A 72,089-nucleotide genomic window follows, 5' to 3' on the forward strand; every position below is an offset into this window, starting at 1 on the left:
ACATTCCCAGACTGTGGAAAGAACTGGAAACCTGCCCCATTTTCCTCCAGGAAAGTGTCCTGTGCTGCTGCCCTGCTGTTCAGTGTCACACAGCAACTGCTCCTTCAGAGACTAAACTGCAATTTTTAACCACCTGAGTGGTTTTTTTAGCATTTTTTCCAGTAGATCTTCACCCCTGCCAGCCCAGCTGAGGCACCATCAACTCCTGCTGGAAGGGGAAGTTTTTCACCCAGCAAAGGGAAGTTCAGAAATGATGAGGGTGAGGGAAAGTGATTTTCCTCTGAGCTATGATGCAGTAATTATAATTTGTATCTCTTTCAGACCTTATTTTCTGCTAATTGTGCCTTAATACAGACCCAGCAGGCTTCTAATTTTAATGGCAGCTTCCAGCCTGGCAGCCCATTAGGCCCCTGCCATGCTGGCAATCATTTTGAGGGTCTTGCTCTTGATTGAGGCAGTGCAGGGTTTTCACAGGAGCTGTAGCTCAAAAGCATCTGTCCCCAGCAGGACAGGGATGAATCCAGCAGGGGGGAGCAGCTCCCAGCCCCAGCTGCTGGTGACATCTTCCCCTGGATGAGGTGGGGTCAGGCTCCTCTCCCAGGTAACCTGGGACAGCACAAGGGAAGGGCTCAGCTTGCAGCAGGGGAGTTAAATTGGATTTTAGGGGAAAATTCTACATGGGAAGGGCTGTGCAGCCCTGGGCAGTGGTGGAGTCCCCATCCCTGGAGGGATTTAGAAGCTGTGTGGATGTGGCACTTGGGGACATGGGCAGTGGTGGCCTTGGCAGTGCTGGGGTCTCTGTCTCAAGGATCTCACAGGTCTTTCCCAACCTAAATGATTCTGTGATTCCACAATCCTGAGACTGTGCCAATCCAGCACTTCTCCACATGCTCACCAGCTCCTGAGCTGCCCTGGGAATTGTGTTCCTGTGAGCATCTGAAAAGAAGTAGAAATTCATTTTTTTCCTTTTACACCTGCCTCTTCTTTTTCCAAAGCAGGAAAAAGCCATGTTCATGGCACAAAGCAGTGCTGGGGCTGGCCACGAGATGGTACTGCAAGACAAGAATTCCTGTTGGAAACACACTGCTCCTGCAATTGTTAAGGTTGGAAAAGAGCTCTGAGATCCCAGACCGTTCCCCAGCACTGCCAAGGCCACCACTAACCCAGGTCCCCACATCCACAGGGCCTTTAAATCCCTCTGGAGGTGGTGACTTCACTGCCCTGCCCAGCCTGTTCCATGCTTGACAGCCCTTTCAGTGAAGAAATTTCTCCTAAAATCCAACTTAAACCTCCCCTGATGCAAACTGAGGCTGTGTCCTCTGGTCCTATCAAATGTCCCCTCACTTGTCTGAGGGGGCTCAAGCAGGAATGACTTTTTATGACACTCTTGTGCCTTGTCTTTAACAAAAGAACGTTTGGCTTAGTTGGAGAATGGATTCATTTCTTGGCAGAGAGATACATTCAGAACTGCAACAGCTTCACCATTTATCCTCAGTTTTCCAAGCTGAAGCTCAAGGTCTGTGGCTTGGACTCAACAGATAACAGCACATCCTTTTCCACGTCCAGCAGTGCCTGTTTTCCTTTGCAGGAGATCCTTTGTTTTTGTTGTACCTCTTCCAGACAGCCAAGGTGCTTGGCCCAAACCTTCAAGGTCTTACAGAAACACATTTCACATTCCTCTGCAGTAGCAGCGAGAACATTTGGAAACAACCCTTTCCTCAGTGCCTTTGCACTCAGGAAAGCTGAATCTTTGTCTGATTAGTTTTGTTCAGCAGAGATAAGAGCAAAAGCACAGCATGAGACACGGAGTTTCTGAGGTCTTTGCAAGGAGCCACTGCTGTGCTTTGGCACAAGACACCAAAAATGAAAGCATGTTGTCTTGGTGTTAATTTCAACTTCTTGGCAAACTGCTCTTTTGGGGATGTGGGTCACCTCAGTGCTACAGTGACTAAGAACAATAAAATTGATTTTTTTTTTTTTTTCACAGCTAGAATTGTCAGCAGAAAGGCAAAGGGAACAGAAAGAACTTGGGGGAGCCTTGTCCTGTGTAGAGATTTGCTGTGAAGCCTCTGGCTGGCTGTGGCTGAAGAAGAGGGGCTCTGACACCCAGCACTGGCACATCACTTGAGGAAATGCTGGTTTATTTCATTCTGAGTCACCAGGTCAATTTTATCTTTACAGCCTGAGCTAGACAGTGATATCCTTACCTCCAAAATGACTTCTTGACCAATATTTGCTGCTGTTTGATTCTTAGTCATGCCACAACCCAACATACTACAATGTGTTAAAATCAGGAGATCCTACTTTGGAGTTCATGAAGGAGATGGAGACATAAAAGCAGCTTCACTGAAGACTTCACTTTCAGAAGGACCACAGGCACAAATCAGTGTGGGAGCTGTTCAGTGCCCAAGTTAATGAAAAGGACAGATGTATTAATTAGCTTCTAGGGCTGGTAAAATAATATCATTAGATCATGGCTGTAGTTGACAACTAAATGGAAATATTTGACTGTGGCAGACCAGGTTAGGAAACATCTGTATAGAGTTATCCTGACCACACGGTGTTGATTCCAAATCAAAGCACAGCTGGGTGAACTCTTTGGTGTAAATAACTTGTTGATTAAATTTTTTACATCTACGAATGGTGGCAAGCTATTCTGATTCTCTGTTTCACAGTCCCATGATACCTTTCATTTGTACTTGCTAAAGTAGTCCGTTCTCAGCTCCATTTTTGGTCTCTGAGCATTTTTGAACTAGAACTAATCTGTTCTGGTTGTCTAGAATACTTCACTAAATTACTTATTTTAGGCTTTTCAAACCCCAGATTGAATCCTTTTTTAAACAGCACATTACCAGTTGGCAAAGAACCTAGGAACAATCTTCTGTAGCAAAACATCTCACATGTCAGCAAGCATATCCCTGTGTGAAATGTGCAGGATCCATCAAGTTTTCACATTAATTCTCAGTTTAGAAACACATGAAATGAATAATAAGTCTCTGTGGAGGGGGATAGGGAGAAGTTACCTGTAATATTTGTAAAAGTACTTGTGAAACCATCAATAAAACTGCATTGTGGTTGAAAGGACACGTGAATCCAATCAGAGAGGATTCTCTGGGGCTTTGATAGGTGTCAGCTGGACAGGAGCTTCCTTTGACCCACTCAACACACATTCAGGAGGAAATAGGTTAGCCCATGAGAGGAAATGATCAACAGGCAGCATTTATATTTGTCCATTAAAAAATCCCTTACTTAGGTGGGACTTGCACCTGCAGAAGGCTGCAGATTGTAGGGGACAGTGACCTCACCAGGTGTATTTGAAATTAAAGATTGAATTGCTGCACATCCATAGAAAAAAACTGCTCTTTTTTGTCAAATAAACACTTTCAGGTAGTCCCAAGTTTCTCCATAACTTTCAAAATGTTGGGGTTTTTTCTCTCAAGTCTGCGTATCTCTACTTCTTTAACTAAATATGGACATTTTTCCTGAAGAGGGAAACACATAACCTAATTCCTCAGGTAACACATTCTTTCTGCAAGGTACTGAGAATCCTTCTCATTCATGATTTTAATAGCAAAATTTCATATGGCTTTTAAAATATGTATTCCTTCACAAAGGAGAAGAATAATCCTGCAGAATTTAGCAGAAATATCCATAAAATCTCTCTTCATGGCCAGAAGTGGACTTTTATTTAAAAGTGGTTTCCTGGAAAAATGTGTGAGTGATAGGAATAAATTATACATATTCATACCTACATGAACAAATTATGGAAGGTAATGAATTTGTTATGCTAAACACCAAATTGGCCTGTTTAGGTTTCAGCCATCCAGTCTCACCTGGATTATAAAATTTTCTTTTACAAGAACTGTGGCCAGGAAAGCCCATTTATCTTGAAGATATAAATGAGACTTGGAAATTTATGTGAAGGCACTTCATCTTTCTTTCAGAATTAAGGAAACACTCAGTGTTAGTGTAGACCATTTTTAAACAGGCTGACAAAAGGAAACAGAACTTTAGGCTGAATTCAATTAAAAATTTTAATGACTAAATGACATTGATTGCTTTTAAAAAAAAGAGTGAATAACATATAATGAAAATGAGAGATTATAAGTGTAATTGTAGGAAACTGATGCTGACTCTGTGTGGCAGCATCTCAGAGAAGGTTCCACTTCAACACCCTTGTGGAGGAGTGTAAGACATCATTGTCCTGATGCTTGTCCACTCCTTTGCTGGGGTGAAAAGAAGTTGCAATAAACTGATTAAAGCAAGATGTTTTCCATTCTCTCAAGGAAAATGTGGTGGAGCTGTTGAGATGTGTGCTGGCTGAAGGTGAGACTCTCAGCTCATCCATCGGCTGCTCTTTGGAATGGGAAAAAAAAAAAATGTAAAATATCCACGCACAAAAATAGAATTTAAAAAAATAAAAACTCCTTTAAGCACGGTAGTCGTGGCAAGAAATTTACACGTTATGTCCTCTTCCATAAAAAAGCATCATCAAAAAGAACTTGTGCCAGTTTTGTATTAAAAGGCCTATAGAAATCTCTTAAAATTGCCTTGGTGGTTGGCAGCATGGGGCCCAGGCTTCTGTCTTCAGGTCTTCGGGTGTTGGATGCAGGACTCTTGGTAATCAGAGCTTCTTGTTTCTCACTCAGAGGTCCTGTGGAAACAGAGAATATTATCTTCAAATATTTCCCCCAAAAATGCCCATCCTAAAGAAATCTAATGACTGAATCAGAAGGTTTGGCATGGGGAGAAAAATGTAATTTTTGTTAGCAGCCACACTCTCAGAATATTGAATACAGGCTTAGATCAGTAAAGCAAATCACTACTGGTGAATATGGAAATAATACATGTTCCTCTCCTGTTAATTAATCCTCTCCATAAAAAGCAGCATAAATCACTCTTGGAGGAAAACAGCTGCTTTCAGAAAAAACCCAATGATTGAAGACAACTTCCCCTCCATTCTGGAGCTGCAGGTATTTTATGCTGCTATTTCATTTCATGGTGTGAGCTGACTAATGCCAGCTAAGAAACCCCTCAAGCTTCACTCAGCACTCAGGAAAGGCCTGGTTTGTTTATTTTGGAGGCTGGCAGTGGGATCAAAGTGGACACAGGTGCAGTGACACCCCACTTTGGGAATAAATGTGCATCAGCAAGATAAAAACCTAGGGAGTTTTCCAGCACAAACCACACTCAGGAAGCAGATGCCAAGCTTTTCATCTGTTCAGCCTGCTCCATCCAAGCTTTCCCATCATCTAGACCAAGCCTTGGACCAGACAGACAATTTTTCAGCCACATTTTCATTCTCTTGCTACTGTCAAATCAACATTGGGCAACGTTTTGTCTGCCGGCGTTTCTTCCGAGGATTAGCAACAGATGTCTCAATCAGCACAGCAAAAACACAATTTCTCCCTTCTCCTCGGCTACAAACACAACCTTCCATCATGCTCAGATTGAGGCTCTGGGCTGGAAGCACTTCAGTTTGTTAAAATTGTGGAGGATAGCTCTGCATCTCCGTAAGCCTGTGGCAAACAAGACCTGAGTGACTTCAGAAGCAGGGCTGGCTTCTGTGTGGGAAGATAAATCCCTGCATTCTGAGTGGTCTGGAGTTTTTTTTTTCTTTATATACTCTTACTAAGATCTTCTAACACCAGGCATTTGAGAATTTAATTTTGCTTGACTCCAGGCAATGAGATTATTGCATCCTTCAAGCCAAATTCCTCTACTTCTCTTTTTGTCCCTTAATAAAGCAAAACCAACCTAAAAAGAGGAGGGTAATAATGATTTTGCACACTTAAACCAGCCAGCAAGCACCTACCCAGATCCAGGAACTGGAACACCATGTGCATGGTGTACCTCATGTTTGATGCATGGTCCTCCAGGCGAAGAACAAGGATCTGATCTTTGTTAAAAACTGTCAGCCAGTCCAGGAGATACACAACATAGAGCCCTACCTGTAACCTCACCTGGAAGTACAAAAAAAAACCCAAATTAATTGACCTTACAACACAAAACAACACTCAGCTATGTTATCTGGGAAAAAAAAAAAAAATCCCCAAAATGTGCTTTTAAGGAATGACAGAAAGAAAATATGTGAATATTTTTCAATAGTCCTCTCATTTTTTGAACAGCTCAAAGAAATCTTTGCAAATAGCTCTTCTGCTGGTGAGAGATGTCATTTTAGGAAGCTGCACTTGCTGCACCAGCCACAGGTGTGTGTAAAAGTGCTGCACAGACACAATGATCTGGAGAAGGATGCTCAGCCTCCTCATACCCAAGCTCTCTGTGCTTGGAGCCTTCATGGAGACTCTGAGAGCTCTCAGCCCCCAGATGAACAGTGATTCAAGGCAAGATGCTCAGTCCTGCCCCTTCTCCAGACCCCAAGGCTGCTTATTTCAGTTGGATTTCACCTTGGGGAAATAGTTCAGGGGTGGGCTTGGCAGTGCTGCATTAACACTTGGACTCAGTGACCTTACAGGTCTTTTCCAGCCTAAATGATTCCATTCCAGGTCACGCTGCCATGAGCAGGACAAATATTCTGCCTTGCTGTCAGGTGTTAGATTTGGGTGCATTTTGCTGCATCTTCTGATTGCAATAATTAGGATGAGATCTCAGCTGCAGCAGCATTGATGGTGCCTTGTCTGAGTACCCAGAGAGTCAGACCAGAGAGGGGGAAAGGCAGATTTTCAGCCTCTCCTGCCCTTATCTCTGTTTTATTTCCCTCCTCAATTTTACATAACAAGTTGAAACATAAAAAGAGTAGCCTTGGTGTTCTTAAAAAGTCCAGCCTCCAACTGTGCTTATAAATATTTTTCTCAATCCCTTCAGGCTCAGAGGAGAGGAACATGAATCCCCAGTCTTAAGCATCTTTCATAAAAGAGACTTAACATCTTCAGCTCGCATTACCACAGACCCATCAAGTCAGACAACAGCCCCTTTCACTCCTGACACTGCCCCATGACCTGCAATGATTCCTAAATTCCCCTAAAAAAGCCTTAATTTGAATTATTGCTGAATTATTATTATTATTATCCTGTGTGATTCTGATGTGTGTCTTTGGCTGTTTATAACATCAGTCTCCACATTTAGCAGATTTCTTTATAGATGTGCTACACCAGAACCTGGAACCTCTTACTTGATGAGGACACCAGGCTAAGATGGGATAATTCTGGCAGGGCAGCACCCCAGCCCTCAGGCAGTGCCTCACTCCACTCAGCACTGGGGCAAACTTGTGGTTTAATGTTTCTTTTCTCAGCCCAGGCTCTTGTAAAGAGTTTCTCCATCTTCCTTGTGCACTCCTTCAGGGGCTGGCAGGCTGGGATCACCCTGGTCACTGTGCCTTTCTCTGGGTCATGTTCTTGCCACGGGTTGCCAAACACCCCTTTCTCCCCCTCAGCAGCCAGGATGCCCAGGACACCTCTCTGGTTTCAGAAACACACTAACTATTAAATAGCAAACCCCTTCTTTTCCTGGCACAGTCACAGAATTAGCAACCTAATGAGCTCACCAGGGACAGCAATCCTCACTCCTTCAATGCACAGCAAACCACGAACACAACAGATTTAGCAACTTGGCTGAAGAAGAAGCTAAAAAAGGCCACTGAGGAGCCCAGTTGGCATGTGGGTTTTATTACAAGCACCTGCTTGTGGCTCTATGGAAGGAAAGAGGCCTCCTCTGCTCGTTTCCAAAAGCATCTTCTTCAAGAGGGCTGTTCAAGAAGACAACAAATGGAGAAGGGTTCTGCACCCTGAGGATGAACATAAGAGGAAAATCTTTCCTTCTGGTTCTCTCTCTGCCTTTCTCTGCCACACTGGAAGGAATACATTTGTGCAAGCAGATGGCTGGAAAATTCTGTGATGCTGCCCTGCAGCAGCTGGTGTGTGAGGAAGTCCTGGGGGCTGCAGTCAGGGCTGAGCAGCTCCAGCCTACCTGGTAAGTGAGAGCAGTGTCCTGTTTGCTCTGCTGCTGCAGGGCCCCAGCCCATGGAATGCACTCTTGTACTGTTATTCTATCCAGTGGAAGAGGCAATAACTTCACCCAGAAGCAAAGGAGGGAACTATTCCCCCCGAATCCTTTACAGCCTGAGCAAATAAAAGAGGATTGAATGGCAAACTGGCCAGATGAGAGACTTCCAGTCCATCTCTTCCATATTATTCTCTGCCCTGGAGCAAAATCTGAAGTCAGTTCTATGCTGAAATTGTGAATTTTGGAATTGTAAGCCTGTAATACTTATCCATTCCCCTGCCAGCAGTTTCTGTGTTTTCTTGTATAATTTTCTGGCATGCACAATTAAAAAAAAAAAGAAAAAATATTTTATCTAGTTATTGGTAGCCTTTTCTTACAAAAGAACACATAATTTATTCTGATTTTGAGGCAATTTGGTACTGCAAAGATCTTTGCCAGAGCTACTTTTTTGGAGACATCTGCAAAAAGCTTGCACATTAAATTGTAATCTTCACTAAATGTGCTCTCCATGCACTTGCACAATAGGAAAGCTGTGTTATCCCTGCTGGCATTCAGCAGGGAACAGGCTGAGGAGACAGCTGGGCCCCCACACCATCTTTTACATGGCTTCATATATATTTAAACCCTCCACTTTACTAATGAAGAGGGAGAAGTTTTGATTTCTCACTGCTTCCTGGCATGGGATTTTGGTGCCTTAACAACCTTTCCACCAGGCTGTCCAGCTGGGCAGTGCCCAGGCAGAAAGAGACCTGGGGGCACTGGTGGGCAGCAGCTGGACAGGAGCCAGCAGTGAGCCCTGGGGGCCAAGAAGGCCAGTGACACCTGGTCTGTGTCAGGAATGGAGTGGCAGCAGGAGCAGGGAGGTCACTGTGCCCTGCCCTGGGCACTGGGGAGGGCACACCTGGAGTGCTGTGCCCAGCTCTGGGCACTCAGCTCAGGAAGGACCTTGGGACACTGAGCACATCCAGAGGGGACAGCGAGGCTGGAGAGGGGCTGGGAACACAAACCCTGAGAGGAACCCCTGAGGGAGCTGGGGAAAAGGAGACCCAGGGGTGCCCCCATCACTCTCACAGCTCCTGAAAGGTGCCTGTGCTCAGCTGGGGCTGGGCTCTGTCTCCAGCAGCACTGACACAACCAGAGCACACAGCCTCGAGCTGCACCAAGGGAAATACAGGTTGGATATCAGGGAAAAGTTTTCACAGAAAGGGGGATAAAGTTCTGGGATGGCTGCCCAGGGAGGTGGTGGAGTCCCCATCCCTGGGTGTGTTTAACAAAGCCTGGATGTGGCACTGGGTGCCAGGGTTCAGTTGGGGTGTTGGGGCGGGTTGGACTCCATGGCCTTGGAGGTCTCTCCCAACCCAGTGATTCTGTGATTCTGTGAAAAGAGCAAGGAGCCAAAAGTGCCAGGAAGTACGTACAGGCATGGCGTTGTTGAGGGTGTTGTTGTAGACACAGGCTCGCAGGGAGAAGTCCAGCACACAGCCCTCAAACAGCTGCAGCGACTCCGCCACCTTCTCGTGGAAATCCTCCGCGGATTTGTTGGCGCTGGCGAAGTACAGATAATCAGAGTACAGCCTGGGAGGGGAGAACGTGGCAGTGAGGGGCTGAGGGAATGGAAGAACCTTTATTGACACAACAGATCTGGCAATTCCAATCAGCTACAGAATCCAGGGAAAGGGGATGTGTGTGTAACAGCATCCCACCCACAGCCTGTCACCCAGTGACGTTTTTTCATTCATTTTAATGAGTTTTAGATCACAGCAAAACCCTCTCCAAGGGATTTTGAACAGCATCCCTGCTTTCAAGGTCTGCATCCCTGGAGACCTGACCCTAGAAATTGTGTGAGCCAATGTTTTCTACTGAAGGCAAAATTTAAACTTTAAATTCATGTTCTCTGTGAACAGAAATGGTCTCAGCTTATGTTGCTGCCCCTCTACACCTGGTGTTCCATGGTCAGAAACAGTCCTTGTCTCTAAAACTTAAAGATGATTTTAGACACTTTAACTTTAGGTGGGCTGGAAAGAGTAATTCTTATATGACTACCAAGCTGGCTACCATCATGATTAGAAAGAGTCCAGATTTCCCATTCCTTTCACAGGAAGCTTCATCGCCAATCTTATGTTGACTTTCCATCAAAAACTTCCAATTTACAGTAGCTTACCTGTTGATTTTCTTTCTTTTTTTTTTAAGATTAAGCAGGAGTTTCTCTAAGTTACAAAGCATTATCCCCTCATTGCTCACTCTTAGCACAATTACTTAAAATCATTTTTAAAAGATAATATAAATTCAAATTCCTTTGGGGGTGATGCCAGTGAAACAACCCAAACCCTACATGCAAGGAAATTATCAATTTTAGCATTAAGCCCTGAAACCTTGATTAGGCTTTTGCAAGATAAATGTGTTTTAAAGAGACAAAGGAAATTCTCAGACATGACACAAATATTAGATCTGCTGAATATGATATTTTAACTTCCATTCATAATTGGGCTCAGAATGACCAGAACCACAACAATACCACAGGATTTTGAAGACAATTTTGTATCACTCGAGGAGCCACTTCCCCAGGTGTTTTTGCAGCACAGATCTGATGCCTCCACAGTATCCTTCTCTTGATAAATCTCCAGAAATCCTACATATTTTTCAGCCTCTTTCAAAAAACCACAGGTGTTTAAGAAATAAAAACACCAATCTATTTAGGTGTCACTTATTACTGCAGTAACCTTTTGTATTGCACTTAGTATATTTATCCTTTAACTCCCCTATATTTCCATGGGTACTTAAAAACACCTCATTTGCAAAGTTTAGGCCTAAATCCAGCAAAGCACTTAAGCACAGGAATAGCCCCTCTGCACTCATTATTTATGTCAGTGTTTTGCAAGAACAGAATTTTAATTCCCTTGTGAAACAAATGAAGACTCTCTGTTCATTTTAAAAGAAATAAGAAAGGGAAAAGCTGAAGGACCAGGCCAGCTGAGTTCACCTAAATTAGACACTCAACAACATCTCCTGCTTGCAGGAAATGTGGATATCAGGACCCAGCCTGTCCCAGGGATGGTGGGACTGAGTGGTGAAAGGATTCTTCCTGGGAAAAATCAGCCAGCAGGCAGCAGGTACAGCATGGGCCAGGCTGAAGAGTCATTACAAAGGTTTAATATGACTGCTTGGTGTTTCTAACCATCCATCAAAAGAAATGCATCATTTTTCAGACTCGTTGGCATCTTATGAAAAACTACATTCTTGAGCACAAGTTCTCACTCTGCAGGGCAAGTGGGATTTCCTTTCCATTTCTTTTTTTCTTTTTTTTCCCCATCTGTTTTTAATTCTGGGGACATCTGTCTTTGCTGATGAGGATTTCAGCTGTACTAGCTACTTGAAGTCCTTCCCTTCAACCTCTGTCCACTCCAATGAAATAATGACACCAGTTGACAACAACCATCTCAAAAAAAGATGTAATTCAAATATTCCCAGCTGGGACTAGCCCAGACTTTGTGCAGGTTAGATCAGAGCCCAGCCCAGCCCCCTGCCCTCCTGGCTGCTCCAAGGAACCTGTCCCACAGCCTGGCACCACCAATGGATGCCTGGGCCATCCCTTCTGCTTTTGCTCCTGCAGCTCAGATGAGTTATCAGGAATGCAGGGAATTGCAAACAAAGAGGAACCAATTTGTCATAAACACAGTCAAAAGGAAATGAAACTGACTTTTTCTGTGACCCCTGCTACAGCTGGCAAAGAGCTACACCTCCATTACAGAGGGTGGTTAAGGCAATCAGGGAGTTTGTCACTAATTTACATGAGGAAGCCACTCCAGCCACTCTCTTGCATAAAATTACCATCCATTAACTCCTGGGGTCAGGAGATGCTGTTGATGTGGAGAGCTGCATTTCCTGACACAGGAGCTGGGAAGCATCTCCCAGCCCTGCTCTCACCAAAGCCACGTCCTGCCAGCAGGAAAGCTCCTTGGGGAGCACCACCCCAGCTCTGGAAGCTGCTGGGCAGTAGGTACAGGCTGCCTGCACACACAGCACAGGCCTGCTCTTCTTCCAGAGCCTGGTCCTCACCATCATCTTCATCCCCAACATCACCTGTATCCCCCATCATCACCTGCATCCCCATCATCACCTGCATCCCCCATCATCACCTGCATCCCCACCATCACCTGCATCCCCCATCATCACCTGCATCCTCACCATCACCTGCATCCCCCATCATCATCTGCATCCCCCATCATCACCTGCATCCCCATCATCACCTGCATCCCCCATCATCACCTGCATCCCCAACATCACCTGCATCCCCCATCATCACCTGCATCCCCATCATCACCTGCATCCCCACCATCACCTGCATCCCCCATCATCACCTGCATCCCCATCATCACCTGCATCCCCACCATCACCTGCATCCCCCATCATCACCTGCATCCCCACCATCACCTGCATCCCCCCATCATCACCTGCATCCCCATCATCACCTGCATCCCCCATCATCACCTGCATCCCCCATCATCACCTGCATCCCCATCATCACCTGCATACCCCATCATCACCTGCATCCCCACCATCACCTGCATCCCCCATTATCACCTGCATCCCCCACCATCACCTGCATCCCCACCATCACCTGCATCCCCAACATCACCTGCATCCCCATCATCACCTGCATCCCCCATCATCACCTGCATCCCCCATCATCACCTGCATCCCCCGCCATCACCTGCATCCTCCCACCATCACCTGCATCCTCCCACCATCACCTGCATCCCCCATCATCACCTGCATCCTCCCACCATCACCTGCATCCTCCCACCATCACCTGCATCCCCCATCATCACCTGCATCCCCAACATCACCTGCATCCTCCTACCATCACCTGCATCCCCATCATCACCTGCATACCCCATCATCACCTGCATCCCCTTCCTTCCCTGAGTTTTTCTGGTGCTTTGCCCCTGAGCACTGAGCCTGCCACAAGTATTCTGACTATCCTTATGGAGCTACAGTGAGATGGAATCCACAGCCCCTCAGTCTGATCCTTGTGGACTCTGCCTCCATCCCCTCCACCCTCCCCTTCACCCTCACCCTTATTATCCTACTTCCGAGGACACAGTGGGAAGGAATGAGCCAGAAATCTGGAGGAAGACTGGAGAGAAAAAGTGAAATGCAAGGGGAAAGCTGGACATTCCTGACTCTGCATAGCCATTTAAAACAGCCCATACTACCCTGGGAAAAGCCAAGCCCTTTCCCTGCAAACAAAGGAAGACAAGGATGAACTCCTGTAACTGTTGGCTGTGCAAGTTATAAATGCCCAGTGAACATTTACATGACTGTCTCACCAAGCACTTTAAAGAGTTTTAAAAAATTGTATCATTTGCTGACTCCAGAGCTATTTAATCATTCTTAATCATGATTATTTAATCAGTTTGAACTGCAAACCCCATGCAAACATAGATTTTACTACTTAAATGAAATGAAACATTTCCCAGGACTACTTCTGCTGAGATCTGGAGATGCAGTGCCCTCCTAGTCCAAAGAGCCCTGCTGAGAACCAGGGCATATTAGCTCAGGTAATGGCATTAGATTGCATTTGGAAACATAAAAATTCTTTTTTTTAAACAGCTTCGAAGTCCAGGCATGGAACTCATGGCATTCACACTCACATACTTCTCTTTAAAACTTTATCACTGTTACCTGTGCCAAAATACAGAGAATAAAACCCCTCTTGTCACAACCAAGTAGCTCTCAAACACCACGTGAATATTTACTTGCATCCAACAGAGTGAGAGCTGAAAATATTATTATAATAAGAAAATTTTCTTGCTCACCTTTCAACAGGGTCCCTCAGCATGATGATAAGTTTGGCATTTGGTTGGAAGGCATGGATAAAATCCTGGATGAGGAAGGGAGGTTCTCCTTCAGTACTGTTGTCATAGAAGAAAATCCAAGCATTGTTGTCCCACATTGTCGAGGCACTGGCCTCCCCTGGAAAGGAAAAGCATCTCTGCTCATTCCATTCTTCATGTTGGAGTGGAAATTGGCTGAATTTTTAAGTGCTATTAGGCAGATCAAAATTGACCCCATGAATTTCAACAGACCCTAGTTGTTGCAGACTGCTCTGGCTGAAGCTCCCAGAGCTGCAGCAATCCCACTGCCCCGTGCCTTTGGGAATGCAGGGATGCTTAAGGCAGGTTTTATGCAATTCCACCTGCAATGTTGCTCTCCATGACCACACTGCTTCCTGCTGGTGGCTAACACATGCAAATAGATTTAATTTGGGCTGGAATGGACTGCTCAGCACCTTTTCCAGTGAGGAATCATGGAATCACAGAGTGATCTGGGCTGGAAGGGACCTTAAAGATCATCTTGTTCCCATTCCTTCCACTGGGCCAGGTGGCTCCAAACTCCACCCAACCCAGCCTTGAGGAGCAGGAGTTTGTCCCTGCTGAAGCCTTGCAATGCTCTTTGCAGCACCCACAGGTTGGCCTTAATGCTCCCAATCTCAGAGAAGCAGCTTGCTAACAAATTGGAACATTTCCCACAGAAAAATGTAGAAACCATCACCCCCGCTGGAAAACATAATCAGGAGAATCAGTGAGCATATAAGAAATATTTAAAAAGGAGCTGAGATGTGTCATTAAGGTTTGAAATATTATTTTTATATAATTATTCATGTAGAACAAGTCAACTATTTATGAATAGATAAAGGGTTTCTAGAATAAAGAGCACACTTTGGTAAAATACCAGATTCTGGTATCTTCAGTGTCAGAAGAAGCTCACTTGGAATGCAATGCTACAGGGAGAAATATATTTAGTAAAAATCTCTGCCAGAGTGAGGTATATGATGGTTCAGCTGCTAAATAAATGATCTGATACGTTGTTTGGAATTTTGTAACCTTCTCTGTCTTTTTAAGTAATCCTGGCATTTTTGTGGCACAGTACTGCTCAATAAAACATGTACAGAAGCTTTTTGGGGACTTATAATGAAAGCTAACTCTTGTTAATGAGGTTTTTCAAATCAAAGGGAAGGAGATTAAAAAAATAATAATGTTGTAGGCTTATGGACTTGTACATTATTTCCCTACTTTTTTCTTCCTTCCTCTGCTGGGAAAGCCCAATAAAGATTTAAAAATATGGACAAAACACAACATGAGAAAGGTACTGGCTCCAAACTTCGGCTGAACATAATGTGATTCATTAATAAAGTCTGGGAGTTGTTAGAAAACACATTAATCTCCTGTCACGTTCATTTTGCCTCTTTCAGGAGGAGGAGATCAGGTCCATTGGCTATAGCTGGGTGTCCACAACAGCTCCATTCTAAATTAATTAGCCAAAGCACTGCCTAATCACCAGCAGGCTTCCACTTGTCAATTAAAACTCAATTAGCCCAGCTCCCACGCTGGGTGAGGCAGCAACACAAAGGATTAACCAGAGGCCAGGAGCTGAGACAGCCCTGCCACAGAAACCTCCCCTGAGCCACCAGGACGGGGGGAAACGCAGAGGGAAGGAGCCCCTGCAGGCAGGGATTTGCTGGGGAGGGCACTCCAGGGATGGGGGTGACCTTGGCAAGTCCCTGCTCCATCCCCCTGACAGGCACAGCCTCAAACAGCTCCCTCAAAAATGTTTGCCTCGGTCATGGCAATGTAATTAAAGTCAGTGACCCCATCGAGCCACCTCTATCCCTGCCTGGACCAGATCTGATCATCCTTCACAGCTCTCTGCTCTGTTCCCTGGTCACCTCGGGTGTTCTGTTGGATTTATCCCAGTCAGTGTGGCCAAACCTGCCAACACCTCCCTACCCTGCTGCAAAGTGAACTACAAAAAACACCCGGGGCATTTACACATAAACGGGCAGGTTCTCCTAACATCAGAGCCCACATCCCACAGGAACTCTGAATTCCACCACCCCAAATCTGCAGGCAGGACACAAGTCAGGGACCCAAATCCCACAATCATAAAGGTTGGAGAAGACCTCCAAGATTGTCAAGTCCAACCCAAGATCACAGGCACAAAACCAAATCATGCTAAAGCATTGACAGGGCTCAAGGTGCTGCTCCAGCCCAGCAAAACCTGGGCTCAAGAGGCTAAATCTTCCCACTGGATCAATGTCACAAATTTAATGAGGGGAAAAAAATATATTAAAAAATATAATAATCATTCTGGTCCCTGCTGACTTTTATAATTACAATTTCCTGTAGTAGGCAAACAAAAATATTTCTGATGATTTGACAGTGTTTGGTTTTGGTTTAATATAATTATATATAATATATAAAAATAGATATATAATATATATTATTATATATAACAACTGTTATATAGCATATATAATATATAATAATATATATGTGCATATGTAATATATATATTATATAAATAATTATAATTATATATGATTATAATATAATACAGGTTTAATACCTGCAAAGAGAACAAGCCATACCAAACATGAGATAAATTAATCACCAACAATTAATTGTGTTTAATTACACTGCTGCAACTGAATTGGTTTTTTCTTATGGACTTAAAGATCATATGAATTATTAAATTGCCTAAAGAATGGTGCATAACCTCCTCATTCAGTCATTAATGGATTAACATCACATTGTGTTTTCACAAGTCATTCCTCTGAATTTATCTTATTAATGATTCCACATAAACAAATCCTGTTCAGAATGCCTCAGGCTGGATCAGCCCTGTCCTCTGGGGTTCATCTCTAAACAGATATTGGGGTTTTTATTTTTTTGGAAAATGCAGTTATTACCCACTAGGTTTAATATCCAAAGGAGCCTAACTTTTCAAAATAATATAACATGATGAACTACTGAAATATTTACAGTTTTAATTTGATTTTTCTTTACAGTCATCTGAAATAAGAAAAGGAAGATTATGAGAAAACCTGATGCTCATACAGATTCATTTTAGGCTAGATGGCTTTGTTTTGCTTTTTACCAAGGTCATAAAAGACTGCCTTAATGAGTATAATCATTCAAGACTTTTCCTGTAAACTTAATAAGAAAACCCAGCAGAACCTTAATGACACAAGAAATGAGACCACAGGAAAAAGAAACACAAAGTGAGCCCTACAAAAAGCTGCAACAGGAGGTGGGTAATCAAAGATGTACATTGCCAATTAGATTAGTGAATTTAATTAGTATAAGCACTTCACCCATCAAAGGACAGGAGATATTATTGTAAGTAGCAGGAAAATCTGCAGATGTCCTTGATGGCAACATTTCTTAAGAACCCCATCTTGCAAATGTTGCTCAGTGCTGCAATGTTTGATAAAGTGAATGATGGACTTAAATGGAGGCTGGGGAAGAAATGTGACTCAGACAAGGCTCTGGTTTAACCAACATAAGGCATCATCACCATCTCATCCAGTCATCAACAGGTTAAAATTTTAGGTTATAATGAGATCAAACCCCCCTTCATTCTGAGGGCAGGCAGTAAACTCTTGTCTCTCTTTTCTGTAGAATTGTGACTTCAAGCCTACTTGAAAAGTCTCTTTTTGACAGGCAACTGTCACTTGCACAACCACTTTTTGCACGGAATGTGTCTGGCTTCCCTGTGAAATAAGACTGGTAAAATTCCCATCCCTCAGTTTTCTGGTTTTAGCAGACAGCAAAAGCAGAATTCAGCAGTTTGTGATGTTCCTCATGGGCACTGTAAACCAGTACACCATGGGCCAGAGTGGATGAGCCCAGTAATTTCCCTTGTGTGTCAGGGACAGCAATCCAGGGATCCCTCCCTAGAGCCCCGTGCTCATCATGGACTTCCACAAAGTACAATACAACAGCACTTCTAGACCATTCTTAGTGGCAATTAGGTAATTTAACACCATCTAATTATATCAATTTTTTCTGTTGGAGCTTAAGAGCCACTGGAAGCTTTTGCTACCACATCTCCCAGCAGCTCTGGGATTTCTGCAGCACCCAGTGTGTGTCACAGCACCACAGTTACTGATTTATCCCAGACATTGCTCCAGCATTTGGAAATGAAGCCACAATCCCAGCACTAAGGCAATCCCCTCATAATTGTGCTTAAAGTGGATGTGGCACTTGGGGACATGAATTAATGGTGAACTTGGAAGTGCTTGGGGGAATGGATGGGAGTGATGATCTTAGAGGGCTTTTCCAACCTAAATGGTTCTGTGAAAACAAAATGAAAACTGCATTTGAACAAGTCACCGAGGTTATTCTCATTCTTGGGAAAAAACCCAAAACAACACATTAATTAAATGCTGATGCTCATCAGATATACAGCACTTGCTCAGGAATTTTCTGAAGATAATCACTGCTTCTTATCAAAGAAAGAAGGAAAAGAAAGCCAAGAGCTCCCAGGTACACCAGAGAAGAGCAATATCAGGGGCTCTGTGCTGAGAACCAGCCACAAAATCCCCCTCTGGTACCTCAGCTCTGAGCACTGCAGTGTGGAGCTACAGAGAATTTGGGGACTGTTTCTGCCCTACCAATGATGATGTTGTTCCTCTTGCCATGCTCCTTCACAGCATCACTCTGCAGCACACTCTGGATCTGATGTGCTGCCAGGTCGAAGAGATCCAGGTAATCTTCCACCGGGTAGCGGTCGTGAAATCCATCCCTCAGCCGGATGATTCCTGAGGAAATACAGCCAGAGAGAGAGAATTAAAATCAGCAATTATGACAACAACAGGGCAAGACTAACCACTGGTGCAAACCAAGGTGGCTGGCCCTGAGCCAGCCAACATCAGCACGAGGTCAGACCGACCAAGTGCAACCCTCAGATAGAAGTGCCAATAATGAAGTGGCTGAGATCTGAGATACTGAATGATTACACCATAAATTCGCAGTGATAGGAAGTATTTTAAGTGCTCTGTTTTGTAGTCCCTGCATGAATGAGCTTGGATTTATCTTCTTCTAAATTTAGCTTTTGGAAGGAATACAGGAGATAAGATTCTACTTCCATTTGCACCCATGTAAATTGCAGTAATATTGGACTCCCACTAGATTTACTGTTTTGAGATTGAGCACAGGCTCTGATGCCAAATATGCAAATCAACACACGCTGGGAAATCATTCATGGGTTTTTCCTTTCACAGGTATGCAAATAAAGCTCCACGGTAGTATCTTGTTTTTCTCCTCTCCTTCCCTACACTCCAGGGTAAGTTCAGTATCACCTTCCCCCTGCATTTCTCAGCATCTTGAGCTGCATCCTATGATTTTTATACTCCTTTTCCCACTCCTGTTTCCAAATCTAGTCTCACTTCTCCATTTGCTGTATGTGCTCCCCACAAAGGACTTCTCAGCTCTCCCTTTCTTGTTCCCACAAGGCCAATAATTATCAATTATGTGAGAAGAAAGCTCAGCAAGGGAGTTCTTTTGTCCATTGCTTCTGATTTTCCCCTTTAGGAAAGTGGGATTTAATGAGGGTAGAAGAAAGTTCAACAGCATATTTTGACTTGTTTTGAGGGGGGAAAAAGTGCAAGCATGGTGCTACAGACAGCCTTGGTTTGTTGCCACCCTACTCCTGGGAACAGAAATAGTGGCAAGGAGCCAGGAGAGAGAGAGAGACAGTCAAGCTGAGACAAAGCCCTGTGGAGCATCAACCATCCCAGCAGAAGGAGAAAGGAGTGATTTGTGAAATGGGGCCTCCCCAGAGGGCTGTTTAACTTCAGCTGAAATTAGTCAGTCTCATAAAAATCCACTGAATCAGAGGATGCCATTGAACAAAGAGTCTTTCTTGTCCAGCCTAAGTGTTAGAAACCAAACCAAGTTAATAGCCAGGAGCATAGGAGTCATAGCCACTTGCTGGCTGTCTCAGTTTCACTTGTGAGTGTGTTTGTCATATCCTCTGTTTTTCTTTTCTTAACTTTTAAATAGTAACCATTAGGTAATGTACTTTAAAGGCAGAATTAAAGGACTGAGCCACCAGGAATAAACTTGATCTTTCATTCTCAGTGGCAGACAGCTGAGATGATCAGAAGGTCATCCCTACAGATCCCTCTCCCATGAGACCACGAGCTCTGCAATGTTTCCTCTTTCTCCAGCATTACAAAACAACTTCAAAAAAACTGAATTATGCAAAGAATGTTCTCTTCAAGGATCAGCACTTGGTCCCCAGTGGCTGACCACAAGACTCTGCAAGTGGAAGGCTTGTGAATGCCAGCACAGAGATAGGAATTCACCCTTGTTCTCAAGTTAGATGCACTCCAGCCTGGTTTTTTTACATTCTTCTGCCTGTTTGGTAGGTCAGGTTCAGAGCTTTAGTGAGCCCAGACTTGCTGAAGTGAGGCTGGGTGCATTACCTTCTCCAAAATTCATTCCAAACATTCATCTTGAGGTTCATGTAAGTGGAGATGTAAAACATTTTAGATTAAGGTATCATTTGGGTTCAGCCTTTTCTGACAGTGCTACCATGGAACAGAAATCCTCCACAGATTTTGCTGACAGTCCCTTCTTTCCATCACTTTATCTGAACATGAGAAAAAGTTGTGTCTGTCCCTGGATCCCTGGCAGTGTCCAAGGCCAGGCTGGATGGGGCTTGGAGCAACCTGGGATAGTGGAAGGTGTCCCTGCTCATAGGACAGGGCAGGGGGTGGCACTGGATGAGCTTAAAGGTCCCTTCCAACCCAAACTATTCCATAATTCCCATGTTTTGTCTTCAGTCAGCTGCTGATTGTGATGAACAAGTCCGTTCTCTCATGGATCTTCAAGGAGCACCATGGTGCTTCTCTTTGCCTGACTTGGTTTCACTCCTCAATTCACACTGGTGCCTCCAGTGTTTCTCAAACAGGACTAAGTTATCTCAAAAGCAAAGCTGCATTTCCATCACATGGCTTTACATCTTAGTTTACAAAAAAGTATTTGGAAAATGTCCAAAATACTTTGTTTGGCAATTTTCTTATGGCATTTGGAAAGGAAGAAAACTGAAAATTCAACAGCAAAATCGTGAAATCCCATCTCTGTGGCTGAGAGCCCCTCACCAAGAAGCAAGGAACAAAACCCTGCCTGCAGGAGCTCAAAGGTTCTTCTGGGATCCAGGGCACAGGGAAACAAGATGGAAATGACAAGACCACATGTAGGAGAAATAAAGAATTTGAAGCAGCACTGCCAGTGTCCCAACGCCTCAGAAAGTGTCCTTTCTTTCCTTTAGCCACAGAAATTCATCATTTTCCCATTCCAAGGAAGCTTTCTGCGCCAAAAGAAAGTAGTGATCAAAGTCCTCATCTACACTCCAGTGCCAGTTTTCCTGTTCCAAAGTCTGTGTCTGCCATAAAGCAACAGCAAATGAGAAACAGAAATTAAAGTGTCACCAAAATAAGCAGAATCTTCCTCTTGGAAACAGAGGAAGATTTTTTTTTAAATCACTGAAAAGTCTTTGATACCAAAGTCATAAAAAGTGAGGGCACACCAGCACTTAACAGCCAGACCCAAGAAGAGGAAAATCCAGTGCCTGGGTGGAATACAGAAGGCACAACACTCATCCACCTCTAGAGGGGAGCAGTTAGGAAATTCAAGTGGCACTTCTGCAGCTCTAATCTCTAACCACAAGACTGACATTCTTCAGCATCCAGAGAGAGAGAAGAAGGAGAAAAACACTTCAGGTGGATGAAATTCTGTGCTCAGCAGAGAATGCACCCTCCAATGCACCCTTTGGAGGTGAAATTATGAGGGATGGATGCCTTTTGCTCCAGATGGCCACAACCCCAGCTTGTCAAGTCTGCCTTCAGAGATGGAAATAATGATATCATCCAGAAAAAGGATCAAAAATATGTGCAGGGCCCTCAGTGGGAGAGAGATTCCTCATGCAGAGCATCTCTGCTGATCAGTGTTGGCGAGAGAGGTGGCATTAATGAAGCTCTTTCCACAGTTGTATTTATTGAGCCATAAGGACTCAAATTTTAAATAGTGTGACCCATCATTTATTGATGTAAGAAAGGCTTTACAGAATTTTGCAGTACAAAACTATCACTGCTGCTCTTCAACTCCCCCATGACAACCTGACAGTTTCTCTTCTTGCCTTTATAAATTCGTAAGGTCATTTTGATTCACTGGTTTTGTTTTCCCTTAGATTTTCCAAATAAAACCAAACTAAATGTGCATTTTCTCAAGAGGCTTAACCCAAACCACCATTGAACCAAAGCAGGTGGAGCACCCACCACCTGGATTTCTCAAAACCACCAACTCCAGCAGTTTCTAGGCATGCCAACACGCAGCAAATCTATAAACCTCATCCCAAACACTTAAAACAATTTAAGAGGGACAACTTGCCTGGCCAGCAGAGTACGTTTTGACTCACCAAAGCGTTTCCTGGTCCACCAGTGGGGCTCCTTGATGGCCGAGAAGCGAACGTCGGGGTGCAGCCGGAGGCGGTCGTACAGGTCCGTGGTGCCACACTTGGGCTGCCCGATGATGTAGAAGTGTGGCAGGCAGCGCAGGCGGTAGTGCTTGTCCTTGTAGTGGTACAGGTGGTTCCAAAACACCTTCCTGAGGTAATCAAAAATGATCCGAAAGCGCTTGGAGTACAGCGCGTAGGAGTTGGTGGCGTAGGGATCCGTGGTGGTGTTCCCGCGGTACTCCTCGTACCAACAAGGGTTCTTGCTGTTTGGAAGGAATTTGTTAGGAATTACCGAAAACATCTGCAACATAAAGAACAACAATTTCAGTCAAGGCAGCAGGCAATCAACTTTTCTTACTTAGCACTCACTTTTCTTACTTAGCACGGTGAGAGAACGGAAACACTACCTGGGTATTTCTACCCACAAAGCTGACCCCATTCATTGCTTCTGATGAACTAAATCCTGTGCAACCCACTGGACTGGGAGACAAGTATTTAGAAATCCTTTTATTTTAAGGCCAGAAAGGGCCTCAATAATCGCCCCAACTCCCCTGCAATATCAGGAACAGATTTTTAAAGTCAAACACCCAATACTCAAATCAAATTACCTTTCAGTTTTTAACTCTGAAATACAAGTTTGCAATGATTTTCAGGAAGGCGCCCTAGCAAGCAGTTATTAGAAAGACTCTTTTCTTATTTATCATTTCAGGTGACAGGTAAATGTAAGTCACAATGATTTTGCATGAGGGAAGGTAAAAGTTCACTGATGTTGTACAGCTACCAAATGACTGCCTGATTTTTTGCTTCAGGTGTCAAGACCATTTATAGAACCCATCCATCCTGCCCATGACTCAGAGGGATGTGATCTACAATATCAACTCCTCAGCTGCTGTGAATCAGGAGACTCTAGATGGTGTAAATCACTGCATGAACATCCAAGCAGTTGCACCTTTTTATATCTTGGCAAAAGATTGATCCACAAGCCTTGAAATAAGGATGTAAAAAGCAGTTTAAGACACGCCTCAGTTCATACTTACATGTGGCTCTTGCTTCCTCAGCTCTTCTAAATCAGGGCGCTGCCTCGTTATAAACTCTATCTTTGAAGTAATGGTGTCAATAATTAATTTAATGCTTGGATAATCCTTTACATATGAAATATTCATTTTTAAAGGCTGGTAATAGTCTTTCATGTCACTAAGGCTTTCATTGTCCATTAAGCTGGGATTGCTAGCAAAAGCTCCGTAATGGAAGGGAGATGGGATCAGCAGCAGGCCATGCTTGGCTCCAGTCAGTATGTAGGACACCATCACCAGAGTCATTATGATCAACCCAAACATCAAACTGCAGAGCTTCCCCTTCCTCAGGCAGAAAAACCCATTCCAGCTCTCACAGTGATCAGTCCTCACTTCCAGAACCGCGAGCCACTTCATCTGCTTGTTGTCGGTGTACAAAGGGATTTTATTTTCTCCTCTGCACACAGGACACTTCTGGTTATTGTGGTCAGGTCCACGGCATCTGAAACACTGTCTGTGCAAGTCATTTGGTAATAAATGTATGCAGCAATTAATGCAATGCCTCATATTACTACTGTTAAACTCCTACGTTAATGAGCCAAGCACAGCCATAAAAATGGTTCTGAAGCATATGAGTCATCTTCTGCAAGTCTGAAATTATTTCGTTCCTGGAGTGGCTCTACAACTACTCAGCAATGCAAAAGGACAGGTTCAAAACAGAATAAAAAGTGACATGTGTCACAGAAAGAAAAAGAAGCCCCAACCACCACCAACTCACAAAAATAGATGTGCTCTGGATGTGGTTCCCAAGAATTTGGCTCAGTGAGAGGAATGTGGCAAAGTAAGGATCAGCTACAAAACTGGCTCAAGTTTTTCCCATTGAACAAAATGAGAAGGAAAAAAAATTGTTACGTAGTGTGAAAATATGCAAAAAATAAAAACAATTCATTTTCCTCTGCTTTATGCTGGAATAGGCAAATATGGGTAGAAATTTCCAGGTTCCCTTAAAACAAGCAGGTTCCAAACCACACTGCTGCTGCTGCTGCTGGAAGCTTCATCTTCCCAGAGGTTGCTCCAAAGAGATGCATTGTCCAACCTAGAGAAACAAACCCAGATATTTATACACACCCAGGCATCATATCCACACCATCTACAGCCATAGCAAAGCACAGCCCACCACCAGTCATTTCAGATTCCTGTTTGAAAGATGCCATTTGCCAAGTCTGTTAATTACAGCACTCAGGACAATAAACCCAGGGAACATTTGGCTCCAGGTTCACAGCAAGCTGCCCCTGATTTTCCATCACCCATCTGCTCACCTCAGTGCCTGGTTGCTGCTGCAGGTAACACTACACGACTCACTAACCCACCCAACAGATCTTAATCTGCTCTTGAAATATGGGAGCATTTCTGGACAGTATCCAGTGACACAGGTTTAAATAATTACACTCTATCTGCTCCTGAGGACCTTAAATGAACAGTCCTCAAGTGGGGTAAGACCTTGTTTGAGGCAGGGATAAAGTAACAATCTCCTTTCAAACATGGGAGATAAAAAGCCAAACAAAAAAAGAAATCAAAAGCCATAGTAAAACATTCAGCAAAGTGAAGGGATTAAAAAACAGACACAAGGAAAAGGCTAATGACAGGATCTCAGGTTTCTGGACAAAATGATGGCTTCTCTTATTACTCACCAAATCAGAGAAGAATAATCATTACTATTATGAGTCCCACAATTTGACTGTTTTGCCTTTAGATCTATCAACACCTATTTTTAATGCTTAACCATCACTGCTACAATTCTAGATAATAACCCCTGGTTCATTCCTATAAAAGTGTCCTGATCAAATGGGGCAATCACTGCAGATCCCACATTCATCATCATCCTTCTGGCTGCATTTTTGTATGAGACAAAGTGCTTTTGTAAAAAGTTATTTGTATTCTGATGTTTCTCCCACTGAGCACTGTCACATATTGGAGGATTTCTGCAATCAGAGCAAGTAGGCTGTGTCTCAGGGACTCAAGAATAATTAGATAAATATTGAACAAAAGTATTTGCAAAATGCTTTCCTTCCACCCCAAAAAAAGTTCATTTCCTTAATGAGTTTATTCTCTAAGCCAGATGAGGCAGACAGAAATCACAGCATAATCATTACTGACTATATTTAAACCAAAGGGAAGGAAATCAGTGCAAGACTTCTCTAAGAGACCAGTCTTAAAAATTCTCCAAAGGAGCAAAGCTGTGATGACCTTGACAGAAATTTGGACAACTAAAGATATAAAATCAGATTCATAGGGGTAATTTTAAACCTAGAAAGTTTATGCTTTCTTATGTGTAAAATATCCCTCCACTAAATACCCAAAAGAAAAAGGGGAACTATGGAAAGGAGCCAAGGTTGGAAAGACCTTGATGGTTGTCCAAACACCACCAATGGTGGTGAGAAGGAGGACAAGAAAGGGAAGTCCTGACAAGAAGTGAGAAGTTTCCACTTCCCAAGTAAATATTTCAGGCAGAAATAAGACCCTGATCAAACATTGTCAGAGAGGAGGCAAAGGGAGCCAGAGACAGAGGCAGCATCAGGGCAGATTCAGGCAGCATCCACATCCAACAGAGGAAGCCATGAAAACAGAGATAGCTCAAAAAAACCCCAAAAATACTGTAACAAAAGGGGGATGGAGGTGAGAGCCTTCATCACAAAAGATAAAAGAGGAAGGTGAAAAAGCCCCCCTCAAAAAAGAAGCACAAAGAAGAGACTACAAGATAAAGCAGTAGCTAGAAAAGATCTGGTAAGCAAAATCCACCCTACAGCACCTCTTCAATTACATTTATCATGTTCTACACATTTGTTTTTATGAAATTCTTCTACCCTGAACCCCTCTTCTTTGACATCCACCTCAGTACCCTCTCTGCTCTCCAGCTCCTTCTGTTTATTTTCATAGACAATTCCTATGCACTGGCTATTTAAAATAAAGAAAAAATCCAATTTATCCAGTCCTCTTCTAACAGGGATCTGCAACCTGCTCAGTCACTGAACAGATTTATCTGAGATAACATTATGGGATCAATTCCAGGTTTGGGTATTTGACATCAATTCTCAAATTTTTAAAAAGAGCAATCAGAAATACATTAATGAATGCAGACCACAAGACCTCAGAAAAACCACATAACCTTCTCTGTCCTATGTCCACTTGTGTGTTAAAAAATGGGCTGGAATTTATTGAACCCTTCCCAGCTGGAGACACTCCTCAAGAAAATCTGCCACAAATATTACAAAGCCAAGGGAAAACCACGTTAACTACATCTTTGGCAGGTGAAGAAAATTGTTTATCAGGAAGCTGATACAAGGGGGAAAAAATAGAAATATGTTTAGGCTACAGGAAAACTGAGATATTAATCACACCAGTCAGGAGGGGAAATTTAAAGCTCCACCAGCAACCATAACTCTGCCAGCTCATGCATAAGCACTGCATCAGGCTGCTTAATTAGCTGATCAGTTTGATGACCTATCACAGGACAATGACAGATCACTCAGCTAATAGAATAAACACACGGATCTCATTTTTTTAATAACTGCTAGTTGCCAACACTCCATTTTACATGATTTTGCACTGTCAAGGTTCATAAAATAAAAAAAAATGCGTTGTAATAAACACACAAAGGGATCTAATTCCCCAGTGCCACTCCCTTCTCTGTCCCAAGTTTTTGATAGAGGTTCATTCCCTAAGATTTTACCATGGCATGAAGGATGCTCACCAGAAGGGCAGGCTCTCCCCCCTGCCCTCATTTCCCTCATTCACCCCATGAAATCAAGACATCTACAGTGCCCTGTTTTTGTTCCTCCCATCCAACATTCCCAGCAGCCACGGCCACCAGCACACGTCACCTCTTTGTATTCCACTCCTGAGAGCAGAAGGATGTGGATTGCAGGCAGAGGGAAGGTTATGAGGCTTGAGCTGGTAATAAACCATGTGTGTCTCCTTATATTTTAGCTGCAAAGCTGCTGGCTGTTCACTGGCAGAAAATTACTCTCTTTACACAACAAGCAGTGTCTTTGTATATTGAATAATGTAGCATGTAATTTCCCCTTGTTGAAGGGAAGGGTGAATTATTTATGATCACGTCTATACTGCATTTGTCTGCTGTACATTAACGTGTGCCAGCCCTAACCACAGAGCAGAAATCAACAGCAACCTTTGCAGGCTCCTTGGCCAAAAGCAGCCCTCCTCATAAAAATCAGGATCTCTGGGAATAGCCTGAGGAGGAAGCATGGATATACAAGATGACACACAGTGGAATGGGGGAAAAAGGAAAAGCTCTCCTCGATTTCAATATATTCCCACCGAAGCCAGGGGGGACTTTGCTCCAAACTGGAGCAAGCTCAAGCTAACAAAGGTATTTATATGCAACAGAACTTAATAGCAAACAGGTGAGACCTTTTAATGGCAGGTTCCCTGAACAATTCCTGCATTCCATGAGAGGAGGGGCTGTTGGGGACTCAGGATGTAGGAGAGGAGGCTGGCAGGTAACACTGGCAGGAACCACAAAAGCAAACAGCAAAAGCAAACCACAAAACCTCACACCAAAGCACTGAAAATGCAGCACCCACCAGGCCCTACTCATCTCATCCACAGGGTAAAAAGAGACATTCCCCTCAAAAGAAAACATGCAAGATTTTTCATCATCCACATGGGTTTTGTTGGTTGTATAGAAAGTATCTGAAATTCTGTATTAATCCTATTAAATAAACATTTCATAAAATTCCTCCCCTTTCTCTGTGAGGATCGTAAAGGAAGACTGCAACCAAAATGGCTGCAGAATCTCAGAACCATGGAATTACTGAGGTTGGAAAAGCCCTCCAAGATCATCAAGGCCAAGCATTAATTGAGCACTGCCAAGGCCACCATGTCCCCAAGTGCCACATCCACACAGCTCTTAAATCCCTCCAGTGATGGGGACTTCACCACTGCCCTGGGCTTTTGATGAAGAAATATTCCCTAATATCCAACCTAAACCTCCACTGCTGCAACCTGGGGCCATTTCCTCTTGTCCTAATGCTTGTTCCTGGAGAGAAGAGACCAACAGACTATAAAAAGCAATTACTTTCATATGCTCAGTCACATAGCTAAAATTCTGCTCCTCTGTGAATAAAATAAAACAGATTGAACAGATTTTACACATATATATATATATATATACACCTATGTGTATGACCTGTTTTCCAGGTCACCAGTTCCTTAATATTTAATATGCTTTCCTTTTTTTCCCAAAACTCTTTAAAATAAAGATAAATCAAACTTTTGCTGGTGCTCTTCAGGCTACATTTTTCTGTAGCCTCATTCCTTCTAATCACAGTCAGCTTCTCCTCCCACCACACGAAAAGGTGGCTGTTAACCTGTTATAAACACATTTCAGGTACACCAGGAGGACATTTCTCATCCTGGGGTATTAATGCTCCCCTGAATTTATGTCAGTGGAGCTACAGCACTTTGTTTCTTCCCTTCACACAATGTAATTGAAGATTTCAGGTAAATCAGTCCTAATAGGCAGCTCACAACCTAAAATATTGATGTCTAAGGCAAGTGAGAAAATGATCCACCAGCTCTCAGATTAGATGGGATGAAGCCTACTTAAAAAGCTACAGATGCTACAAAATTAAGGATAAACATTTTTATCCAAAAAAACCCAAACAAAAGATTAAGCAAAAGCTAATACTGCTGAATCATCTGGCCAGGAACATCAGATTGCTCCTAATTTAATATATCTAATGCCATTCTTAGAGTAACAGCTATGTTATTCTATCCATAGTCTCCTAATTGCTTCCACTAATCTGGATAAATATTCCTTCTGCCTGAGTTCCTTCCCTGCCAAATCAAGAAGGTTTGTTTAAATCAAGTTCTCAGTTTGCACTGCTGATGTTTTTTGCAATCTCAGAGCAAAGCTGATCCCACACCCCTCAGAACACTCCAGAAATGAACTTCCCTGTGGAAATGTCTCCCCCTGAGAAGCTCCTGTGAAGACAAGGCTGTCATTAGTCACAGAGATGCAGCTCTGGAAGGGAAAGGCTGCCCACAGTCCTACCTCCATAAACTTTCCATGACTCACATCAAGAGGAATGGAAACATGAAAGGGCAAAGTGAGGCTGGTGGAGTGAAATCCTCGTAACATTTTCATATGGAAAGAAAAAGCCCAACAATATTCAGCAGCAAAGCAGCACAACCATGTCATTCCTTTTCCACTCCTCCATCACTCAGTGCCACACTGTCCATGCACAACAGCAATTCTTCAGCCCAGGCAGGATAAATTTATGACTTCTGGACACAAAAAACCTGCAAAACCTTACAATGACAGATATTTTTTAGCTGTCAAGCTTACTGGAAATGGTTAGAATTGAAGTAAACTACAGGCAGCACACAAACAACCTGAAGTATTTGTACAAGGGTAGGGGAGTATTTGTACAGCAGGAGGAAGTTCATCCTGTGAGTGGGCAGGCTGTACCATTTCAATAAAAAATAGCCCAGTAGAAGGAATAAAATCTAAGCTAAATTAAAAAAGAAAGACCATTATGTAAGGAAAAGAGAGAAATAATCATAGATTTTTCTCTCTCCTGCTTCTTGGACGCATTTGGCTCCTCAAGTTTACATTTTTGGAAATAAACTTTGCCTGAACTCACTTCTATTTACCTCAGAGAAATCAGAAAGATGCCAGAAAGATGATATGTCAATAAAAAGAGGATCATGAATCACTGAGCTCTATAAACTTCTGGCAAACAAAAAAGAGGGGAAAAAAACCAAAACAAAGCAACAAAAACAAGCAAAAAGCAATTGCAGTGATTTAGAAAAGCCACAGGACTCATTACAAAGCTCAGCAACCTCCTGCAGACTGAAGTTATGTAAAGCTCCTTTATTTACTTAAATCCCCTAATTTTTAAAGAATCATCAATAAAGGCAACTCCCAAGATGCTGTATGAACCATGGAACCAATTTCAAGGCAATCAGTGGCAAAACTGGTACATCCTAAGAGCAAGAGTAGGTGGCCACAGCCCATGGTTACACACTCAACCTGTTGAAAAACAGCTGAACACTTGTTCAAGTCTAAAATTTTAATTTAAAGAATGCATTTCATGGCCTTTTAAAGCCAAAGAAAACCTCCTGAATCACCACTGAATCAGCAATCTTGCCTAAAAAACAACAGTGGTTTCTTCCACAACCCAGCTGGTTCCTTGCTCAGAATCTAATCCAAACACAATCTGCTCCTTCCTCATCCATACACTTCCAAATAAAATGTGAGAATGGAACAAATTCCTTGCTCCACATGCAAAAAAAGGAAAAAAAAAAAATCAGCAAACTCCCCTAAAATCAGCATAACAGCAGTCATTTCAATCACATAAGGATGACTTCTATTATTTGGGCTGCAGTGCTCAGGAAATAGTTTCTGAGCTTGAATCACCACTCAGTCAGGGCATAAACACTGCCTGAATAAACAGATTCTTGGAAGCAAGGAAAAAAAGAGTGGGGATTGGGAAAGGGAGCTCCCTGACCTGGATCAGTGGCAGCAGGGTCATGCCCTCCCCCAGAAATGCATTATTGCACCTAAAGCCTTGTGCAAGTTCCTGGAAATTACCAAGGTCCAGTCCCTTGCACTCCTAAAATGCCACAGCCACATGTTGTGATGTGCTGTTGTTTGGCCTGCCTCGAGAATGTGAAAATAACAAAACTCAGTATAAACCATTTTTAAATTAAAGCCTTTTTCAGCAAGATAAAAAACCAACCCACCAATTATATTTAATGACTTCAGTGTTCCTTCTTTCTACTCTATCTGATTTAAAACAGCCTAAATCAAAACCCATACTTTTTGGGCTACTTACAGGATAAAAATTGCAGGCAGGAAAATGAAATAGAACCAAAAATCAGCAATTTTTCCAGAAATACAGGTCCAAAAACCCTGGAAGGAAAAAAACCAGCACCAGCAGCCACCCAACCTGTGGCAGCACATGCCTGGAGCTCCCGTGTCAGGGCAGAGCTCCCATCAATGTGTTCAATCCTCCCTCTGTACAAACATGGAGCAGAGTGCTGTTTTCAAACATTTCTGAGGATGTTTGGAGCAGAATTTTGCCTGCAGTGCACACTGGCTTCTCAACTCCTGATCAAAACTTGCTGCCTACGATGTGCAACAGCTCCAGCAATTCATCTTTTCCCTTCCCTTAGTTCCTATTCATCTCACACAGTGCCTTGCTACAGAATCACTGACAGGTTTATATTGAATATGAAAGAGTTGCACACTGTAGAAAAAAAAATGTGTCTTTACATAAATTACTCCAGTGTATTTCTTCTCACAAAAAAAAAGCCACTTTAATCCACTTTCAGAAATCATTCTGCATGGTCAAAGTTTGGTATCTTTATTTTCAATCCTCACAGGAACTGTGAGCAACCTCCCAACAGACCCCAGATGGTCCTGGGGGTCCTCCCATGGAAACAAGGATGAACCAATGCAGCCATCCTGTGGGGCTCACAGATTCCTTTCCCAAAAACCTGGAGCCACATTAGAAAGTTCTGACATTCAGAGCACAACCAGAAATTGCATCTATTTCACAAAAACCAGCCAGTGCCTCATTAAAGCAATCGATTCACCAAGAGCCAGAATAAAGGACTGATGCCATTGGGAGCTAATTTTTACCACTTCCTAAGAAAAAGTGCACCTACTTAAATGTCCAGAGAGACAGCAACACCAAAATTAGATAAAGACAGATGTAGAAGGTCAAACAATTCATGCAGTGATTTCATATCCATGAGAATTGTTCAGTCTAAATTTGCCCTATGTACTTTTTTTTTGTTTTATGGAAAAAAAAATAAGCTGAGAGCTCCATGGGAAGGCACAGGGATCACCTGAAATTCAACTTCAGGGGCTGAAAGTCAATGTGACAAAGATGGTCTTGCCATAAACGCTTGTATTGCATTTTTAATAAGACCAAGCAGCTGCTGAAGTTTCATTTCCAACACAGAACATCACGATAATTTACAATAATAGAAATTCTTACCTGCCTGCTCTTTCAAGGAATACATCCCACTCTCATCCCACAAACCAGCCAAATTCCTGCTCTGAGTGCAACAGGGAAGCACACAGCACGAAGGCTGAATCTGTTATGAAGCTCTTTCACTGCAGTTATTTTTATCAAACAAACTGAAGAGGTTTGGGGGTTGGCAAGAGGGAAAAAAATATCATCTCTAAATACAGCTCTCATACGCCCTGCAGTCAGGCTGTAATCAGAAATAAATAAGTGTTTATCTTCAGAAAACGCCCAAGGCAAAGAATTGGTCTGGTATTGACAGAGCTGCTGCCTCAGACCCAGCTGTTCTGTAGTTACCTGTTTGTTCCCATCCACTGTGAATCCTGTTTAATTTCAGGCTCCCAAGGCTGCTTCATTGACTCTCTGGAAAGATATTGCTGCAATTTACTCCAACAGCTCTTCTGGAGCAGCTTACTCCACAGAGACACGAGGGTTTCCCTCCATGCAGAGCTCATTTGGGTGAGCACAGCACAGTGATTTCACCACTCTACCTGAACACAAGAAAAAGTTGTGGATTCCCCATCCCTGGAAGTGTTCAAGGCCAGGTTGGACAGGGCTTGGAGCAACCTGGGATAGTGGAATCACTTCACTGTGCAAAAGAAAAAATCCCTCAGAGTCAGTGTGCCAGCTGAGTCTCACCCAAGGGAGAGGAGGAGAGCTGGTGCAGCACAGTTGGGTTTGCAGGAGGGGATCTGTCAGTGCTGAAGGGTTATTTTAAGCCCAGCTCTTTGTCTCTTGCATTGATTACTGGTCCAGAACCAGCACGTGGGGGAAAAAATGTTCTGAGAGTATTTCCAACGTCCTGCCAAGCGTTTTCAGCCTTGACATGCTGCAAAATAGTGGGCATAACTCACAGTTATGAGTTACTCTGATTACCATCTTGTTCCTTTTACACATTTGATTTTCCCTGATTTTAGCAGCTGCTACCTCAGGTTGATTTAAAGTGAGGAACAGATTCCATCCACCATCTGATCTCTAATACTTTCTGCCACTTTGCAAGGGGTATGCAGCACAAATTGCTAAATCCTGTGGGCTGTGAGAGATCAGCTGCTAATTTAAGGCTGCTTTTGAGGGATGAAATAACATTGTATGGAATAAACAGAATTTGCATCACTTAATGCCTGTTTGTCTCATGTTGTGGTAAAATGGTTTTGCATGCAATAATGCAACCAAGTGGTATCTGCTAGAATTCATCTGATACACCTTCACACTTCATATATAAGCAGTTTTTCTGAAAGGGGACCCATTCTATGTGAGCCTTAACTTTGCTTTAAACACAATACCCTTATGGCAATTCTAGAGCAACGTAAATGCTCGCAGCTGCTCATTTGATTTTTTAGTGGCTGAGAAGGGATTTTCCTCCACCCCCAAGCTGATTTTTCTCCATAAACTTTACTATCTTAACAGAGTCATCTGAATTCTTTTTGTTGTGACTCATATACGGTGCCTTCTCTGTGAGACATGCATTGAAATGGATGGAAAAACGTATCTCATCTGTACATAAGTACCATGTAAGTGCTTTTTCATGAATAGGGCATTTCATCTTTCATCTGGTGCTGAGTGGGTGAAAGGAAACATACACAGCTGCATCCTGAAAAGACAAACTCAGCATTAGAGTCTGTCATTAAAGTTTCTTGTAAATTCAAACAAAAATTACTCAACTCAAACTATTCATTGATGCCAAATCACAACTGGGGCTTTGTTTCAGCACTTTAAAAAAACCCAACTCTGTTCCAAGCTTAGTAGTAGTAACTTTTCTAAATGTTCAACAACTTTAATTCTTTAAGCAGTGGCACATCAGATAAATCTCAGTCCATTAACCAAGAAACTACTTTGTTCATTACAAAGTGCAGCAGACTCAGAGCCCAAAGTGGAAAACCCAAGAAAGCTCTAAGTGTTCTCAAGAAATTTCTAATTAGTTATCTCTAAAATATCACCAGATAAAATTCTTGCAGGTAGCTGTGGGCTACACCTAATTAAGTAAAACCTTTTTGATATAATTTCATTATACTGCTCCCAGCTTCCTAGAAAAGTGTTTATTCTGCAGAAGTCAGGCAACATTTACTTCCAAAGTCTTCTGCCACTATTCCAAAGTGTTTCAGCAAAGGCTTGGGCTCCATCACTCACCCCTCTGTAGTCTGTGCATTGTAACTACACAAAAGTGCAATACATTTTTATTAAACAGTTTATAAGATCCCATCATTCTGAAGACATTTCTGCACCTCTGCACCCCTGGCTTTGAGGTGTGTGTGGCTGGCAGAGCACACTCTTGATGTGGAAGCTAAAGCCATTTGATAATGGATGAAACTCTCACAATTGTCCTCTCCTACCTTCACACCATCACATCTAAAGAACAACACTTCTACCACAAGCTTCAAAGGATCAAATATCAAACATTCAGAGTTCAAATATCTTAACTCATTGATTTCCACAGTGGAGGAGAGAGGATGTGCTGCACTCTGTCACCAGCCTCTCAGAAATAGCACAGCTCTTGGTGCTGTTCTCACAACAGGGCAAAATCCAGCCCAGGAATCTTGCAACTGCCCCAAGCCCCCAGTTTACAACAGTCATAACAAAAGGGAAAAATTCCATGCTACATATGGAACCCAGTGAGTAAATATTGTAATATCCAGGAGAATAATAAGAAAATCTGACCCTCAGCCACTGAACCATTGACTCCCTTGCCTGGACTCTCTCTTCCTGCAGGTCTCTCCCGTGCTTGGCATCAGCATGCTTATTTTCCACTTGGAAAGAACACAACCACAAATACCTTTTCATGCCTTACACTGCACTTAGCTGGCCTCCAGATTGTAAACAAACAAGATAAAAATCTGAGAATGTTCTTTTCTCAATCTCCATGAAAAGAAACCAGGGGGAAAAAGAAATTAGAAAAGCAAACCAAAACCCCAACTCTGCATAATGATGAATGTACCAAGGGAAATTTGGCATGCAGTCCCTCACACCATGCCTCTTCTGCAACATTTTCTGCAATATAAAGACAACATTTAGCTTAGCAAACTAGATGGTCTTTATTTGTGGGCAGAGGAAACCCAAGGCAAATGCTCTAAGAGACTTTTTTTTTTCCAATGGATATGTTAATTACTTAACTTCTGTTATTGGGAAACTGTCCCAAACTAACCTTCCACTCTCCCTCTGCTTCAGCTGCACAGGGGTCAAAATTCACTTTTTAAAAGGTTTTGAAGTGAGAAATTGTGAAAACAAAGCCCACCCTTGATGGAGCTCCAAGGCAGCACAAGTGCCTTATTCAGATCCTTCCTGATCCCTACCTGAGCACCTTCTGGGAGCTACACAGGGATGCCTGGGACCAGGATGCTCCAAGATCTGCTCTGTGGGGCACAGCATCTCCTGAGACAGCCCAGGGTTCTAAGGGAAAGGGAGCACAACTGCTCCCAGACGCCTGCTCCAGCCAGAAATCTCTCACTGCCATGGAAAACCCCCGTGACCCTGGAGGCAGCAGAGCACAAAAGTGACCAGTGGGAGGTAAAATGAGGTTTTATTTCTAAACAGCAGTGCTTGTTGATGTATTTGGTTCCAGGCAAATAGATGAGGACACGGAGTTGCTACAGGATTGCAGCTGAAATGGCACCACTGCTTGAAATAAACCCTTTGCTGAGGCACATCACACAAGGAATCAGAAGTGACACAAATTCCATCAACTGCAGTTGGTAGCCAGATTTTCAAGAGCAGATGCATGACTGTTAATGATAACCCAAAAAGCTGTTTCTAGTGCAGAAAGACTGAAACTGTTAACATTATGAAACTGCAAAGAGCTAGAAGCATCTCCAGAATACACCCCACAAAAATACTTTGCAGGAACTTAAAAACTCCAACTTGAGCAGAATTAACACATCTAACAAAAAAATCTCCAGCAAAAATGCCTCCCAAGTTCTGAAACACATTTCCATCTGTTAAATTTCTCTGCTGCTGATGGTGTTTACCTGGAGTGAAAGATATGAACCTTTGATTTCATGAGATTAATGTAATAAGTTGGTTTAGGCTGTTAATGCATTCAAAGCTCTCAAATATGCAGGAGACTAAGACGGCATCAAGAGCACACAGACACACTTGGAGGGGAGGTTTTTAATGTAAAATAAATTAGAAACTCCTTAATCTATTTCTGCAGCAAGGACTACACTTAGATAAAAGCTTCCTGGGATGTCTTAGCCTGGAAGAGATGGCTTCCAAGCCTATTTATTCCTTTAAGCTCTGCTGTATAACCTAAATAACAACACTAAGGAAAACCCCTAAAGCCCTGTCAGGTATGTGAGGACTCAAGCTTTGATGAATGCAATGCTCATGTCTCAAAAGTGACACCTGGCCACAATGAAACAATGATAAATAAAATATTCATATTATATGCAGATATCTGTAGAGAAAAAGGCTGTATTGGTCAGCAGGAGAGCTCCACCTAAGTGATGCATGAAGCTGCAAGAGAAAACACTTCTGTTGGTGCCTCAGATCCAGAGAAATGTGAAAAACAGCTGTATCCCCAGCTGTCCTGTCACTAATGCTGCTGAGCTACTTTTTAGTGGGCACCAAAGGGAGCTGCATGGCTTTGGGAATAAGGCATTGTAGAAGCTGCCCCGTGCTCAGCTTCCATAACACTTTCCATCCTCAAAAATGGTGCTTAAAAAGCACAGCAGGTGCCACCACAAGCTGCATCAATCATCATCTCCTGCAAAGATCACTCCACGCCCATAGCTAAAGGCAGCAAGTTGCAACAAAATGCCAAGAAATGCCACATATTCCATCAGATCTTTGGGAATGTGACTCAGCAGCTGGGCTGGAGCAGTTCTGGGCACTGCAGCTCCTCCACCCTGTTTATGTCCTCTACAGGAGATGCCCAAAGAGCAAGGCTGCAACACCCCAGCAGCTCTGGCTTGCCCTGGCTCCAACAGCAACAGCTCCAGGGTGAACTCAGCAGCCTGACCAGAGAATTGTTAAGGCTGGAAAAGACCCATAGGATCACTGAGTCCAACCATCAACCTCAAGCTGCCGCCTTTGATGCCTCAGGTTTGGATTTTCTATGTTTTACATTCTGTGCTGCTCTAGTGTGTGGGGCTGGGTTCATATCAGGGCATGGTGAGCTCTGTGCACAGACCAGGGAGACAAAACAATTCCTGCTCCAGCTGGGCACCAAGGACAAATGAGCCAAATCTCAGCCCAGGAGCACAAACCCCGTGGGCTGGAGAGAGAAAAACAAGCAGGGTGGGAGTGCCTGGGCTAAAGCTGGGCTGGGACAATGAACTGCAAGGTGCAAATGGAGCAGAGCTGATCCCAGGGAGAGACCCCGTGCCCGGCCGTGCATTTTGGGGCCATTTTGGGTCATCCTGGGTGCAGCCCTGGCTGGGCTCTGGTGCTGCCCAAGGTGCATCCATGGAGGAGATCCTTGGAATCAATCCCTGCTTCATTCTTTAGCTCTGTCCAGCCCTCACAAGGCATCACCTTCACCACTGAGCCCTGGTCACCACTCCAGCACTGCCACCCAGCTGGGAGAGCCCTCCTGAGCCTGGAGCCACACTGGTTGTTTTGGTTGGGTTATTTTGGCCTCGTGAACTGCTGTGGTGGCCCTGCCATGAAAACCTCCAGGCTCTGGCCAAAGAATTGCTCCAGGAGCTCACCTCTGTCCTGCTGTCAAGGGGGAGGTGGCAGCTGGAGTGTGGGGATCCCCTGGTGCATCCCCACCGTGCCTGAGGAGAGCAGAGCTCCAGACCAGAGTCCACAAGGGAAGGCAGCCAGGGATGGGTTCTCTGGCCCTCCTGGAGAAAAATGAAAGGTTGGACAAGGCTTGGAGCAGCCTGGGGTGGTGGAAGGGCTGGAATGAGACGAGCTTTAAAGTGCCTTCCAACCCAAACCACTTGACTCTACAATTTTTCCCTGTGTATAACTAAGTCCTGCTCCTTTTACAGCAGTTACTTCACCAGTATGTGAAAAATTAGGCATTCTAGAGCACCATCCTAGGTGCAGGAGAGAAATAAGTCTCACAACTGATCATTTGATTTAATTTGACGTTTTCCTGCATATTTAAATCCTGGAAAATGCCTTCAGCATCCAAACCATTTATAATCAAAGTAAGTGACTGCAGAAGTTCAGAATAATCTATAAACTCAAAAAATTCCACAGTTCTCCTCATTAGGTGAAAAAATAAATCACATGCTGATAACACACCTCAGTTTCTTTATTGCATGGCTCATTGGTTTAAATTACACTTTGAGAAGAATAGCAAATCAGAATGAAACCTTACAATTATATGGGCTTCTTTCTTTGCACAAGAAAACTTGCATTTGATGTTATTCTTACTATTCCTCCTTGAGGTTACTTATAGAGGGCCAACAAAACTGATCTGGACCAGACAAAATGTTTTATCCAAACATGGAGAATTAAATACAACATGAATTATTTTATCAGTGTTTTGACAGAGATGCTTCTGCCCAAGGTGAAAAGGAATTAAATGAGAAAATGCAGCTGTAGCCATTCATGCCATACAGGAGCCTCAGAGTGCACTCAAAGGTACCTTGGGGTTAGGTTATGGTCCACAAAGGGTGTGGAACTCCCAGCATCAATCTCAGAGTGCTTTTCAAAGGTGCTGCTCCACCTCTGGGGGACAAAATGACAGAGTTCTGACATGTGTCACCTGTAATATCATTTGGAATAACATGATAGAAGTCCAAGAAAAACCCAGATCTCCTAACTCACCATCCAGAATCCCATTACCTGGGAATTGAGGGATTTTGAATGAAATTCAGATATGTGTCTCACAAGACAGAAAGCCACCAGCAATCCAATTTCTAAATAAACCACCTAAGGCAGGCAGCATGGACTCTGACTTTCCCCCAGTAACCACATTAAACAGAATGAATTTCAGCCTTTCATAAGCTCAACAGACACAGAAAGTGAATTTTCCCAGCTTCCCAAGCTGCAATCATGCTCCCCATCCCAGAGCTGGGCCAGAATCTCCCTGCACTACAGTGGCAGGGAGCATTTTTGGGTCCAAAGCTGGCAGATGGCACTTTCAGGAGCAATGGTGCAAGACCTGCAGTAGGAAATGAAACCCTCCCTGTCATAAACAACCCCCAGTTAAGAACTGGAGCCCTCATTAATGTAATTGGTTTCATACAAGGTGCTAAAATTCAAATTTGCTGCATTTAGAAGCCAACACTGTTTCTATTAGTTAAGGAGTGTTTTGCTCACCTCTATTTTTGCTCAAGCACAGAGGGAAAAGGGAGGGGAAAATGTGTCATGTACTCTGCCTCCAGCTAGAGAATGCCATGCTAGAGTACATTTTTCACCTCAGATGAAAAATGAAGGCAGGTAGCCTTTCAGCACAGCTGCTCCTGAGGACTGAAATGGAAAATTATTTGGAGAGGAACTCTCAGATCATTCACTCAGAGCTGTGGATTTACATCCTCCAACTTGCATGAGATCCACAGAGCGAGTAGGACTCCATCCCAAGCTGAAATCTGAGGGAGGAGACACATTTAAAATGTAAAAACAAACTGGAGACACGTTTGAAATGTAAAAACAAACTACAGTACTACCACTAGGTGGAAAAAAAATCACTAATCATTATCCTTCAGGAAAACACTCAATTTTCAGCCTTTCTGCTTCAAGTCCAGCAAATGAAATTTCCTCTTTTTAATGGTGCTGCCTTTGAGTACAGGCCAAAGAAGGAAAGAGCACAGGGGTTATGTTACCAGGGAGCAGAAAGGGTGTGCACCTCTCAATTTGGCATCTCTGGTAAGGGGAGGGAAAGCCCACAGTGGAACAGGACACACCCAGGACTGGTGAGGAACTGTCCCCTCCTCCAGCTCCCTGACCCTGGCCATGCCCATCCAAGCCAGGAAATCCAGCTTTGCCTTGGGTACCAAGTGTTTTCCCTCTTTGGGGACACATCCCCAGCCCCCTTTGCTCCACTTCTCCTTGAAGCCTTTAACCCCTGAGGATGAGCTGCTCCACTCCAGGAGCAGATGTCAGTCTCTGATTTCAGAATTATTCCTTTCCCTCTCCACAAAGAATTCCACCTTCTGTACGACTTTAAAACTCCCCCCACTGCTTTTAACTTGGCTGAAGTAGAATATCTGTGTGAGCCATTGGCTGAGGTGCCTTTAATGATAGAACAGTTCATGAAAATAAAACCACCCTATCTGTAAAATGTGCACTCCCCCTTCTGAAAATGGAGTAAGCCTATTAATTACTTTCTTAAAGGCTGACTCTCAAAATGGCACTGCTGACATTTAAGGCTTATAAAAAATGCAAGTCTGTCTGATCTGTGAGAAATGAGTTTATATGATCTATTTTAAGATGAAAATATTTATCAAGGAAGACAGTGGCCAGTTAGGAACACAAACAGAAACAAAGCCACTTCAAGTAAGTTGTCCTTTTTTGTTTTAATCTTTTCCATGCCAAGGACATGCTTCTCCCCAGAAGAGTGGTGCACAAAATAAGTGACATCTGGTGGCTTTATGCTGTAATAGAATGAGGCACCTCGTTTCAATGCTGTTAACCAAATCAATTCTTAAATTTACTGCTTCTTAGCAAAGCTTTTCAGATGTTTTATTTATTTATTTTCATGCAGATACTTCTGAGGCCCCTGGGCATCACAATCCCTCTTGCAGGGTGACAACTGCTGTTATCCAATTAAAGTGGGACTGTCATATTCACACCAGGAAAAACACAACTCCACAAAGGAATTTGGAAGGTACAGGAAAAGAGCTCTGAGATTTAGCTGGGCAGCATCAGTAAGAATCACATAGAGCCAGGCTGTAGGAAAAGACTTTGCAGAATTTTGTGAAGGAAATAATTCACCTGCACCAATTATTCACATGCTCAAAGTAATTAATATCAACTTAGGCCTCTGTGAATTGTCTTTCATTGGATTTTAATTAAACCCAAAGAAACAGCTGCATTTTTCATTCTGAGTTTAGCAGCATCCTGGTGGCTACAACTTTTACAAATTTGAAACAAGCTTTTCCCCTTTTCATGCTTTATTGATCCTCAGCAATGGCCACATCTAATCCAGCCAAACCTCCTGCACCTAAACCTGCACTCCAGACATAAAGCAATTACAACTCCCCTTCAAACTCCTCCAGCCAGAAATACACTTCTCTTTTAGAAAGCCATAAGCCTCTCCTGGATAATTAATAGAAGAACTGTCAGCCAGCCTCAATTAAAATTACAAAACTGCTGGCACTGCAATATCAAGGCTTGCAACACTAATTTCTGCAGTAATAAGTATTTATGGGGAAAAAAAAATATATCTGTAAGCACTATGTAACAGAAATGAGATGAAAGATAAACAGACTCTAAATATTTATCAGCAGAGGAAGTCCAAAAATACAGCAGCAAAAATGGAGCGGATGGCAGCTAAATCCAGACCATGGAGGGTTCCTCGAAGGATGTGCAAGGAGGAACTTCATTTTCAGCTTGACATGGCTAAATCTAATTAATTCCTTCCTCCTATTCAGTTGCTGCACAGAAATCCCTGATGCCAAAAGGACAAAGCTAAAAATGTCCCCAAAGCCATGGCTGAAGGCTGCACTTGTGCCCTGCAGCAGTGCAATAAATAAAGAGTTGGACTTTGGGGCTTTTCCATCACTTTTAAGGCCTAAATATCCTTAAGAGGAATGTCCACCTGCATGCTTGGCTTCCCTCAGCACTGAAAGGGGGCTCCACATCTGCAGGATCTCCATAAAAAGGGGCCTCTGGGATAGCACAGCTACTGATGGATTATTTCAAAGGGAAATATTATTTCCTGCTCACATTCCCTCATCCCCACCAGACATTATCTTCACCTTGAGACCTCCTGGCTGAGCTAAATAACATATGCAGAGAAAAGCACAGCTGAATGGCTTTAGCTCCAGCCACTCATCAAGAAGAAAACTTTTAAAGATCCCATTTCAATTTATTTTTTGAAATGCTGGCATGCTGAAGTCAGCAGGAAGACATTTCAGTGACTTTAATGAAGGCAGAGGTTCATCCAGAGAATTGCTGTTTGGAATGAACACAGGGTTTATGTTATCTCATTTGAAACCTTCCAAGTTTTCTGTTAAATGCAACTTAATGATATTTGCCATCTCAGAATTATTTGCTGTCACAATACAGAAAGGAGGGTATTAAAGTTGTGCACTGTAAAATGTTTAGTGATGATGGATGGGATACTCTTGTTTCACTAACAGGCATGTTTTTAATGCATAAATATTAATTGTCATAAAGTGCCTGTTCATTTTGCAGTTTTTGAAAGCTTTAGCTTGTAGGAGTTGTAATAGTCCAAAAAAGATACTGTTGGTATTTACATATTTATCAGCATTTTCAGGGCACATTTTTAGGGCTTTTCTCTTTTTTTTTTTTTCATTCATTATCCAATGTACCAGCACAGCAAGACAAAAAAAAAAAAGGAAAACTGGAGAGATTACTACACTCACTTGATGGGTATCATTACAGGAAAACACTATCAAAACTCAGCAGAGGCTTTTCATGCATTGCCCTGTATTACACCAGAATGAGTTACTGCAGCATTCCAGCTCTGATGCTAAACCAGGAGAATGCTCAATCTGTGCAGCTGAAGCAGGAATGAGCAGCAGGTGAGTGGGACCATCTGAGGGAGTCCCTGACTCCAGGTAAAAGCTGCTCCCTGACAGGCTCTGGAGGCTTTCCCAGATTTCCCAACCTTGCCACACTCCTTGGTGAGCACAGGGCTCTGAATCCCTCCAGGACAAAGGGAAAACTGTTCCCTCTCCCATGTCCTGGTCCCCCTCACACCACTGAAGCCCAAAAGGTGAATCCCTCCTGATCCAGCCTAATGCCAGATAAATCCACGTGGGATTTCCATGGATACCAATTTAGATTGCATTTACTCTGCTGTTTATTTTCATTTTGCTGATCTCCTCAGCAACGTTCAAAAATCTACTTTGATGGGTTAAAAACTTCCCTATTTAAAATCACCTGATGTCAGACAATTTTTTATTTCCTTTTTCCTCAGCCAGACGATCAGATCAGATCCCACTCTTCCCTCCTGCTCACCTCTCACATCTCATTTCTTGTTTTAAAGATGGTATAAATAGCCTTGCAAAGTAATTCTAATACTAAGTGTCAAGTGCAATAGTGGTTTCATTCTGATTTATCCTTATCTGATCCTCAGGCAAGTTAATCCTGAGGCTGAGAAACTGTTTTCAGAGCTTTATAATTGATGAAACTTTTCATCTGAATTATTTACTTTCCCAACAGCTCCGATGAGTCGCTCAGGGCATAAAGCTGTAGTACTCCATGCTGGAGTGCTCAAGAACATGTTTGTGTCTTCTTAAATTAACAGCCCATCACTGCATCTCCTGCTGCAGTTTCTATTGGCAGTCTTTAACACACAGCAGGGTTTTTATCTGAATTTTTATGGCCTGCAATGGATGCAGTTCCAACCCAGATGTCTCGGTGTTATCCCAGCCCGGAGCTCCAGGGAGACACAAAGCAGGCAGAGGATCCCTGATCCTGAAGGTGTGAAAGTTACAGTGTGAACCAGTGCTCCTTCCCTGGAATCACCTGGGCACAGGCTCCCACCTGATGCACAGGTGCAAAACCTGCTCCTCTCCCATTGCAACAGCAGCACCCAAAATCCTTCCCAGAGGCAGCCCCAGGAAATGTCCTCAGGCTTCAGCAATCCCAAGGATGAGCTGCACAGCAGCAGCCCTAAAAATGCACTAGGAAGGGGTGGAAGACAAGAGCAGGAGCCCAATCACCAGCCTAACACAGTGAAATACATCTACGAAATGATGAACTTCAAAATTTGAGATTCATTATCCATTTAATTTACTTAACATTACCAATATCTGTTTAACATTATCTAATATCTACAGAGCTGAGCAAAAAAGACAAATTACAACTAAAAAGCAGCCAAAATCAAAGAGGCTGGGAAGGAATATTAGATAAGGTATTTGATGGGCTTGCAAGGAAGTGTTGGTTTTAAGAGCTGCTAAAGGATTTTCAGGAGATGAAGCTCCCCTGTGAGGAGCTGGGCCTGCAGGCAAACCCATCTCATTATGTGATACACTCTCCTAATAAACTATTAAACCACCCTTCTCCACTTCCTCCTATTTCCAGCTTTACACAGACAAACCTCCTGGCTGCCCCAGTCAAAGAGTCCTTTCTCTTTGGATTAATAAATTCTGGCACTCACACCATTAGATCCCAATTTAGGCACAGCAAGGTTGATACTGGGCAAGTTATGGGCAAAACCTTGCAGAATCCTGATTTCTGCTACTTTTTTTTCCCTGAGGTCTCTCCTATTCATTGGGATCTCACTGGCACTCATTTGGTGCCACTTCTAAAGCACTTTAATTAAGTGCTTTTTCTCCACACTGTTCCAAGACCTGAAATTGGGCAAACCATCCAATATTGGAAACTCCCATCCACATGCTGCACATAAATCTTTATATTTTTTGGCCTTTGTATCTTGTAGAGTTTTTCATTTTTCAAAGCAGTCTTATCTTGTTTCCTCTGTATGACTTTGAACTTTGCATTTTATCTTCACTCTTGTCTGACCTCAGAGTCCTTCCCAGCTCAAGCTCACCTGTAACTCAATGACTTATTTGAAAGAAATGACCTTCCCTCTATTCCATGCAATCCTGAGAAGTTACAAGTCTAACCTCTACTTGTATCCAAGCCAAACAGCAATAAATTCAAAACCAAAGTAAAATATAACAATACAAAAGCCTTTTTTCACTCTCATCAGTTTTTCTAATTTTATGGTTAGATAGCAGGGTACATTCACCCACACTGAAAATCAAGGTTTTTCTACAGGAAAAAATATCAAAAATATCTCCTCATGAAACTTATTTTTTCCTACTGGAAGGCGTGAAGCAAATGGAAAATGTCAGTTTGAGTATTTTGCTATTTAGATACAGATCTGCACCTTTTACAGTGAGGAACAACCCACCTCAGACACAGATTTGGCCCAAAACCCCATTTATTTATAAAACACTGTGCTTATCTGGGGAGTAAATGATGGCATAGTAAGTTTTAGGAGATTAAGTGTGTATCTGGTGCTGCTTGGTAAATAAACAAATAAAAGCCTGGCTTGCTCCCTTGTCACTCCATCCCAGCAGCTCTCCAAGGGATTTGTTCATTTCCAAGGAAATCCATGGCACAGGAGGCAGCCAGGTGCCCCCCACCATCCCCCAGGCTGCAGGGGCTGTGGCTGCTTTCAGCAAACCAACAGGGGAAGGGTCACACCCCCAGCAGCTCCAAAAATGGGTCTGGAGTTGAGGTGGGCCACCTCAGTTTTGGGCAAGGACAGGAGGAAAGCAGCAGCCAGGTGCTGAGGTCTGGGAAATGAGAGTTTCAGGCAGCTCAGGGGAAAGGTGGATTTGGGAATGAGAAGAGGCAGCAGGCTGGGGCTGGAGGGTTGGTGCAGGAGGGGTCAGAGTGATCAGAGGGATGGAGCATCAGTCCTGGGAGGAAAGGCTGGGACTGGGGTGTTCAGCCTGGGGAAGAGAAGGTTCCAGAGAGACTTTGGAGCACCTCAAGGGGCTCCAGGAGAGCTGGAGAGAGACTTTGGACAAGGGATGGAGCGACAGGAGAAGAGGACTGGCTTCAAACTGCCAGAGGGCAGGGTTAGATGGGATATTGGGAAGGAATTGTTCCCTGGGAGGGTGGGCAGGCCCTGGCACAGGGTGCCCAGAGCAGCTGTGGCTGTCCCTGGATCCCTGGCAGTGCCCAAGGCCAGGCTGGATGGGTTTGAGGCAACCTGGGACAGTGGAAGGTGTCAGGGTTGGAACTGGATGAGCTCCACATTCCCTTCCCACACCAACCAGTCTGAGATTGTGACCTGTGTGTGCTGCCACCAGAGGGGACAGAGGCAGTGGGACAGAGTGTGCCAAGGGTGCCCCACTCCTGCCCACATCCACCACCTCACCAGGCCTCCCCTCCTCCCCACAGCTCCTTGTCACTGCCTCCAGGACAACATTTCTCCTTCTGTTCCTTCCTGCAAGGCATCACCTGCCTCTCTCCCCTCGGAGGATGCTCCTTACAGTTTATAATCCACGTTCAACAGCTGCTGGAAACCAGGTGTAACATAAATTAATAAATATTCCATGGAAAAGCTACATTAACTGCTTGCCCCTAAAGTGCTGTTCAGTGGCATGTCAGGCACAGCTGTGTAATCAAAGGATTACAGTGCTCCCATTGCAAGGCTCTCCACCTCCTCGGGAGCTTCCCTGGCTCCCTCATCTGCAAAAACCCAGCCCAGGCACCAGGACAGAATTGTTATCATGTCTTTGAGCCTGGGAAACACAACCCAGCAGGCTGTGGGGACAAACACAACACAGTTTCTGTCAGATACACAGGCAGCCACACAAATTTTTAGCAGAATGGGTCAGCAAAGCTCTAGATCATCTAGAATCTTAGTGAAATTGCAGGACAAGTGGAGAGATGGGTGCAATTCAGGATGTTTCTAAACAGGGACTCACAGGAGGTTACAGATCCCTTCCCCTGAACAGCTGTGCTCAGACTCCAGATCTGACACCTCACTCTTTCAGCAAGCAAAGCAGGGCACTTCACCAAAAAACATAAATAAATAAGAAAAGCTAATTTGTGGGGGAAGGCAGTGAAAAAAAATGCTCTCTTATTGGAAATCTACCATAGTTTTCCACAGCATTATGGATTCTTCTAGCTGAGCAATATAACTCCAGCCAAGGATTGTGGTGGGAATGTAGAATTCCCCTTCCCTGTGGGAGGTATGGAGGAAACCAGGTGGGTTAAAGGGGAAAATGGGAGTCTAAAACCAGCAGTCAACAAGCCCAGTTCAAATCAGGGTGCATCTTCTGCAAACCCTCTGAGATGTTTGAAGCAGGGCTCCACATCAGGTAAGTACCCAGGGCAGCACTGAGTGAATTAAGAGCACATCTCATTGGGATTTACGACTGTGGGATGTACATTAACTGTAGGGGAAATTAGGAGGGAGAGGTATCTGTTTATGTCATGGCTTTTCTTCACCTAAGTGATGCATCTGTGCTGGAAGAGAAGCACAGCTGGGTGTTCCAAGTTCCTAAATCCACGTGTCATCTAGGTGAGATCAGCCCTCTGCTGCCAGCTCACCTCGGGACAAATTCTATCAGCACCCAGTGGTGACACACCCCTGAGCTACAATACTGAGACTTTGCTCTGTGCACATATAAGGAAAAAATCAGTGCAGTTTATAAAAGGAAGGATTCCCTCCCTAGTCAGCAGAGGAATTCCACAAGAAATCCCTGGCAGAGTTTGCTGCCACCCCACTTGATCTTCAACACAAGCCAGTGCTTTGAGAGGTGCTTTAGTACCAGCCCATCCTTAAAACTGAGATCACCTGGGCTGCCAACGAAAGCTTTGAGCACTGAAAGCTCATTCTCACAGAGCTCCTGCCACAGGTTGCTTGAAATAATGTTAAAATAAAACAGAAGCAGCACCTTATTTGCAGCTCTGTGATTATGCCTACATGAAATCCCTGTTCATGCTGCTGGTACACACCTTCATCCTTCCCCTCCAACCACATGAAATAATTCAAATATGAGAGTCTGCTTCACCCCTCTCATTTAGATGATTTCCAGATACCTGCTTTTAGTTTAGCAATGAAGATAAAAATCCATTACTTCCTCCCATTGCATTAGTGGAATTAAGTGTTTTGCAATGTAAATCTCCACTGTTTGATCATGTTCCTGTTACAAACCACCAAATAAAACACTCTGAATTTCAGATTAGTCCTCCTATGACAAAATCTGAACCATAAAACTATTTTCCTATTGATTTCAGAACTGCACGGTGGCTGCAACTCACAGACACAGGATCTAAGTGCTATTAAAAAAAAAAAAAGGAGAGAAAGAAGGTAGTTTCACTACTACATCTTCATAGAAGTAGTCTTTCTGCATTCAAATTGATTTTCTTTCTTTTGGCACGTGAAGAGCCAGATGAATCCTTTGACTTAATGCCCAAGAGTGAAACGGCACCAGCAGTAGCAGAGAAGCTCTCAGGGCACGAGACGTGTGACAACATTTTAATCACTGACAAAAAAAAGGCTTCAAGGCAGCTACTCTGTTGGTGTTTGCTGGTTTTGAGTGAGATTCACTGTTTGTGAGTGACTGTATATAAAAAACATATCTATGTCTATAAATAGCCCAGATATAAACATATATGTATGGTTCCCGTCCATTTGGGGATGTTTTATTGGTGGAAATTTCCCTCTCTGCCAAAGATCAAGCAGTCCCTAGTCAGTATCAAGTGCAGTGCTGTTCAATCAGGTGTTTGTTTATCCAAACGAGCACATACCATTTGCAGTTAAACCTTAAAAATATTTATTTTTCATGAGCAGTTCCAGCAAACTTTAAGATTTAATCTGTGATGTGCCCAGCTGGCCACTCTGCTCTTTCTTTTAAGTCTCAAAACACAAAAGAACGTGTTTGTTCTACAGAGATGACGATGATGATGATGGGTTTTTGGTCTGGCTAACAATTCAAGAAGTGAAACCATTCTGATGTCATATGCAAGGAAGTCAGCATGAAGGGGACTTTAGGACATAGCATGATGTAATAAATAAAATTTAATTTAAAAAACAATTAAAATCTGAGAGTTTGGTAGGTGTTTGGATGCATCATCAAAACAATACTCTCACATATCCTATTAACCTACAAATCTGTCTGTGCCTAAGACACTCGGATCCCTGCAGAGTACGGCTGTAGTATTACAATGAAGCAGCAGAGGAAAATTGAAAAAAAAAAAAAAAAGAAGAAGAAAAAGAGAAGCCCATATATGAGATCGCCAAAGTTCAGCTGGTGAATTGTTGCTTAACAGACTCTGACCATAATAACCCGTCACTGAACCTTGCCTGCATTCTCAGCAGCTATGAAGCTATTTTTAACAGCCAACAGCTTGCATTTAAGAAATCCCCCTCTTCACCCAAAAATACTCGCAGCCAGCGGCAGCGTGCACGCCCGGCTCGTTCCTCGGTGCGATGCGCGGCCGGGATGGAATGGCTCTTTCAGGAGAGCCCCGGACAAGTGTGCGCTGTCCCCAAGCCCCGCGCCGGCCGCGGCTGCGGGCAGTGACAGCACCCGCGCTGTCCCCGCGCTGTCCCCGCGGCTCCCGGAGCACGGCCCCGCTCCGGGCCGCCCGCCCCGCTCCTGCCGCGGCTCCGGGGATGCCCTGGCAGCGCCCCGGGTGCCGCAGCCCGCGGAGAGCGGGGACAGCCCCGCGTCCCCCGGGCGGACCCCGCGTCCCCCGAGCCGAGCTGAGCCGTGCCCCGCTGCCCAACTTCCCGCAAAGTCCCGCTGCCTGCAAACTTGGGGAGCCACGGCCTGGGGACCCCTCGCCTTCCCGCCATCCCATTCCATCCCATTCCATGCCGTTCCATGCCGTTCCATCCCGTTCCATCCCATCCCCGCGCTCCTACCTCCGCCGCCTCGGCTCTGCTCTGCCCCGCGCCCGCCGCCTCCGCCGGCTCTGCCCTGGGGGAGGGGGGCGGAGGACGAGGAGGAGGAGAGGAGGAGGAGGAGGAGGAGGAGGAGGAGGAGAGGAGGAAGGGGGAGGGAGCAGCCCCGCCGCTCCGCGGCCGCGCTGCGCAGCCCGGGAGGCGGAGTGCAGCGCTCGGCTCTGCCCCGCGGCTCCCGGGGCGTGGGGGTCCCCCCGGGCACGGGGGTGCGAGGATGGGCTGCGAGCAGAGCGGAGGATGCTCCGTGGAACCCCCCGGGGCGGGATGCGGGGCATCTCCCGGGCATCCCCCGCGGCATCCCGGCCCCAAGGACCGCCCGCGGCAGCGGCGGGGGATGGATGAGAATCTAGGAGGAGATGGGCCCCTCCTGACCCCTCCGACGGGAATTCGAGCTGTCCCGAATCCCGAATCCCGGTGTGCAGGCAAAGGTCAGCCCGAGGAGACGCACGGCACGGCTCGAGTGCTGCCGAGGCTGGGGAGTCAGAGCTGCCCTGCTGCACACCTGGCAGGCTGCATGCAGCATCCTCTGCCCTGCTCCGGGCTTGGAAAGGCAGCAGCACCAACGTGGCTGAGGAGCCAAAATCTTCTACTCAGTTAAATGCAAAGTTTGTTCTCAAACGAGATCCTACCAAAATATTTATGTATGTATTTATGTACGTGTAAAGTGAATATACCTAAAAACTGTTAAACTGTCAGAGGGCAAGCTGAAATTAAATTTTAAGAGGGAATTGTTCCCTGTGAGGGTGGGGAGGCCCTGGCACAGGGTGCCCAGAGCTGCTGTGGCTGCCCCTGGATCCCTGGCAGTGCCCAAGGCCAGGTTTGGCTTGGAGCAACCTGGGATAGTGGAAGATGTCCCTGCCCGTGGGACATCTTGCAACAAGATGGTCTTTAAGGTCCCTCCCACCCCAGACTGTTCTGTGGTGCTATGATGATAAATATATGGTTAAATGTATAGTCTGGTGATTACATCTGTGACACACACACATCCTCTCTGAGATGCAGCACACACCGTTTCCCTCCAAGGTTTAATGCAACACTTGCAAAGCCAACGTTATCAAAAGGAAAACTCTTCATATTTCCCTCCTTACACTGTTAAGCTTAAATCCATGTGTTTAATGCTCAGCAGTATTATTTCTAGGAGTTTGAAGTGATAAAGCACAAGCTGAACATGAAAGAACCGTGAATTCTCTGTTTTAGTACTTCCTTTTGTGATCAAGCCCATCTTTGGTTTTAACTTTCAGAAGCATCTAAAACTCAGCTCTGTGGGAATCTGTTTTGCAGCGAAACCATATGTACTTTAATAGTAAAATGCAAAGCAGAAGTTTATAAATTACACAGCTCTGACTGGGAGCCAAACAAATTAACGATTTCAAGCAGGTGATTGTGCACCTGTAAGACCATGTAAAAACTTTTAAAAGCTTTTAAAAACCACACATGCACACATTTCCTACAGCACCATGTATGTGTCTCTGTTCAGGTCACTTCTGAATCTCACCTGGTTTTTAGGGAAGAAAACCACCCAGAATAAAGACCCTGATGAGGTGACACCTGTGATTTATAAAATACTCACACATATTCAGCATTTCTGTTCTGAGTTAAATATGCTGCCCTCCAAGGCCTTTTTTGGCCTCGTGAGATGCTCTGAATAGCAATTATCCTTAGCCAGATTTCTGTGTAATTACACACCCTTCCTTTTTCTGTATTTTTAAATAACAAAAAAATCAAAGAAGCTGTCATGAAAACAAGATCTTCATTCCCTGGGGAAGTCTCTGTTTACATTATTCCTCACCAAGCAGCAGCTGGAGTAGAAATCTTGGTGGTGGTTTCCACACGTGGTAGCTCAGACTTCCATAAGGGCTGAGTCTGCCCATCTCACAGACACTTACAGGCTGCCTTCAGTGTTACCTGGAGAGATGGGGAGGAAAACACAAACTTTAATGGCATAATAAATCCCTCTCCAAGAACAGTGTTACCAGGAAAAATCACAGCATCACAGAATGGTTGGGGATGGAGGAACTTGAAAGCCCATGCAGTGCCACCCCTGCCATGGGCAGGGACACCTTCCACTGTCCCAGACAGCTCCAAGCCGTGTCCAACCCGTCCTTAAACTCTTCCAGGGATCCAGGGGCAGCCACAGCTTCTCTGGGCACCCTGTGCCAGGGCCTCACCACCCACACAGGGGAGAATTTTTTTCTAATATCCCATCTAATCCTGCCCTTTGTCAGTTTGAATCCATTACCCTTTGTCCTGTCACTACATGCTCTTGTAATGAGTGCCAGAGGAAGGAAAACCAGAATAAACAGCCTAAAAATCTAAAAGCTAAAACTGACCTTTAATTCTCATGATTCAGAGTTCAAAGAGGGAGGAAACGAAGAAGTTTCAATACAGAAATTATAGTAGAGCTATCTCTGACTAGATTGGTTTTCATAAAAAGAAAGGTCCTGACCTCCACCTCTGTAAATCTGGTTTCTGCTGGTTGCCATGCTTACTCTGCAACATATGAAGAATCATCCCACTTTTAAAACAAGTTTGTACATATTTCTTAGCTCTGAGCAGGCTTATGTGGTGAAAAAGATGGGCGAGTCCTCTAGCAGTGTTGAAAAGCAGGCCTGCAATTAGTGGTGCAATTAAAAAGGTGATTCTCTTAACCATGTGAGTCCTTTCTCCTTGCTGCTGGCTGTAGCTTGGGGCAAAAATCTGGTGGACAGGTCCAGTGGCTGTGCTTGCCAGGAGCAGAGCTGTGCATTTATAGCCAGATTAAACTCTGGGATAAAAAAAAATCAGATTGTGTCCTCAGAGCACTGCTGTAATGGGATGCTAATCCCAGAAAAAGGGCTGCTTTTCCTCCACGTGCCTCTCCCAGCATCAGCATCTCTGGGTTATTCTCACAGAGAGGGCTCAGAAATGCAGATGGTTCTGCTTTGTGCTTCCTCTCTCCCAAGCTCATAAAGCAGAGGAAGGAGTTCATTGCCCTCAAGGACCGAGGAGGATTTTGCTTCCCTCTCCAGCTGCTTTTGGGGAGCCCTTTTCCCATGACCTCCATCCCCAGGCAGTGCTTCCCAAATCCCTTCTCAAGGGATGCTGCTGCAGGGTGCCAGCACAAAGTGAAATCCTTACATCAAATCCAGCAGAAACAGATGCGGGCAGTGACAGGAAAAACTAAAACTTCCCCAAAACATCTCAGCCCTCTTTGTGCCACGAGCTGCCGGGAGCAAAGGCACCTGCCACCTTCCCCGAGGGACACCTCGGGACTCCCCTTTCTCAGGAAAAGCAGAGGTGTGGTGGAGCTGGAATCCAACAACTTCCTGGGTAAAAAAACCAAACCTGTAAATCCAGCCGGGAGTTTCCGTGCAGTGAGCCTGGAAAACCACCAGGTGCTCTGGATGCTGTATTTAACAGCTCGAGGGCTCAGCGCTGAGCAGAGCCGCAGCTCAGCCTAATCCCAGCCTAACTCCATCCCGATGGATGCAGGCTGGGTTTAGGATGTGCAGCCACAGCCCTCCAGCACCCCCAGAGATGGTTTCAGCTCTTCTCCCAACTCCAAGGCTGGGAGTTGTTGCTGTGGGAAAATTGCAGGGAGATTTGCTATTCTTAGTTGTCTGCTCTGCCATTAAAATATTGGTGCAATTCTCACTGGAATTAATGGAATGTGTATGTTTTAAAGAAATGCATTATTACTCTCATTTTGCCCCTGGTATCCTGGCAACAGGCACATTCACATCACTAATTTCATATCTTGTACATCCTTCAGCTCTGAGTAAAGGGTACATCACCCTTCAGATACTCTGAATGCCTTTTTTCTGCTGTTTTCCCAGCCTGGGCTGGGAATTATTCCTCTTGGCATGCACATCCTTGGAATGCCTCTGGGAATTCATGCTCAGCCTTTAATTGAAGACAATGCCTTTGTCCCTGCAACAGGCAAAAATTAAAACTGAAAACTTGATTAGGTAAATGTGGCAGAATCTGGTTTCCCACAAATGGTCTGTTAGATTTTAATGATTTTTAGATTTCAGTTGCCTTTTGCCTGCTGCCATCCTTTCATCCTGAGCTATGTGTCCTTCAGCACCCTCAAGAGCTCCTTTTCCCTGGTGATCTTTATGCCCTCCAAGTACTTGTTGAAGGGTATCATTCCCCTCTTAGTCATCATTTAGCCAAGTGATGCATATTAAGTTCCTTTAATCTTCACTCATAACTCAGTCTCTTCCAACCTTTAATCATTTTTATTGCTCTTCTTATGAATTTCTTCCAATTTGTCTGCATCTCTCTGGCAATGAGGCACCCAGGATTTACTGCCTTGTTTTAGATATGCTCTCCCTGCAGCAATGCAGAAGATGTTACCTCCTGCTACTTTCATCCACCACTGATTTAACAATATGCTGGAGTTGTGAGGTAGCTGGCAATCAATTAAAATAGAATTTGAATGGCTCAGTGCTCAGAGTTACTATAATTCTTTTGTGGCACTGTGTGCAATGAGAAGCCTTGGAGCCTGTGAATACCTGCTGCTTCTGGAAGCACGTGTTTGTGATTCCCAGGGCAGGCAAAGCTTTGAAACCTGCTGCATGCACAGCTCTGTGAGCCTCTGAAGGGAGGGGAAGGAGGAGTTATGGTCCAGAAGACAGCTGGAGATAGGTTCAGATTTGTGGCATTCACATTTTCTGATAAAATCCCTTCACCCAGGATTTTTCTCCTGGGAAGCTGAGAAGCCTCAGAGAAAAAGGAAAACATTTCTTACTTCATTAGCTTCTCCTGTGTTTTGCTCATGTGGAATGTGTTTGGAGATTGTTTACCCACAGGTGATTGTTTCATTGGTTTCATGTGAATTGTTTTGGTTTATTGGCCAATCAGTGCCAACCTGTGTTTGGGCTCTGGAGAGAGTCAGGAGTTTTCATTATTATCTTTTTAGCCTTCTGTAAGGATTCTTTCTGTATTCTTTAGTATAGTTTAGTTTAATATTCTTTAATATAATATAGTATCATAAAATAATAAATTAGCCTTCTGAGAACATGGAGTCAGATTCCTCATCCCTTCCTGCCACAGGCACCCTGCAAATACAGACTGGGACCAGGACCAGCTCACGTGTGACAGCTCCCACACTGCTCCTCCTGGAGCTCTCAGAGAGGTGACAGCACCCGAGGGCTCATCACAGCACTGGCAAAACTGAGTGAGGCAGCAGCCCTGAGCTTGGCCTTAGGTTGCTTCAAGCTCTTTTTAAATGGTTTCCTTCAATAAAATATTAAAAAAAAAAAAGTCTTTAGAAATCCGCCCTGCTTTTGAGCTTTGATTAATGAAGAGCTTGAGGTAGCTGAGCAGCAGATTAAATGATGAAAGATGCCCTAAGACTTCTCAGATCTGCTAAAATGATCAGGTGGCTTCTGTGTCCCCACCAGGTCTGGCTTTGATTCAAGGCACACACTGGAGTCAAGAGGATCTCTGCTCCTGGTTCCTCTTTTCCCATCTGAGCAGCCCTGGGGTTTCACATTGCTCTGGTGGATAGGGAGGGCACTCCTGGAGCTGTTTAGTTCCTCTTACAGAACATTTTTCCTTTTCTATCCCATTCACAAGCTGTGGCTCTCCAGATGTATTTTGTGTTTTCACATTTGGTCCCTGAGCCACTGGTAGGGAATTTAAGGTCACTGGGCCTCTGCATTCACACTCCAACGCCCCGAGTTTTCCCTTTCATGTCATTTATTACTCCTCCTCCAGCCTCTGAATTCAAAATGAAGCGTTTAAAATTTGATCAGGGATGTGTTCTAATGAGTGCTTGGATTTTATGTGTGTCTTGTTTCCTTAAGTGATTTTTACCCTTCTATGTACCTCCAGTAAAAAGCAGATTAACTGCATTTTATAGGCTCTTTTCCCTACATACCCCAGTCTTTTCCCCTTTCCCATCTGTTGCTCTTCATTCATGAAGTTCCTTGCAAACTCCAGCCTTCAGCAGTGGCTCCAGAATTAATAAAACAGCTTGTGGCATGAAGCACATTTATATACAAGTCGTGTGAGTGCACATATGAATCTTTCCTAAAAAATTATTTACATTCTGGACAAACATCTCATAGTGCTGAGGGGAAAAAAATGTTTCTTTTAGCCATAATTTATAAATATTTCAAGTACCAAGACTGATTTGTTAATGCTGAGTTTGTGGGGTCTACTTGTATAGACATGGCCTGTGCCATCCTGATTTTTCCTCCAGGAGCAGAGGATGGGCCCTGCCCCTGTTCAGCTGCAAAGAGATTAATTTCCAAGCCTGCTTTTGCTGTATTAGCCTTCAGTTAACATACACAAATAAAGTAATTTAACTTGTTAGTTGTTCTATGAAAAGTACCAAGATAGACCAACTGTCTTTACCTTCAAAGTTATGAAAACCATTATTAAAAAGATCTGTCACGTAACCTCCTTGCTGACATAATGATAAATGTTTCCTGCAAGTGTTATTCCACCTTCTAATTTCATAAAAATTAATATACCTTTTTTCTGCCTCTTTTTTTTTCCTTTTTTGCTAGCTCAGGCCTTGTTACAAAGCCATTTTAATTTGCAATTATTCTTGCAGTGCACCTGCAATGATAGAGCTGATAAACACTTTCTTAGATGATAATTTTTAATGACTACCACGACTGCAAACTGAATTCTGGCTTCAGGAAGAATGCCAGAGATGGCAGAAAACTGAAAGACAGAAGAAATAGCATGGGAGGGATGCACTTCATGCAAAAATTATATTGAGCAATTTGGCCCAGTGGAAGGTGTTGGGGGTTGGATGAGATGAGCTTTAAGATCTCTTCCAACTCAAAACATTCTGTGCTTCTGTGATTATCTATTCTTACTGCATTTTATTCTTCTGGTAACTTCCTACTCACACAGTTAAAACACTGCCGTGCTGAAATCCATCAAAAATCTCTCAGTTTCTCCTTTTTCCTAGTGCCTAAAAGCTGAAACACAAGAGCAGGGTTCCTGCACACTGCTGCTATCTTGCTGAATCAGGCAATTTGGGGCAAAGCCAACTCCTGTGACTCCTGTGGTCTCGCATGAGGAATTGCTTCTGTTGGAGAAGCGTTGACCATTTAATATACACTGCTCATGACTCACCATATATTCCCAGAGCACTTGGAAGTATTTCCATGCTGTCTCTGTATTTTTACAACCTAAACATATTCCCCTGGAGATTTATGCAGCTTTACATTCTTTTCTCTCATAGACATTTCCAGGAGTTTTATGAGGGAGCAGAGAGGGAGCCTAACCAGCGCGGGCAGCTCGCTTAATTTAGCACAGTCCTGTCCTTTCCAGTTCACCCACCTGCAAAATGGGAATCATAATAAGCACTTAAGGGAGAATATTCACATGTCTAGCTTGAGACCTTTAATGTTCATCTCTCCAGAGGCTCAGCAGAGAGAAACAGCTTCTAATTCAGATGCTTTGAATGGGCTTCTAATGGAGCTTGCTCCTCTTCTGGCAGTCAGGGAGACCAAGGTCTCAGCTCCCCTCCATCAGGCATTGGGTGACATGCCAGAAGCCAGACACTGTGAGCATCCTCTTTCATGCCTCATCCTGCCACCACTTCCACGCTCAGCTTCCCACTGGTGGGGCAATAGGCAATATCTGAGTAACTCAGTGGATTTCCACATCTGCAGAGTGGAGTGGGCTGTGGGATGAACACCACGCAGAGCCCTGGTGATCACTGAAAAAATGAGCATTTCAGCAGCACTTTGTGTGTGTTAAACCCAGTGGAAGCACTATGAATTATCAATATGGCCAGTCATTGGTATTCATTAGGGCTCAGAGCAAACTACTGAGACTCAAATCCTCCCTTTGCTCCCTCTGGGTTGCAATCATTGACATTGAGCAAGTCACTTCTCTTGTCCTCGTTTTTCCTTGTCATTAGGACCTCAGCATCATCCCTGAGTGTGATGTGAACCTTAATAAGGCTTGAAAAGGGCTTGGAGAACTTGTGCTGAAGAGGGAAATATTAATGTCAGGCATTGCTGCAGCAGCAGATGAGAGGGAGCAAGAGCCTGATCCCGATCCAAAGGGCTCGGAGCGGTGCCATGGAGCACTTCAATGCCTTGTGGATCCTGCCCAGGAGCACTGGGGACAGAGAGGCACACTGAGCCAGTTCTGCTCTCAGCCAGAGCCAAGAAGCACCACCAGGGAGTTGAGATTTGGAAAACCCATCCCTGTCTTGCTTTTCTTCGGGAGGCACAGGCAAGCTGCCCATTGGTATGCACAAATGGATATTTAGGCTTCTAAACACCCACTCCTGGACACAGAAATGCAACCTGGGGCTGTGTTTAGCATGGAAAGGCTGGCACTGAAATCAATCTTTATTTCAGAAAATCTTCTCTTCGGTGTTTAGCCTTGGTGTTGATTATATGAATTAGATCCCTATTACAAATGAGCCTCATGTCCCAGAAACTAATGTGTTGTGCTTAAGAAGCAAGACTTTCTGCATTTCATCATCATTCTGTTCCTTAATGATTCCTCTTTCCTGGCAATGATGAGAAATGTTTATTTCCCTGGAGTATTTTGGATGGTGAAATGATGGTGTTATTTGTGGGCAGTGGATGCTGCATTAACCTGCCAAGGCTGCATTGCCATCTTTAATGATTCTTTTGGGAGAGCTGGCCACCTTCCTTCACACCCCTGCTTTCCACAACACCCTTTGGCCACTTTTAAGCTACTCAATCCACTTTTATGCTGGAGACAGTGGCTGCCAGCTTCTGCCTGCTCGGAGGCAGAGGAGCAAGACAAAGTGACAAAGTGACAGTGAGATAAACACTACTGAGAGGCCTTAGTTTGCATTTTGAGGACTGCTGTAAATCAGAGTGATGAAGAGAGACAGATTAGTGGTGCCAGCCTAGAGAGGTGAATGTGCCTGCCGGGATCTACATATTCCTGTAAAATGCATCTACTTCTCATTTATAGCTAGTGATAGCAGCACTGTCATAATGGTGTGGAAAAGAAGGATATGTTGACAGCAAGGTCAGGCTCTTGCACACTTCCTCAGGCTCTGCAGGAGTCATTGGTGGAGTTAAGGAAGGTTCCTACAGTGCTACAGCCACATTTTCTTATTTCCATCTCCAGTTAGAAGCAGAGCAATATGTTATTCTACATGATCATATTAAAGGAATTCTTCATTTCATGTCTTGTAACTTCTGTCACCAGGTGTTGGCTGACACTCCCCATCCTGTTGTAAAATCCAGCTGCCTTCCCCAAACTGAAAACCCAAACCCAAACACCTGAGATGAGATGAGTTACATACCCAAACATACATTTGATGTTTGAGGCAACTTCAGCTAAAGCAAAATCTTGGTGAATTTGACCCCCCACCAAAAGATTGCACTTAAGAAAGTTACATGAATGCAAAGTCAGACCTGAAATCTGCCATCTGCTAAAGCAGGGAACCCTAAAGTTAAATTCACCACTGGAGCCAATGCTTGCTCGCTCTGCAGTTACCATCTGCAGATTTTTACATTGCTGTTTATTCTATTAAATTTATACCTTAGTGTTTAAAAATGTCCCCAAATTATGTAAGCAAATGAGCAGTGTGACAGGACTCAGCCCAGTGAAGAGAATAACTTTGACATTATCAGATTTTTCAGACTTGAAAATCTCAAGGCTTAATCTCATGTAAACCCTTGGTTTTACAGTTTGCAATCTCTGCTTAGTACTGGAGATCTTGCAGTACTTATTCCCTCTGAGTTCACCCCCAGCACACTGGAATTTCCTCTGTGTTGTACTAACAGAGAGCTCTTTGCTCAAAATTGATTCTTTTCTCTGCTACAGAATACACAACCACTGGTATCAGCAGCTCCTGCTGGAATTTTTAGGCCAACACAGGCGAAAAAAAATCATGCAAAAAAGCTTTGGTGCTCAGCTGCATGTGCTTCCAATCTCAAATTCAGACTACCTATGAACAAAGGAGAATATTTGGGAAATGTACAAGCATGCAAAAATCACCATATTTGATGATTTGCTCATAGGTGACTTTTTCTTTCATGCAAAGGGATGCAATTTAAAATTCCCTGTGGTTGATTCATTCAGCTTTTTGGTTGAGAAGATGCAGAACTGCCTAGAATGGCAGTGTAGCTCCATTGCTTTTTTTTTTTTCCTCTTCTGGTTCAGAAAAGAAATGTCAGTCTGACCCATCTGCTGGAATCTGAGCAGAGCCCCAGAAGACCCACACACAGGCTGGAAGACAAGTGCCCATATGGTGTCTGCATTCATTCATTGCAGAGCTGGTAGGCAGCAGAAATACCTCAGGGAAGAATTGGGGAGGAGAAGATATTTTTAATAAACCAGACTGCAGTGATCTATAATGGGAAATAATCACCCAGCCTTTTCCACAAATATCTAATTTCTGTCTCTCCTACTTTCCCTTCCAGCACTGACATAGAAAAACCAGAAAAGAAAGGTTTCTTGTACTGTAAAACACTCAAATATTTCCCAGTTACCGGTGCTCTACTGTATCAAGGTTACTGTTAATGTTATTAATATTAATTTTCATTTACACTGCTGCAAAGCCATTAATGTGATAACAATGTTATTATCTTTATAGCAATAAGTATTTATTAAAAGCATGTACAGTGAAAATTGGTAATAAGATGAAGCAATGCAAAGTAGAATGCAATGAATCCCTTAGGAAGAATAATAATAAAGATTTCTGGCTCTTTTTATTCCTCCCAACAACTTCAGAGTATTAAAAAAAAAAAAAAAAGGCAAGATAACAAGGCAGGCTCGAAGTCACTTATCAGGATTTGCAAGGGCTCTGAGTGTTTATCCTCAGTGAAAGCTGGAAGGATCCATTTCTGGAAAATTATTGTTGCCTGCCCTTTTAGCAAGAAACTGTCTTGCTGTTTTTGTTTAATTAAACTGCTGCTGTCAATTACTGCCTGCAAATAACACAAAGTATTGCCCAGTGAACTTGGGAAGGCTCTCAGCAGCAGCTGGGGTGTTGTGAGCTCCCTGCACATCTTTTGAGGGTGGGAGGTGATAAAATTCCCCATTTCTGTCCATTCCTTCAAGGAAATAAAACTAACCCATCACTGCTGTGGCCCCACTGATTGAAACTTGCTGTGAGTCCTCCACCATCCCCAGAGGAAAGTCCTTGGTCAAACAAGTGGGGTCAAAGCTGGGTTTTGGTGAAGGAAGGGGAGGAATGGAGGTGTTCAAGACAGGAATCTTCCCTTGCAAGCCAGACTGCACTCACTGTCTCTCTATAATGTGTGGGTAATGGGAGAGAGGTGAATTAAAAAGGCTGAAAATATTCCCTGGAGAAAACCAGGTCCCCAGTGAGTACGAGAAACTGAATTTGTGTCATACAATAAAATCAGTGCTTCCATCCCAAGCTGAAAATTTGCTTTAGTCCCCAAGGCTCCATGTTTGCTGAGCCTTTCCTGTTGTCCCGGCCAGGGCGTGCAGTGGGATGCTCCACTCCGACTTCCACTCACCCCCTGCACCTCTGCCCTGCCAAATCAGGCACTCCTCTTCCTCTCCCTCCTGCCACATCCCTCTAGTTCCAATTCCTCAATCAAGCTTTATTCTTGCTCCTTTTCTCTTCTCTTTTTCTGCCAGGAGAAATTGTGGTTGGATTGATGCTCCACCGCTGACCCTGGCTGCCGGGCTGGCAGCTCCATGGAGGGAGAGCATTCCCAAACCCCAGGAACACAGAGCCAGCCCTTCCTCCGTACTCTGTGTTCCCTGCAGCTCTGCTGGACACTTCCTCAGGCAACAAGGAATCTCACCACTGGCTGCAGCTGAGGCTGGCAAGTGCTGCTGCCCAAAAAAATGACAATCTATTTTTTCCTTTTCAACTGGCTGCCAGCTGAGCGAAGGCTGCTGGTGCTTTCTGCTTTGGGGAGCTGAAAAGGTGACCTCTGATTAACTTTCTGAGCCAACAACCTCTTACTTTCACTGTAGCCAAGGAGCACAGATCAGTTTTTAAGTGCTCCAAAAGTCCTCTCCCTTATCCCAAGTCTTCCTCTTTTCATCCCAGCGCTGGGCCAAAAAACTGACAGGACAAGTGTTGCTGACATGTATGGTCTTAATTGAATTGGGTGCAATTCTGACCAAAGTATCCAAATTCCAAGGAGATACAACCAGAAAAGTTCCACCCCCAAGCTTGGGGGTTTCTTTTGGAGTGCAACTTTTCCATAGGGAACTTTTCAGTGGAGTTGAAGGCATTGGGCTCTTTCCAATGACCATCCACAAAAACGTCTGGCCCCCCTCAGATTTAATTGTTGAGGATAATTGACTGTGGGGAGGATTTTAAATGCTGTACATTCAATATAATCTGTACCTGGACTCCAAACTTTACTTTCAAGTCGTACAGAGATAAGAAACACCACAAGAGTCGAGTGTAATTTTAATTAGGCTCAGTTTCCCTCCTGTCTGGTTGGCCCAGCACAGTTCACTGATTTTATTTGTGGATGCACTGGAGATATATTCACATATTTATAACTCTCCTGCCATGGCAGGGACACCTCCCACTGTCCCAGGTGCTCCCAGCCCCAATGTCCAACCTGGCCTTGGGCACTGCCAGGGATCCAGGGGCAGCCACAGCTCTGGGCATCCTGTGCCAGGGCCTGCCCACCCTCACAGGGAACAATTCCTTCCTATGAACAGGTAAAACAGAGGTGAAAAATCACAGCTAAAGTGATGCATTTGTTGTATGTCCCAGATGCCTTCACTTTTTCCTTTCTGTTTGAATTCTCTTCCCTCAATGTTACAGCTCTAGCTTTGATCCATCCCAGCAGAATCAACAACCTTTTGTAAAATGTTCTTTTCAGTCCAAGTCCTTTCTGTGATAACAACAAAAACAGTACAAAAAGAAGATTTGGATTATGTTGATATGTGACTAGACTATTGATCTCACAGCCCAGGAAATGAAAAATAAGCTGAACTGTGATTTTTAAATCTGACCAGGAGGAGGGGATCAGGATGAAGCCAAGCACAAGTCAGTGGGGAGTGTGATTCTGCAAAGAATCCACCTCAGAAAATCAACTTGCAGTGTTTGTACGACACAAATTTGGTTTCTTGTACTCACTGGGGACCTGGCTTTCTCCAGGGAATATTTTCTGCCTTTTTAATTCACGTCACTCTCATTACCCGCACATTATGGAGAGACAGTGAGATCTCTCCAATCTCAATTCTCCCTCAATTCTCTCTCAATTCTATCTCAATTCTCCAGGAATCTCAAGATTCCTGTCTTGAACACCTCCATTCCTCCCGTTCCTTCTCCAAACCCAGCTTTGACCCCACTTGTTTGACCAAGGACTTTCCTCTGGGGACAGTGGAGGACTCACAGCAGGTCCTTCTCTGAACTTCACTGTTTCTTTGGTGAAGAGAACCTACTTACCCCTGTCACAAGGTCCTTGTAGCCCACCCCCAGCTGCTCAGGCTGCCAGGACTTGGCTCACCATGGCCATCATGAGGCAGGTTGGTCTGAAGGGACACGTCTGACAGCGCGACGGGAATTTGTTTCTTCCTTTTCCTACTGTAAAGCATTCTTCCTTCCCCAGCCTGCCCTAGAGAATCTAATTAGTGGCCTAATTACCACCCCCATACAATGCCCTGGCTGACCTTGGCTGGCTCGTGTTCCCTTGTCAATACAATTTTGGGCCGTGGGTCTGCGGGGTCTGTGCCGCTTCCTCTGCGCGCCGCGACGCCACCGCGCTCCACTCAAGGCTTATTTTTATTCCCTCCTCCAACCAAATTGAACTGTGAAAGCACTGTAAATTTTCAGCCTCGAGAGGCTCTTCATTAAGCAACAAATAACTCTCTGCACCTCCTTGATATTGCCCTCCTGTTGGCTGTTTGTCACACGGCGCTTCCCCCCTGCTCAGCCGGCTGTGGCCGTTCCACTCAGCTGACAGAGCTGCTGCTGGCCAAAAAAATTCACATTACAGCCTGTTTGCAGAGCCTCTGGCTTCAATATAGAAGCAACAGCATCATTTTTATCCTTATTTGGCTCAAAATGCTCGTGTTATCTCACTGTTGTTATCAGATATCAGCGGGCAGTGTTTCACACTGGCGCTGTCCTGCAGGAATTGGTTTTTACAGCTCCAGCCCCACTGCTGTAGCTAATGGTGCTTCCACACAAAGAGGTGCTGTCCAAAATAATGAGCTGCATTTAATGCCTCGATGCTCTGTCCCTGACACTGTCCCACCAGGGTGCCTCCACAGCCCAGCTGCCCCCAGGTCTTGGGAAAAATCTGAGCTCCCACTCCTCTGCACATCCTGCCTTGCCCCAGGGTTAAGTGGTGTCTCAGCTCCCTGATAGGTGTGTTGGTAATTTCCAAGCCACAGTGCATCTAAAAGCCAAGCACCACCCTGGGAAGGATGTCATAAAACAAATATTCCTTTCCTGCTGAAATGCATTATTAAAGCCTCCACCCCATAAATCCCAAGTAGATAACACTCTCCGTGGCACCTTGTAAAATAAGCAATTTTCTGCTACCAAGGAGACAAATTCTTTTTCTCATTCCTATCTAAACTCCACCAACACCGTGACAGACACAACACTGCATCTGAGTTGGGCTTTGACAGCCTCATACATTTCTAACTCTGTCAGCAAGAATAAATGTTTGAGGCTTTTCACTTTAAAGAGCTCTGGGGCAAAATGGACTTTCTGGGACTGGCTTCACCCTTTGTGTCCACCAGCCATAAAGTTTCCCACCACTTCCAGCACTGCTTCATTGCAGGGCTGAGGTAGAGCTGAAGTGCTGAGATCAAATCTGCACTTCAGAGAGGAAGTCAGCCTGGGAGTACAAAGATAGATATTGTAGATGCCCAAATATTTGTTTTTTTCACCCCTAAACATATCAGGATGCAGCTCACTGTGTCTCACACCCTCTGGGTGCTGCTGGGGCAGAAACAGAGAACATCTGGGGCTGTATCCAAAAATCCTTTTGGACAGACATGGAGCAGCACTAGGATCAGGCTGGTTTTACAGCAGCAGTGTTTGAGGTGACAAATGACTTTGGACTCCATTTTCTGGTTTCCTGATGAATCTGTCAATGTTTCATTTCAGTAAGATGTTATCTTCAGTTTTCTTTGGGTTTGTTTGGGTTTTTTCAACTCTAAAACCACAATACTGCTAACTCGGTGATTATTGCCCCAGCAAATGTTAACTTTTTATTCCAGTTTAGAATGAGATTAAGGGGATTAAGGAATTCCAGCATTCCCCTACAAAATGGAACTGCTCTTTTCTAAATAGCTCTAATCAGCCACCAAGGACACTGTCCTATTTTCTGCCACCATGAACCATGCAGGTGTACAGGTTTATTTCTTGTATGGAAGGTCTATGGCATTATTCATTTCAGAAACTTATGTAATGTCTTATGTTCAATTCTAGAGCAAGCAGGGGAGATAACTCAGTAGTTCATTGCTATTTTTCTGCTCTCTGGTGCACAGAGTGTATCTCCTGTGTATTGAGCAGCTCCAGCAGGGTGTTCAATATCAACAGACCTTACCAAGGTCCATATGTGGTCACAGATTTTAAATACTGACTTTTCCTTTTTCTCTTATTCTTTTAAAGTTGAAGCTATATTCAATAAATTTTTATCTACATTATCATATATTCAGGGATCAGCCTGAAGCCAAACTAAATTTTCTTCATAGTATGAGTGAAAAAATGGTTTGTTCTCCAGCTCAGCACAGATCACTCAGCATTGATCCCTTGTGTTAAAACCTCTGCTCCTCATTATCAATACAGAATTCCCAATAAGAAGGAAAAATACTTTTCTTTTCTTCCTCATCCTCACAGTTTACTCAAGATGCAGCCTGTGCTTTGAAAACAGTGTCACTCAATCCTACCATGAAAACCAATTAAAATTCCTTTATAGGGAAACCAGCTTTGGGTTGGGTTTGTTTTGATTTTTGTTGGGCTTTTTTTTATAGTCTGCTATTCTAAATAATAGCAAGGAAAAATAAAGTTTTTAATTTGTGCAAATGCCTTGACAAAGTTGTCCTTCATCCTTGTGTAAATATTGCTCCTGTAACACTGCCAAGGAATGGCCTTGAGTGTCTGCAGCCAAAAAACAAATCAGACCTGCTCCTATCTGAGTCCATGAGACCTTTGTGTAACTCTTGTTTGTGCCTGGTGTTCCAGCCCTTCAAAAATTGCCTCTGAGCCTCTCCTGACTGGGAATCCAGGCTGCTGTTCCCTGACTTCTGTGCAGCATTTCAGGAATAGCCATGGCAAGCTTTGCAAGGGAAAATACTTCAATCAGACAAACTGAAAAAGCTGGAGAGAAAGGCCAAGGTCTCCAACAAGGAATTCCTCCCCAAACATTTAGACTTGCATGCCTGGATGCTTATCTGCCCTTTCAGAGTAATCCAATAAAAGATAAACTTTCTCCTCCTAAAAGCCTTTACTCCACTTAAACTCTAGACCATCGTGGGTGAAATTCCATGGCTAACTCCAGAGATGATGATGGAGATAAGGAGAATCTGTTTATCTGAAGAGATTTGTACAGAAGGCACAGAAATGGCACAGCCCTGTTGCATAATCTGGCTGTGCTCCTCATTTCAGTTCAGTGGGGAAGGGAGGGTATCTCCAGTCAGAGGTGGTGCTTGTAGGATGTGTCTCAGCTCTGAAGCTTCCATTGATTCTCTGTCTCCCACACCTCATTTGACAGGAAAAGCTGCCCCTTAGGCACAAGGCTTCCCCCAGAGCCTCTGGAAACTGGAGGGTTCAATTAGCTCTCATGGACAGGGCTGTGAGAATAAGCCCAAGTTTCCAGGAGCACAGGCTGGAGCTTGCAAACCTGCAGGCATTTTGTGGCGCTGACATTTGTAATGTCAGCACCATGAGCTACCAGATTTGGAGACAAAATTACAATTACAATTTCAATTACATGGAAATGGAGTTCAATTTTAAAATCCCACAGGATGAGCTCCTTGATTTTGGTGAAGTGTGCAGACTAGACCTTTCAGTCCAAGATGGTGCTCACTTACATTCCAGCCAAAAATTCATGAATCCCAATGTAGGGTGAAGGCTAAAGAACCACCTACTGTTTTTCTGAACAGGAGAATCAGCTCCTCTGATGCCAGGATAAGAGAGAATGGGTGCAAACTGCCAGAGAGCAGGGATAGATGGGATATTGGGAAGGAATTCCTCCCTGTGAGGGTGGGGAGGCCCTGGCACAGGGTGCCCAGAGAAGCTGTGGCTGCCCCTGGATCCATGGAAGTGTCCAAGGCCAGGTTGGAGCACCTGGGGTAGTGAAAGGTGTCCCTGTCCATGGCAGGGGTGGCACTGGAGGGGATTTAAGGTCTTTTCCTGCCCAGACCCTCCTGGGATTTTATTCTATGATTATTCATTATTTTTATGGCTGTTTTCAAAATTTCATTTATACATGTGCCTTCCTCTACCAAACTCCCAACACTGGGACAGCAGTTCTCTTCACCCAGATGGTTCTATGTGTGTTCTACACAGTTCTTTGCTATTGAAAGCATTTGCTAAAAAACTGGTATAATTTTAGTAAAAAAGCTGACAGGTTTTACATGTGGGAAAGGCCTTAACTCCAAGTTATTAGCAGACATCACTGTGGCCAACCAATTGAAACAGTTAAATTATTCTGGGTTTTAAGGTCAGGAAATGCTGAAACTGTAGCAGGAAAGCATATTTTACATAATGCAGAATCTCAGTCCTGAACCAAAACACTGAGAATAGCCTGGAGGAGATCAGCACCTTTCATCCAGTTCCAAGAGAGTCTGGAAACATTCACATTTAAATTTGTCAGCCACCCTTTAACCTTTTCTCCCTTTTCTTTCTATCTTTGGAGGTCTCTCCACATGCACCTCCTTCCTGTTTATTGGGTGTTTTTCCATTAATAAAATAAGGGGAGACCTCTTTGAGGACTTCCCCCAGGCTCAGCCTCTTTAGGATCCTCTTTAAGATCCTCTCCCTCCAGGGCTGCTCAGTTCAAAGGGAAATCAACGGCCAAAAAAAGGTACCTGGCTGTGAAAATCTTTCTCTGCAAATAAAGGTGTATCTACTACATCTGTGGATCACAGATAACCTGGGAGAGGGGAAAGTTATTCTTTCAGAGTGCTTTCCAAATTAAAAAAAAAAAAAAAGAAAAAAGAAAAAAGAAAAAAAGAATATGAGCAATACACTCTTGATAGTTGTGTGGTATTTGCTGTCTCCAAATATTTAATTTTCATTATAAAAAAGGGCTTAATACTCTTAATGAAATCATTACATCCTAAGTACCTTGATTTACAATTAGAAAATCAGAAGAAAGTGAAGAGTAAGTTTGTCTTTCATCATCCATCCCTCATCCATCCATCCATGCACCCATCCCTCCATCATCCATTCCTCCATCCATCCATCCCATCCATCCATCCATCCATCCATCCATCCATTCATCCATCCATCCATCCATCCATCATCCATCCATCCATTCACCCATCCATCCATCCATCCATCCATCCATCCATCCATCCATCCACCATCCATCCATCATCCATCCATCCATCCATCCATCCATCCATCCATCCATCATCCATCCATCATCCATCCATCTGTCCATCTATCCATCCATCCATCCATCCATCCATTCAGAGTGACATTCCCAGGAGGGGATCAGCACCGAGAGCTGGAGCAGGGAAGTCCTTTCAGAGCAGGTCCTTGTCCCTGCAGCTGATTTGGGATGCAGAAGGAATCTGCCTCTGCCTTCCCAACCAGACGCCGGGAGGTCACTCCCGGGTCAGCCCAGGCTTGTTTGCAGTGGAGCAGGGTGCACCTTCTGCCAGCCCACCTATAATTAAAGACCTGCAGTTTCCTACATATGAATTCTTAAAACATCTGTAAGCACAATTACAGCAACCACTTAAACAGCTCAATATGAGGCGGGCGTTCTTTTTCACCGGGAGATTGCTTTTAATGACTCCATGTACAGCAGAGTTTGCAGATAAGGCCAGAAGTGCACCCAATTATCTCTCTGCTGGCACTTATTGTGCTTAAACTCACATGTTCAGGCTTTTTGGTTTGCTTCATGAGGACTTGCTTTCCTGCTAATGCTCCATTCTCCCTGCACCACTTTGAAAATTAAGGATCCAGCCCCAAGCCTGAGCTCTGGTTATCCAATTACCCTTGGAAGATGCTGTAGAGCTCAGCCCCATTTCCTTATGTCTTCCCTCTTCACTTTGACATGTGCTGATAGCACTCTTTTGTGAGCTGAGGGGTAGATTTTGTAGGAATTTGGCCAAAACACAGGCTGTGAGGTCAGCAGCGTGGCACAGGGTGTTTAGAAGGTAATTCCTGGCCAGGTTACAGCTCCTGTGTCCACAGTGCCCAGCTTTCTCCAACACTCCCAGGAAAGCAGAGGTGTGGGGAGCTATTTGGTGTGTGAAACACAGTCCTCATTTGGGGGATTTTCCAGCTTTGAAAAAGAGATTAAGGAACCAAATTAAGAATATCTAAAAATCTGAGCTGTTTTCCAGGGAATTTACTGTTGACTGTTTTCATGTTCTCTTTCCTCCTTGCCTGAAGAGTCACCCATCTCCAGTTTTCTACCCAAATGAAAACACAGGAAAGATCTGTTGGATGAACTGGGAGATCCCACTAGGGTGGAAGCATCTTTGTTGTGAAGGGCACTGCAAGGCTTGAAAGTAAAAAGCAGAACTGTGGAGTTTACACCATACACAAAACTTGCAACTTTTTTTTTTTTTTAGCGTGGTATGCAGACAGAAAGAGAAAAGCAGCTGCCTAAATAAAGAACTGGCTTAGACAGAAAACATTTTACGAACAAGTTGTTGTCTTGCAGCAAGAGGTCAAATCTGGGTCGAGGAAGAACACACAGAGGGACTCAAAAATCAGAGATCATAGAACCATAGAATATCCTGAGTTGGAAGGGACACACAAGGATCATCAAGTCCTGGTTCTGCACAGGGGAGTGCTTGGGAGGGGAGAAGGAGAAATCAAGATATCAGGGCTTGCAAATGCCAAATAGGAATACCCAGAGAGGTCAAAAGAGGACACAGAGGAGGAAAGTGCTCACAGCTTGAGGGGCTCCTTCCCTCCTGTTTACCTGCAAGGCGGAGAGTGCTGGGCAATGAAACACTGCTGCTGCTGCTTCCCAAACCCAGGAGCACATCCCCAGCAGCACAGGAGCTTTGGGTTGGGTTTGTGTTGGCTTTGTCTCTCTTGATAACAACATTCCACAGGAGATGATCCCGGCTGATTGCACACGCTCCCCTTCCCGGGATGAGTCCTCTCTTGTGCGACCCTTCCTGTGTCACAGCCGGATTCCCCTCACCACAGACACCAGTTGCACAATCCAGACCCTATTTTCCAGCCCATGGAAAAGCAGCCCGTGTCCAGCTGGCTTCATCCTGTCCCAAATGTGACCTGTGGAGCTCACAGATGACGTAGTTCCCACTTCCCCCCTGACTCACAGACCTCTTTCCCCATCTGCCATGAGCAGACCAAGCCGCCGACTCTGTCTGGAGCAAGGCATGTGCCAGAGCCATCTCCACCAGAGAGGACACACTTGGGATGGGTCAGGAGAAACCTCCCAAAGCTTCCCTGCAGCTCAAACTTTGTCTGGAAAAATTCCATGGAGGCAGAACCCAGGAAATGAGGGAGAGACCAAGGGACCGCTGCTCTCAGCGCGTGCTCGGAGTGTGACCTGTTGTGTTTGCTTTGTCCTCACCCACCAAAGCCTGAAAATATATTTTAAAAATTCATATCTTCCCTTAAGTTCTGAATGCCAGAATTGCATCCTCATAGCCCCATTGATAATATTTCTACACAGCATTCCAAGCAGTAAATAAAAGTGTATTTGAATTTGCTGAAAGATTTGGGCTGTTGGAAATGACACTTGTCTGTGTCTGATGCTCAGCTATTCTTCAGTGTGTTCTTCTGAGCAATAGAATAGGTACAGACTAGTTTTTTGTCCTAATTAAATTGGGAGGCATTTTATGCCAATTAACATTTACCTATCAGACCAGGCACAAACATTCCTCCAGATAACTGTAGTTGCATTTTGTGTGGGTTTTGTTTGGAAGAGGGTGGTTATGAAGACAAATCTTGGCCAAATATTTTGAAAGAAGACAACAAATACTGTATAAATAAGACACATGTAATCTCTCACTGCATTCCTGCAGGATCTGAGTTCTGTTGTGGTTCAAACTAAAGCAAATAGAATTTTGCAGAGGAAGCTGAAGTGTTTCTTCCTCTCCTACTATAATTAGAGGCAGAAGCAATTTTAAAAGCAGCTTTTCTTTTTACTAATTCATTAAGCATGGATTTTCCCTGAAAACATTTCTCTATGTCAAGTGGCCCTAATAAACAGGATATTATACAGCTATGAGTCCAGTTCCTGCTCACAGGGAAGAAGTAAGTTCAACAGTTTCATCATGATCAGCTTTAAGTGGTCTGGATGTCCTTCTGTGCCTCCTTTTGTCATCCTGTGGCCTTAGATAAGGCAGTGTCTGAAACTCAGCCGTGCTGTGTGAAAAATGAAGATAACTCTCTCCTCCTTCACAGGGAAGAGATGAGCTCTAACCAAGCAGAGTGAGTAGATATCAGCCTGAAAAGCAGCAAAGAAACAGCAGTGGCTTTTTTCCGAGGAACTAAAGAGAACATCCTTTGCAGATGCTTTTTCCTCCACAAGTCACATTTTTAAAGGTCTTCTCACTACTATTGAAAATCAACTTGGTTCGACTTGCAGGGTTTTGTTCAGCTTTATATGAAGAAATATTTAGTAGCCATCAATCTTTCCCAGCTACCTTTGATGTGGGAGCTGCAGCCATCCAGGGGATTGCTGCTTGCATTCTGATATAGCAGAGAAATGCTCAGTTTTACTGGGAATCTGGGATTTCATCATTAGACAAGACAATATTAGAAAATTAGATGTATTTATGTCTAAGGCTTTTGTCCTTTGGTCCATCCTCATTGGTGTCCCCTGACAAAACACTGACTCTTTGGGTTAAGCAATGGGATGGGTGTGATGGCCTTGGCAGGGTTGGAATGAGATGAGCTTTAGGTCCCTCCCAACACAAACCATTCTGATTCTATGATACCAGGCTCAGCTAAATTCAGATTCGAGTCAGTTTTTCTTAGGACTGGCTCTCAGATGGGCTTTGGTAGCATGTTTGCAGAAATCTAGATAAGGATGTCTTTAAAAAGGGAAGCAGAAGAATGAGAACAAATTGGGAACAATTGTTTGAGGACTCTGCTCAATCCTGGGTAGCTGTAGCTGCAAGAGATTTGTTATTGTACAACAGTGTGTTACAAAATCACCCTTCCTGTTACAAAACTCTCCTACCCAAAATTATGACAAA

At 44.0% G+C, this 72,089-nt stretch overlaps 1 protein-coding gene across 1 annotated transcript; it reads right to left on the minus strand.

The window, feature by feature from the left end:
* Positions 1 to 4,016: 4,016 nt before the first annotated feature.
* Positions 4,017 to 49,900, minus strand: CHST15 (carbohydrate sulfotransferase 15). Its single transcript, XM_059852179.1, has 8 exons — positions 49,770 to 49,900; positions 23,307 to 24,378; positions 22,231 to 22,570; positions 18,422 to 18,568; positions 13,782 to 13,938; positions 9,381 to 9,537; positions 5,816 to 5,963; positions 4,017 to 4,654 (listed from the first exon to the last, which is right to left on the minus strand). The coding sequence occupies exons 2-8, from the start codon at positions 23,847 to 23,849 to the stop codon at positions 4,464 to 4,466; spliced, it is 1,683 nt and encodes a 560-aa protein (XP_059708162.1). The 5' UTR covers positions 23,850 to 24,378; positions 49,770 to 49,900; the 3' UTR covers positions 4,017 to 4,463.
* Between the last annotated feature and the right edge of the window lie 22,189 nt (positions 49,901 to 72,089).

Source organism: Haemorhous mexicanus, chromosome 7, assembly GCF_027477595.1.
Source record: "Haemorhous mexicanus isolate bHaeMex1 chromosome 7, bHaeMex1.pri, whole genome shotgun sequence".
Classification (NCBI taxonomy): Eukaryota; Metazoa; Chordata; class Aves; order Passeriformes; family Fringillidae; genus Haemorhous; species Haemorhous mexicanus.

Bases quoted from the DNA above. Each gene is read 5' to 3' on its own strand.
- CHST15 (XM_059852179.1), bottom strand. From the start codon at position 23,849: ATGAGGCATTGCATTAATTGCTGCATACATTTATTACCAAATGACTTG. The intron at 9,538-13,781 runs GTGAGCAAGAAA...CTCCCCTCCCAG, and splicing joins CTGAGGGACCCTGTTGAAAG to GCTGTACTCTGATTATCTGT. The intron at 4,655-5,815 runs GTAGGTGCTTGC...CTGTTTCCACAG, and splicing joins GTTCCAGTTCCTGGATCTGG to GACCTCTGAGTGAGAAACAA.